General features: G+C 35.6%; 5 protein-coding genes across 9 annotated transcripts; 1 reads left to right on the top strand and 4 right to left on the bottom strand.

Moving 5' to 3' along the window:
• Nucleotides 1-22,537: 22,537 nt before the first annotated feature.
• On the bottom strand, nt 22,538-28,912 carry LOC114165869 (serine carboxypeptidase-like 11). 4 transcript variants are annotated; one of them, XM_028050481.2, is made up of 14 exons: nt 28,675-28,911; nt 28,436-28,584; nt 28,228-28,304; nt 27,877-27,996; nt 27,474-27,576; nt 25,635-25,672; nt 25,372-25,470; nt 24,584-24,670; nt 24,336-24,488; nt 24,179-24,250; nt 23,921-24,036; nt 23,723-23,836; nt 22,839-22,884; nt 22,538-22,696 (listed from the first exon to the last, which is right to left on the bottom strand). In XM_028050481.2, the coding sequence occupies exons 1-14, from the start codon at nt 28,821-28,823 to the stop codon at nt 22,613-22,615; spliced, it is 1,407 nt and encodes a 468-aa protein (XP_027906282.1). In that variant the 5' UTR covers nt 28,824-28,911; the 3' UTR covers nt 22,538-22,612. The 4 variants fall into 4 exon arrangements, with proteins under 4 accessions (XP_027906282.1, XP_085524308.1, XP_085524309.1 ...); XM_085668182.1 differs by lacking the exon at nt 24,584-24,670 and having other exon boundaries at nt 28,675-28,912; XM_085668183.1 differs by lacking the exon at nt 28,675-28,911 and having other exon boundaries at nt 28,228-28,381; nt 28,436-28,575.
• A 3,872-nt stretch (nt 28,913-32,784) lies between these two features.
• Nucleotides 32,785-33,930, top strand: LOC114165249 (uncharacterized). Its single transcript, XM_028049907.2, has 2 exons — nt 32,785-33,463; nt 33,533-33,930. The coding sequence occupies exons 1-2, from the start codon at nt 32,785-32,787 to the stop codon at nt 33,928-33,930; spliced, it is 1,077 nt and encodes a 358-aa protein (XP_027905708.2).
• Nucleotides 33,931-35,528: 1,598 nt separating this feature from the next.
• LOC114166702 (uncharacterized) lies at nt 35,529-41,364 on the bottom strand. The gene is made up of 19 exons (XM_085668056.1): nt 41,202-41,364; nt 40,812-41,017; nt 40,070-40,128; nt 39,873-39,947; nt 39,661-39,723; nt 39,128-39,567; nt 38,801-39,036; nt 38,518-38,721; nt 38,337-38,429; nt 38,167-38,259; nt 37,601-38,075; nt 37,401-37,527; nt 37,212-37,301; nt 37,075-37,132; nt 36,954-36,998; nt 36,809-36,879; nt 36,449-36,549; nt 36,283-36,343; nt 35,529-35,852 (listed from the first exon to the last, which is right to left on the bottom strand). Exons 6-18 carry the CDS (start codon nt 39,270-39,272, stop codon nt 36,333-36,335), a joined length of 1,749 nt encoding a protein of 582 aa, XP_085524182.1. The 5' UTR covers nt 39,273-39,567; nt 39,661-39,723; nt 39,873-39,947; nt 40,070-40,128; nt 40,812-41,017; nt 41,202-41,364; the 3' UTR covers nt 35,529-35,852; nt 36,283-36,332.
• Nucleotides 41,365-48,661: 7,297 nt separating this feature from the next.
• FES1A (Fes1A) lies at nt 48,662-52,205 on the bottom strand. The gene is made up of 6 exons (XM_028052719.2): nt 51,926-52,205; nt 51,135-51,277; nt 50,964-51,014; nt 50,091-50,312; nt 49,895-49,997; nt 48,662-49,496 (listed from the first exon to the last, which is right to left on the bottom strand). The coding sequence occupies exons 1-6, from the start codon at nt 52,009-52,011 to the stop codon at nt 48,947-48,949; spliced, it is 1,155 nt and encodes a 384-aa protein (XP_027908520.2). The 5' UTR covers nt 52,012-52,205; the 3' UTR covers nt 48,662-48,946.
• Nucleotides 52,206-66,272: 14,067 nt separating this feature from the next.
• On the bottom strand, nt 66,273-70,771 carry LOC114166780 (auxin response factor 9-like). Of its 2 annotated transcripts, none has more exons than XM_028051602.2 (14): nt 70,398-70,771; nt 70,169-70,299; nt 69,880-69,975; nt 69,527-69,583; nt 69,300-69,452; nt 69,120-69,204; nt 68,923-69,013; nt 68,620-68,784; nt 68,413-68,532; nt 68,271-68,343; nt 68,032-68,185; nt 67,345-67,946; nt 67,032-67,219; nt 66,273-66,868 (listed from the first exon to the last, which is right to left on the bottom strand). In XM_028051602.2, the coding sequence occupies exons 1-14, from the start codon at nt 70,429-70,431 to the stop codon at nt 66,733-66,735; spliced, it is 2,085 nt and encodes a 694-aa protein (XP_027907403.1). In that variant the 5' UTR covers nt 70,432-70,771; the 3' UTR covers nt 66,273-66,732. The 2 variants fall into 2 exon arrangements, with proteins under 2 accessions (XP_027907403.1, XP_027907404.1); XM_028051603.2 differs by having other exon boundaries at nt 70,169-70,296; nt 70,398-70,770.
• Between the last annotated feature and the right edge of the window lie 1,318 nt (nt 70,772-72,089).

The following is a 72,089-nucleotide window of genomic DNA, read 5'->3' as shown; positions in this document are numbered from 1 at the left end:
TTATATCTGATATCTCCAAACTGGTAACCCCCCACCAAATACTGACAAAACTTGGATAGCCAAAGTCGCCAGATATACCATGATAGGCGATAATCTTTACAAACGCGGATATGGCCAACCACTTCTCAAATGTGTCACTGCAGAACAAACCCAGTACATCATTAAGGAATTGCATGAAGGCATTTGCGGATACCATTCCGGCGCACACACCATGGCTACCAGAATCCTTCGTGCCAGTTACTTCTCGCTGACTATAGAAGCAGATTGCCAGGACTTCGTCAAAAAATGCAAACCATGCCAAAAGCATGGCAACCTCATCCACCAGAAACAAGAACAACTTCATTACATACTATCCTCGTGGCCCTTCGCCAAATGGGGGATGGACATCCTCGGCCCTTTCACCCCCGGCAAAGGCCAAGTAAAATTCTTAATAGTAGTCGTCGATTACTTCACCAAGTGGATAGAGGCCAAACCACTAACCACTATCACAGCCCAGCAAGTCCAGCAATTTGTTTGGAAGGATATTATATGCCGATATGGCGTCCCACATACCATCATCACCGACAATGGCCGACAATTTATAGATAAGGAACTCGCCAAATTCTACACCGGTCTAGGCATCAAACACATAATCAGCTCTGTGGAACACCCACAAACCAATAGACAAGCACAGGCGGCAAACAAGGTTATCCTAGTGGAACTACACAAGCGGCTGGATAGCGCCAAAGGCCGATGGCCTGAAGAACTAATAGAAGTGCTATGGACTTACAAGTGCACCCCTCAATCAGCAACAAACGAGTCTCCGTTCAGCCTAGTATACGATGCAAACGCCATGATACCTGTTGAAATTGGCGAATCATCCCTGCGCCGAGAACTATATTACTCAACCCACAATCATCAAAACATGGCCACTCACCTCGACCTCCTACCCGAGCTAAGAGAAAAAGCTCAGATACGAAATTTAGCCGCCAAACAAAGAGATGCTAGGAAATATAACGCCAACCTATGCCTAAGATCGTTCATAAAAGGAGACTTAGTTTGGAGAATGGTCGGCAGTGCAAGAAAGAAGGATGGCAAGTTCTCCGCCAATTGGGACGGCCCATACCGAATACGTGAAGACGCTAGAGGAGGAGCATACCGGCTGAAGCAGTTATCTAGGCAAGAAATACCCAATACATGGAATGTGTCCCATCTCAAATTCTACTTTAGTCAAAAACATGTATTATATCGCACCAAACACTTGTAACCCTGGGTGTACTCTTTTTCCTCACCTGGTCTTTTTTCCCTAAATAGGGTTTTGGCCAGGGAGGTTTTAACGAGGCACCCCAGATTCAATGAATAATACGAAGGGTTCCCAACTTTACGACCATTCTTTACTTCACCTCTCACATTCGTTTAAGTTCCCCACCCTTACCATAAGTAAGCGGCCTGGGTCGAACACCCTTAACTTGTTAATTCGTTTACGTTCCCCAGCCTTACCACAAGTAAGCGGCCTGGGTCCAACACCATTAACTTGTTGTTAATTTGTTCAAGTTCCCCACCCTTACCACAAGTAAGCGGTCTAGGTCGAACATCCTTAACTTGTTGTTAATTTGTTTAAGTTCCCCACCCTTACCACAAGTAAGCGGCCTGGGTCGAACACCCTTAACTTGTTAATTCGTTTAAGCTCCCCACCCTTACCACAAGTAAGCGGCCTTGGTTGAACACCCTTAACTTGTTAATTTGTTTAAGTTCCCCACCATTACCACAAGTAAGCGGCCTGAGTCGAACACCCTTAACTTGTTGTTAATTCGTTTAAGTTCCCCACCCTTACCACAAGTAAGCGGCCTGGGTGGAACACCATTAACTTGTTGTTAATTTGTTTAAGTTCCCCACCCTTACCACAAGTAAGCGGCCTGGGTCGAACACCTTTAACTTGTTGATTCGTTTAAGTTCTCCACCCTTACCACAAGTAAGCGGCCTGGGTCGAACACCCTTAACTTGTTGTTAATTCGTTTAAGTTCCCCACCCTTACCACAAGTAAGCAGCCTGGGTCGAACACCATTAACTTGTTGTTAATTTGTTTAAGTTCCTCACCCTTACCACAAGTAAGCGGCCTGGGTCGAACACCTTTAACTTGTTGATTCGTTTAAGTTCTCCACCATTACCACAAGTAAGCGGCCTGGGTCGAACACCCTTAACTTGTTGTTAATTTGTTTAAATTCCCCACCCTTACCACAAGTAAACAGCCTGGGTCGAACACCCTTAACTTGTTATTAATTCGTTTAAGTTCCCCATGATTACAACAAGTAAATGGTTAGGGTCGAACACCCTCCACAAACAATCGAGTTCGCCAAACATAACATCAGGACTATTGACATCCGGAAAACAAGATAACATACGCAAAGCATTAATCACATTAAAAGAAAAGCAAAGTAGTGTACGGAGTATCACACACATAATGTACCAATTATTACAGAGATAGGATCAATAACCATTTCGAATCATAAAAAATAAAATTCTTGTTCCGCCTTGTCATTGCCATCTTCCACGGTAATCTCCGCTTCCTTCTCCTCCTCGACCGTTTCCTTCTCCACCTCCTCCTCTAGGCTACTCTCAGCCTCGTTAATTAGCTGCCCATCGACAACATCTTTGTTAACATCAAACTTAGAGTCAGCTACATCAACATCCTTTAAAAGAAGGCCGCCTGTCGCAATCCCTTATGGAACCCATTGATGTGCTCTTGGATGATACAGCCCTTCAAATCATCAAGCTCCACTTCAGCACCCTCATATTTTTCCTTCAAATCATCATAGTCCGCCTTCAGGTCCGCTATCCTCTTATTAAGCTTACCCTCTGAATCCAAACATCGAACCTTCCAGGTTCCCAACCTTTTCCTTTCCTCCTCCCAACTTTCCTTCTCTTTCTTCCAGCCCACCCTCTCCTCCGCAAACTTATCAACTTTCCCCTACAACTCCTCCACCTTTTCCCGATTTCCCTCCTTTACTTCCCGACGATACAAAGATCCAACCCGGCAACTTAAAATCAACGCCTTGCTTCCAAATTCCACCATAGTCCTCACAAGATGATTCGGCTCCAAACTGTCGATAGAATTGATGATTGTCTCCGGAAGATTGATATCGATATATTTCCTAACAGACGTTTCCGACAGCGCAATCAAATCGGATTCTGGTCCTTTCGCCCCACTCAATGATCGCGGCCCAAGCAACGCCGCCCTGACCTTCTTCAGATCTTTACCCTTATCGGGTCAAGCCGGTAATTCAACCTTCCTTTTAGTGCTGCCATGAACATGCACCTCAACTAGTGACTCCTGTAAGTTTGGAACATCAGTGTTCCCAACTGTTTTGGCCTTCGTGACCATCTCCTTCCTCAATGCTTGGAAAAGTGCCAAGTTCTTCTTCCCAGATTGAGCCATATGCCTACAAAAACGCACCAAGACCCGGTTAAGTCAACTTAAAAACATTAATACAGTTTAAGTCATAAACAGATACCTTCAATATCAATAATCGGGTGAACCGAATTATAAACCCTAACTAGACCCTTAGTGGGCAACTTATCAGAAAACCTCATCAAGACCTCCACCACCTCCTTATCCACCGCCGACAACTCGTCGATGCCCATGTCCTTGTAACGAGAAGGGCTGCCCGTCCAACTAAACGGGAATTTTGTACTTCCATCCACATTAAGGAAATAGGACTTGCCCTCCTCCTTCACCACAACTTTAAAGTACTCGTCCTTGAAATGCTTTAAGGACTGTGAGAACGCATCCAATCTGCTAATGCTAGGGCGGCTCACCAAAGATAACCAAGTAGTCGGCTGGCGGGGCCTAGTGTCATAAAAATACAAAAATGCACGAGGAGAAGGTTGTAGATATAGTGATTGACACAAAACACGAAAATCTTGCATGTAGGCCCAACTGTTCGGATGCAACTGTGTAGGTGCAACATTGAGCTCACGAAGTACCCCCATGGTGAAGTCATCCAACAGTAACCTCACATGTAGCTGGGAGAAATGACACATATAAATATAAAAGAACTTCTTCGCCGCCCCTTCTTGCCCGTGGCATACGCAATCAATGGCGCTCACCCACTCCAAGGAAACGATACCCCAGTTTACACCTTTCGCGATAATAGGGGTACAATTTAACCAAGAATTCAGCAGACGAGACCACCAAAACAAAGACGATTGGTTACGAACATTAGCAGCCACCCACACATAACCGCCCTTGGTCGGCCAGTTACTCTCCGCTATTTCTTCTAGAGGGTCCTCTCGCACCTCAGTCACCGTCTCAATCGGAATTCTGCCCACAATAGCCGTAGGGCTAGTACTCTCCTCCTCAACATGTCTACCTATACTCCTCCTTGACTCCATACTCTCACTATTGGAAGAAGACAACGACACACTATCACTACTACTAAACATACCTTTTTTTTCTGAAAATATGACGGCAGGAACTAGGAACTAGTCGAATAGGTATAACACACGCAAGATCTCTGATTGTGAAATTCTCGCAAATGAACCAAAATCACATAAACCCATCGCGAAATCCACATTTATAAGTGTGAATCACAAACGATAAAACTTCTTCCCGCCAAAATCACAGCCCATACCAATTGACACAATCACCCCAAAGGCCATGAGTATCAGAAACGACGGCGCAAAAACCCCTCTTTGATTAGACCTCTGACACCCCTTCACCTACTACCTACCTTTTCCCAACTTTAGCCTTAACACTGTTCATCACACTTAAAGGCTGGGGGACCAGTGTATCACAACTAGCCGGCCTCGCTGGCATATTCGCACATATCATCCTTCACCGACATACCTATGTTGGCAAAGGCTAAGGGACTGGTGTACCACACCTAGCCAATTCAACCAAGTATTAACAATAAACGTCCACCATATCTACACGCGAAGTTATTCAGGTAACCGGCCTAGGCTGACCTAATCCTAACCAGCCTAAACCAGTAACCTAAGACACTAAAACCAGCCTAGGACCACGTATTAGCAATAGCGGCACGAGCCGCCAAAGAGGTAATCGGCCTATGCTGACCACCCTGGTATACTTAATGAAATCAAAGCCCACAATGGCAAGAAAAGCTTGAAAAAGTGAAGTTTGGCTAAGCCAAGAAGAAGGAATGGGAATCAAAAATTAGACCTTGCGGTTTTCTTTATCTTTATGATAGAAGATAATTTGGGCAAAATATACCTTTAGATATTTAATTTGATATTTTTTAATAATTATATTATTTAATTATATCATAAAATATTAAAAGATAATAACTACCAAATCTTTCTAAATATGACAATATCTTCTTGAACCTTTTTAGTTCCACAACAAACAAATATATCTTAAAGATATTGAATTATTTAGAAGATAATTTAAGAAGATTGCAAAGGGTTGATTTGGAAAATTAATACAAATACTAATTGTTGATAATTTATCATATATCTTTAATTAATTAATTTATGTAATTATATTAGATATTGATATTATAAACCAATTATATTTGTCAAATAATCTATATCTCTCCAAATATTTTTGAATATTTATCTTTATTTTAAAAGATATTTGAGAGATTTTAGCAACAGAAAAGCCTAGTCCAAGTTCTATATAAAGAGACCAAGGGGGGAGCAGAGAGGACAAGCTCGGGACTTCAGAGTTTTGGAACCCTTAGGGGGCCTAATTTCATTTCCTTTTTCTCTCTATTCTTCTTTCTATTTTTATTTTACTTTCGCATTCTATGGATTATTAAACTTCTTGGGTTGATTCCATTTTAATTTCATTATGGATCCTGAGGTTAGAATGAAATAATTTCTTTGTTCTTTTTATTATTGTTGAGGTTTTCATTCATCTATGTCTTTTATCTTTAAATCACGTAAGAAGTAATGATTTTAAATCTATATGCATGTTGGTCGTATGAGTGTAAGGGTTTTTAAACTGAATTGAGACTTTGCTTTGATTTTATTTAGAAACTTTCATATGATTAAATGAGTTTTTACCTATAATTGAGACTTTACTTTGGTTAAAGGTATTTACTCTAACTATAATTAATTGAGACTTTACTTTGATTAATTAAGCTTTTTATTTGGTGAGGAGATAAAAGAATAGACATGATTAGGCATAGTAAATTTGATTGAGACTGTACTTTGTGTGAATTTACTGTGGATAATCTAAAAGTTCTCACTTTTAATTGAGATTGTACTTTGGTTAAAAGTGAGAACGCCAACAAATTAATTGAGACTTTAAATTGATTAATTTGTAAATCTATAACAATAATTAATTGAGTAATAATCTTTAGATAACCGATGATGAATCTATTTTGAAAAAGCAATGGAATCAATCTATTTTCTTTACTATTGTTTTTATTTCTTTTTATCTTTTAAATTTTACCTCTATCTTTGTTTATCTTAATCCCCTATACTTTTTTATTTTATTTGACTAACTCATTTGTATAGTTTTATAAGAACTAATTTGTTAAAAATCAATTCCGTGTTCATTGAGAGACGACTTAGGGTTACTTTACCCTTTCTATTTTCCTAACTACTATCTTAGCAATACTGAAGTTATAGAAAAGTAGTACTAATTTGATCGCGTCAACGACAGCGTTATCAGGGTCGAACCTTGGTTAGAGTAAAATCATAATGCTTTATTTATTTTATTTGTGCCTTGGGGACAAATTGGAGTAGATGAAGAGCTGGACATAGGTATTATGAACCTGGAGGAATACAAGAGGGTTAATGAAACTTAATTAGGCATTAAGGACCTATTAAGGGATTGATGGAATTGATTCTCATTTTAATGTAAGTTAATTAGTTTTTAGGGTTGGAAAGAGGAGGGAAAAGGGACAACTTCATGGGGCTCCCTTCTAAGGAAATTAAAACACTAAAGAATTAACTGGGGAGAGTGTGAGACAGTTGGAAGAAGTTTTCAATAGTGGGGTTCAACGTGGGAGCAAAGAAGAAAGATATTGGAACAATTCTAGCTGGATTTGTAGGTAGGGGAAGCTTGATTTGTTTGTTCTTTTCCTTTCCTCTTTCTTTATACTTTGATTGTTTGATGAATGAATCCTTGGAGTGGTTCGTTATTGCTGTCAAATTTGTATGGTGAATGTGTTTGGGTTCTTGATCGTATATGGTGCAACGTTAATACTTGGTGCAGTTGTTTCCACGCATAGGATTCATACCACGACTTGCATTATTCTTTTGTTTTTTTTTCTTTTCTTTTACGGTGTTGTCATATCTTTCTGCATTCCTTTTTCTTTCTTGAGTACTTGGAGTGTTGTTTTGGATGTCATTCCTTAGCATGGGTGTGTGGGAATCTTTTGATATTTCTCTTATCTTCATCTCACGTCACTACAACAAAAATCACTTTAGACAACAACATAAAATTATGATATAAATTATAAAAACCGTGGTCTAAAGATTAGACCACAATTTTTTAAGCGTGGTATAGGTGAGTGTAGCTATAGGTAATAGACAACGGTTTTTAGTATAACAATATTTTTAAAACCATTGCCTAAAATTCTCACAATAAACAACAATTTTACATGTTGATTTTATACCTTACCTATGTTTTTAGACCACATTTTTACTAGTTTTGCCCACATAGTTTAAAGCAACAATTATATAATCATGGACTTTCATGATATTTATACATCATTTATAAAAATGTTGTTTATTATATGTTTAGGCTACATTTATTTAACCGTTGTCTATTTTAGTGTGGTCTAAACTATAAATTGTTGTAGTGCGTGTTTAACTATTGGTTTCATTTCACAACATGCACAATTTTCTTTTTTGTTTTCCATTGTTGTGGGGTTTGTTTTCCATTGTTGCGGGGTTGTGGTTTGACATGATGAGGGTTTTCACACATCTATGATGGCTGGTGGGGTGCATGGTGCCACTCTTTAATTCTTGATTTCCTCGGACACAAAACTACGTTTTGGGGTAGTTAGTGGGTTTAAACCTTTTAACTAAATTCTTGTTGAATTAAAATCGGGTTGTAATCATGATTCCTTTGCTGCAGCCACGTACTTTTTCCATAACTTTTTGGCTCTTACTCTTTTTACGTAACAAAGCTTGTTTAAAATGAGAGACCACATACTTTTGCTTCCATTCTTTAGTCCTTTGGTGGGACACATGTAAATGTATGTTTTTATTTTGGTGGTGCAGCTTTACGTGCTAAGGTCACATCTTTAGATTAATGTGCTTGAAATTTTGATGGGCCAACGTTATGTAAATGAGCTATGGAAGGTTTATATTTTTTTCCTAGCCATGGGTCACACTTGTTGCTTTAAGATACAATTCTTTTTCATGGGTTTTCACAATTGTTAAGGTGCAGTATATGATTTCATTTACGTAAACTAAGTTCACATTTCCTTTTTTACCACAAATACATTTTACTTTCTTTTAAGCTTTTGGTTTTCTTGCATGGTTCCTTCAATCACTCCTCTTTTCGTGTGGGCCCATGGATGGTAGCATAGCTTATCACGTGTTGGAACTTGTGATGGTTTAGGGATAGCTTTGTTTCCTTTAAGTTCCTATGTTACGTGAGAGTGCAGACCATGGGGCCACATGCATGAGTTACAATTTTGGGTTGCTGGCATGTAAAAGCATGTTTCTTAATTTTTTTTATTCTTAATTGCGGTTCCCATTTGAAGTTTTTTTTTTCTATTGGTTTCCTTTTTTTTTACCACTTTTAAATTAAATGTTAAGCTTGGCTTTCTGGTGGTATCATAAACCCACACATAATATTACTTTTCTCTTTCCTTGAGTTTTGGAGTGGAAACCAAACATAAAGGCCTTGTCCTTTGGGTAGTAATTCTATAGCTTGAAACCACACGTGAATTGAGTTCCATTTTGATGTTTTGTAGCACATATTACATACACGGAAATTATGTTACAAAGTGTGTTTGTGGGTTTTATATATATTATATTAAGATTTATTTTATATAATAAATTAAAGTGCTTTACGTAAATGGCATTTGGCTATAGCAATTTATGTGGATTTGTATATAAATGAATATATGAATATATATATATATATATATATATATATATATATATATATATATATATATGTTAACATATATTACTAATATGTTGGTTTTATTTGTTAAAGTAATATATATATATATATATATATATATATATATATATATATATATATATATATATATATATATAATGTAAAGTAAATGGATTACAACTTATAATATATTAAAATTCTGTTTAATATTTATGTAAAGTTGGATGGGAACCAATATAATGTTGATTGGTGCTTGGATTTGTTTCCATGGTTTACATTAAGATATTTGTGTTTTTTTTCTTATTTGGATTACATTATATACATAATTTGGTTGCTTCCTTTTAGATTCCTATAAGCATTGTGTATGTTTGGCCAAACTTAAGTGTTAGCATGATCTCAAATTGTGAATGCATGAGTGTGTATACATTGGTGCATATGAATTGTGGTGAATGTAATTTGAGGCATGTTGAACTATAAAAATATGCAAGTAGGTATTATGGATGTGTGCTTTGATGATTGGTGTGTTAGGATTGATTTTGTTGTACCTAAAACAGTAATTTCACGTTATTGGTGTAGCGCATGGCGGTAAGGGATTAACCGCTAGGCGATAGCTACAAATAGACGGTCTGGAAATAGACAACGCCAAGCGACGCGTGTGATGTGTCAGGTGATTTTGGGTGCAAAGCTGGATCGCATGGAGGATTCTACACAGCTTGGATGGAGGTTGTAAGACCCGTAAAATTGAATTAATTAAATAATTAATTAATTAATTAATACAGGAAGTGAGAGCCTTTATGGAATTAAATGTTGATGAAGATGATGTGGAAAAGTGCTAGCTCAAATGGTTGAGAGTACTTTATTGTGTGAGAGGACTTGGGTTCAAGTCTTATGTATGCCAATTATGTGTTATTTATTTGTTATTATATTTTTATGTATATGTGATCTTCTGTGCTCATTCGTGATCCAACCCTATGAGCATATCCCGCTCAATACTATGGACTCCTCGCCCAATAGTAACCGACGGGAACATATTCCATGGACTTAGTCCTTTAAGCCCAAACATCACACCACATGCATAAACATCCTATACCTAAGATAAATTAGCCAAATCATACACACAAGCACACACAAACATGTTTACCTCTCCTAGACGAGTATCCAACCAAATACACAAGATCACACTTCGAGGACTCGCTTAGGCAAGCCACTTTCGCCTAGGCGAGAGTGTCAATCGCTCAAGACTCCAAACCTCTTGCCTGGGCGAGATATCGCGCTCAAAATGGTACAAATTTCATCGTGATCTCGCTTAGGCGAGCCAATCTCACCTAAGCGAGAACGTGTTTCGCCCAAACCCCACTTTGGTCGTCTGAGCGAACTGCTCGACTCTAAACGCGTAATGGACTCCTGCAACTCTCGCCTAGGCGAGAAGGAGTCACTTGGGCGAAACTTGCAGAGTTTCGCCACTACCCATACACCAAAGACACCAAAACAATGTCAATTTACACTCAATCCCTTTTCATTCGTTCTAAGTCATCAACCAATTCATAAAACACCATGTAAACATGTTGGAATGTCCAAAACACAGGATTTGACCTCACATCAAAATTACAATACCAAAACCCCCATCAGGTTCTTATTTCATACCAACAAGACTTTTCACCCCACAATCTATTCACAATTTCTCAATTTCAGTGCATATCAAACCAATTCACACCACACAGAAATCTAATTTAAGAACAAAATGCAGAAACCAAAGCAATATTGATGTACACGAAATTTCAGCACCCCTAAGCTGGATTATTGGATTAAAGTTGGGAAGAAACTTGATGTTCCTTTGCTCACCACGGTTTTGCTTCAGACCTCTTCCAAATCAGCCTCTCAAACACCCAATTTCCCCTCTCACTCTCTAAAATTTTGTTCTCCTCTCTATAGGCAAAATAACCAAACTGCAGAAACCCTATTCTCTCTTCAATTTCGCCTTTTATAAGTGGCTCAAGGTAGGTTAATGCAAAAAAAAAAAACGAATTGGACTTAAGTGTGGGCTTAATAGCTATTCAAGTCACTTAGTGGAAAGATTTTTCAGCACCTAATGGTTGTCCTTCTGCTAGATTTTCTTTACCTTTTCACATTTATACCACAACTAATAGTTAGCAAAAATAAAGCTTATTCTTTGCCCACCAAGGTTTGAACCCGTGACCTCCCACACATAAGGCCAAAGCACAACCACTCTACCAAACCACATTTGGTTATACCCTCCAATCAGAAATAGTTCACATCCTCAATTCTATATTCATACATATTATTAAAATTAATAATAAAACAACAACACATAACTGGCATACTTAGGACTCGAACCCAAGTCCTCTCACACAAATCAAGTACTCTCAACCACTTGAGCTAGAACTTTTCCACGTCACATTAAACAACAATTAATGTCATAAAGGTGCTTTCTACCCGCATTTATTAATTAATTAAATATTTAATTAATTAATCTTCACGAGTCTTACAATTCCCCCACCTTTAAAAGTTTTCGTCCTCGAAAATAGGACTTACCAGCAAAGAGGTGAGGATAAGACTTCCTCATGAGGTCCTCCATCTCCCAAGTCATCTCTTGGGTTGCCTCGTCCCAGAGAACCTTCACCATCTTCAACTTCTTACCTCTCAGTTGCTTGACCTAAGTATCCAATATGCGCATCGGTCCAACTGGCATAGTCAGATCCTCGCGTACTTGCACCTCATCTGACTCCAAAACATGATCTGGACTTGCAATGTATTTCCTCAACTGTGAGACGTGAAACACATTATGCAGGTTGGATAGGTGAGGTGGTAAAGCGATTTCATACGCCGCTGCTCCTATTTTCCGTGTAATCTGATAAGGTCCTATAAACCTCAGAGTCAACTTCCTTGATTTAAGAACCCTTCCGATACCTGTAGTTGGCGTCACCCGGAGAAATACATGGTCTCCTTCATCAAACTCAAGTGGTCGTCTCCTTTTATCTGCATAAGACTTTTGTCTACTCTGAGTTGCTCTCATCCGGTCTTGGATCAACTTGACCTTACTGGTCGTATGTTGCAGAAATTCAGGACCAAGCACAAAGGCCTCACCATCTTGATACTAGCACAGAGGGGTTCTACACCTCATTCCATACAACGCTTCATAGGGCGCCATACCAATACTGGAACGGTAACTATTATTGTAGGTGAACTCCACCAAAGGTAGCACATCATTCCAGTTTCCCATGTGATCCAACACACAAGATCTCAATAAGTCTTCTAGAGATTGGAGGGTCCGCTCAGACTGTCCATCCGTCTGAGGATGATACGCTGAACTCATCCTCAACTGTGTACCCAAGGCCGCCTGCAATGATTGCCAAAACCGTAAGGTGAATCTAGGGTCCCAATCCGATACTATGCTTTTTGGTACCCCATGCAATCTTACCACCTCTCGTACATACAACTCTGTTAACTTGTCCATCGACCACTTCGGATTCATAGGCAGGAAATGTGCACACTTTGTCAGTCTGTCTACTATCACCCAAACTGAATCATGACCCTTCGTCGACCTCAGAAGATGTGTCACAAAATCCATAGAGATACTATCCCACTTCCATTGAGGTACGTCCAGTGGTTGCAGTGTACCTCCCAGCCTTTGGTGTTCAATTTTGGCCTTTTGACATACCAAACACTGAGCAACAAAGTCCGCTACATCTGCCTTTATACCATTCCACCAAAAGGACTCCTTCAAATCCTTATACATCTTGGTCATACCTGGATGTATGCTAAGACGGCTCTGGTGACCCTCCTTCAGTATCTGCCTCCTGAAATGAGGTCCTCCTAGTACAGACACTCTACCTTTAAACCGTAGAATGCCATCCTCTCTCATCTGATAATCCTTCCCTTTTTTTTTGCCTAACCACCCCATAAACTGCTGCAATTCCAAATCGTGTCCCTGAGCCACACGAATTTCATTCAAGAATTCATTAGTAACTCTTAGCAAGCTACACTGTATTGAGTCTTGCCCAAACTGCATCCCAAGATTCATATCTCGGAGTTTCTCAATCAACTCCAACTCCTTTATCATCATGCAAGATACATGTATCTTCTTCCGACTCAGACCATCGGCTACAACAATTGCCTTGCCCGGATGGTAGAGCAATTCAAAGTCATAGTCTTTCAAATACTTCATCCACCTGCGTTGCCTCATATTCAGCTCCTTTTGGTCAAACAAGTATTTCAGACTTTTGTGGTCGCTGAATACTCGGAATTGAGAGCCGTATAGATAATGCCTCCAAGACTTAAGAGCAAACACTATGGCGGCTAGCTCCAAGTCATGAGTCGGGTAATTCTTCTCATGCACCTTCAGTTGACGAGAAGCATATGTCACTGCCCTCTTTTCTTGCATCAATACACACCCCAGACCTTGATATGATGCATCACAGTACACCTCAAACACCTTCTCGGTGTCTGGAATCACTAGCACTGGAGCGGTAGTCAAACACTTCTTCATTTCCTTAAAGCACTCCTCACACTGCTCAGTCCAAGAGAACGGCTGATCTTTTCTTGTCAACTGTGTCAATGGGTTCACCTTCTTTGAGAACCCCTCCACAAACCTCCTGTAGTAACCTGCTAAGCCCAAGAAACTTCGCACCTCCGTCACTGTCTTAGGCCTTTCCCAGTTAAGCACCGTCTCAATCTTAGCCGGGTCTACTGCAATACCCTTAGCTGAGATGACATGTCCAAGAAACTGTACCTCCTCTAGCCAAAATTCACATTTGGACAGCTTCCCATACAACTGGTGGTCTCTGAGTATCCTCAACACTACCCTCAAGTGATAGGCATGTTCCTCCCGTGTCCTCGAGTAGATAAGAATGTCATCAATAAAGACAACAACAAACTTATCCAACCAAGGTCGGAAAATTCTATTCATGTAATCCATGAATACTGTCGGTGCATTCGTCACTCCAAATGGCATAACCACATATTCATAGTGGCTATATCGTGATCTGAAGGCCGTCTTTTGCACATCCTCTAGCCGCACTAGAATCTGGTGGTATCCCGACCTCAAGTCGATTTTGGAGAACACCCATGCGCCCTTCAACTGGTCCAGTAAGTCGTCTATCCTTGGCAATGGATATTTGTTTTTAATAGTCAGCTTATTTAGCTGCCTATAATCCACACATAATCGCGAGCTCTCATCCTTCTTCTTCACTAACAAGACTGGAGCTCCCCAAGGTGACGCGCTCGGTCGAATGAATTGCTTCTCCAATAACTCCTCAATTTGCTTCTTGAGTTCTGCAAGCTCAGCCGGTGCCATTCTGTATGGAGCCATAAACCCTGGGCCTGCACCAGGAATGAGGTCAATGGTGAAATCAATGTCTCGACTCGGCGGCAACCCTGGCACTTCATCTGGAAACACATCTGCATATTCATTAGCCACCGGTATAGATTGGATCACCTCCGCCACACTTTTCTTCTCTGGCTTGGCCACCACCATAAAACACACGGCCCCGTCTTGTAGCGCTTTCGCAGCTTCCCGAGATGATATCAATTCCAATCCTTCATGTTCTGGGAATACCAAACTGCGCCGTCCACAATCAATTATGATGTGATTGTTAGACAACCAGTCCATTCCCAATATCACATCCAGTCCCTCCAAGGGCAAGCACACCAAGTTCACCTTGTATCTGTGACCTGCCACCACCATTGAAGGGTTAAGGGAAACCCTAGATGCATGAGCAACCTAGGGTGGCTGAGAAACAGACCATAAAGGATCAATGAATGATAATAAACATTACCATTAAACCTTAAATTCGTTTTTTGGTAATTATCTAGCTTTAAGGCACCTTTAAAAGACCAATGTGAGGTAAGAAGAAGGGTTTTGGCAAGTTGGGAGTGTACTCAGAAAACAGAGACGAAAATCAGAGTGTAGAGAGTATGGTGAGTGAACTATTGAGGTTGAGTTGAGGAGAATCAAGGGAGACTATTGGAAACAAGGAAGAATCAACAGTTTTAAGCAAAAGGATACAGGTTAGGGGAGTTTTAATCGTTAGATTTATGTCTAAGAAATGATTGCATGAAATGTATATTGAATTGTATGCATATGTTTGGCTTATTCATAAAATTCTGGGTTTCTGGAAAATTTCCAAAAACTGCTTGGCGGGTCGCTCATGGACGACAGGCGGCTCATCTTATCACATTGTATTCTGGGTTTCCAGAGAAGAACCGTCTGGCGGTAAATTCCCGACTGCCAGGCAACGCGTGGTGTTTTATTTAGTTTTTCTGGGTTTCTGTTGAGCTACCTGGCGGTGATGAACAACCGCCAGCTGATGCGAGTCATTTTGGCTCGATTTTGATGTTTGATGTGTTTGGGCAGATTTTGACTCAGGAAATCTGAGGTTCCATGGATTGTTCATTAATTGAGTATGTTATTTTGCTGAAGTACATGAGATTGAAGATTTAAATTGGTGAAATTACTATGAATGCTAGTTTAGGATTGTAAATTGTCGGATTTGATCGTATCATGGAATTAATGGAAGTGGTTTAGTTACGAATTAATAACATATGAAGTGGGATTGAGTGGGAGTGTGTGGTACATTTGTATTGGTGTAGTATTGAGAGAAAGGTGTAGTGCAAGTGTGGGAATTCTGGGAAAATCGCGAGAATCGTATGCACCGCCTGGCGGCACGGGGCTTGCCGCCAGGCGCCTTCTCAGTAAATTGGGAAATTTTTATGTTTACGAGAGCTACAGGGGATCTTGACTTTGGGAAAAGTAGATTTGTGCTACTTTTGGGAGTTGGAAGTAGTAATTGGACGAGAGCCATTAGGTGATGATATGTAAACTAGAGAGTGAATTCAATGATTTAAATGGGAAGAGTGTTATTACAAAACAATAGGAGCTGGAGTGTGAGTAGGGAATAAGTGTTGCATAAATTGTTGTGGTATTAGTCATAATGAGGTGCTATAGCAAAGTGGAGACAGTGAGGTTAATTGAGGCGGGCAATTTGGAAGAATTGTATAAAAATGTGGTTAGGTGCAATTGTTTAGACACATGAAAATTGATGGAAACTAAGTTATTAATTAGGTAAACGGCAGAGCAATGAAAGGTATGAAACTGCAGTGATGTATTGGATCTTGGAAAAGTTGAACCTAAGCAATCAGTTATTGGAAAGTTGGATTGGTAAATCCAAAAAGGGAATGGAATGATATCAAATAGTTGTAGGTTGTAACTGAAGGGAGTTAGTCACTGAGGAGTGATGCACCTAAGTGGTAATAACTTAGCGAGAGTTGGAAGTAGGGGATGAAGGATAAAAGCAGTTCTGATTAATTTTAAACCAGTACAGCGCAGGAACTGGTATGGCGCCTGGCGGCAGAGTTAAATCCGCCAGGCGATAGCTCTGTTCCAGGGGGCTCTGTATGACGCGAAGTGCTTGGCGGTGAAGGATGTCCCGCTAGGCGATACCTGCAGGATCAGTGGTCTTCTAGGGTGCATGCGTTTGGCGATGTGGGTTGTTCCGCCAAGCGGGGGTTGCAGTAATTGATGGTTCAGAGGCGCTTGGCGCCTAGCGGTACGCGTCACCCGCCAGGCGGTCTAGACGCTGATAGCGCTTGGCGGCACGTGTCCCTCCCCAGGTGATTTTGTTGCTGCAACCTTGGGTTGATGATTTTGTAGGCATGATCTATAAGGCTTTTAGTGATGCTTCAAAGGTGGGATTGCTGGTGTTCCTTGAGTTGTGGCTCGGAATGTATCCCTTGAGTTGTGGCTCGGGATAGGGGTTAAAGCACGTGGTATTCCTTAAGTTGTGGCTCGAAATAGGATCTCTTTAGTTATGGCTCGGATTGGCGAGTGTTGCCGGTGTGAGTGTGTTGGTTGTGGCCAGTACGGATGGGTCCAGATAGATTACCCTTCTCAGTAGTTGACTGACGAGTTTGGTAGTCTTGGGACGTTGCGAACTATGTTCGTATCTAGGAACTCGACCTGGCATTACGGTGTATGATCTGTAACATGGTTTTTCGCACGTGCTCTATTGGTTGTGGCCGATAGGTATGACAGCAAGTCATCTTCAAGTAATCACTGGAAGATGTAGAGCACGAATAACCTGGTTGTGGCCAGGTGGTATGAATTAAAAGGATGGAATTCATTTTGGATGTTTGTGTTGTTTATGTTGATATGTTGTCTATGTGTATACAATTTTTATATGTTTTATCTGTTAAGCTCACCATATCTGCTTGTGTTTAGCGATGATCGTGTGCGTGGTACATGTGAGCAGATGATGTTGATGCAGGTGGTGCTGGTGAGACTTATCCACGGAGTGGGGATTGCATGGGGAGCTTTTTATATATTTTATGTTTTTGGAAATCAGTTGTAAACTCTTATGAGATGTTTTTGGATTATTCCACTTTTGTAATTATGGAGTTTGGCTTTATCATTGGAATTTATAAAAGTTTAAATTTCTCGCGCTTTTAGGAAATGAGGTATTATTATTTAAATGCGATGTCTTTATTATTTTATCTATTTTAATTACTTAAATCCGTAATGTCCTGACGGGATGTTACAGAGGTCTTGAGACGATGCTTTGTTAGGGACCCAATTACGAGTGCAACTTGTATTGGGGTAACACGTGGCCACTCGAGATTGTAGCTTGGTGGTTTTGGAAGTCCAGTGGAGTGTGCGAGATCGTGGCTCGGGTGGATGGGTTCCAGAAGATTGCCCTCCTCGGTATTAGCCGACGAGTTTGGTAGTCTTGGGACAAATACGAACTGTGGTTCGTATTGGGGAACTCCACATGGTGTCGCGAATCGTGGTCGTGGCAAATTTATTCCCGCGTGTGGACTATTATGTGTTGTCCTGTAGTCGGAGGGGCGAGTAGACACTCGTGGCAGCAAAGATCGATCAATGTAATCATCAAAGGGTGTAGAATCAAGAGACGTATAGAGGAAGTGACGAAGGCTAGGGTGTGAGACTTGAGCTCATTAGAAGTGTTTGGAATACTGAATTATTATTTATTATTTTGTGTATTGCACTTTTATTCTGTTAAGCTCACCCTATTTGTGTTTGTCTTTGGCAATGATTATGTAATCCGTTACATGAGAGTAGATGATATTACAAGAGATGCTGGTGAGGCTTAGCGTCAGAGTGGGGCAGCTCAGGGATATTTTTATTACTACAATTTTATAATTTTTTTCTGTAATCTGGATTTTTAATTTGGATTTGGAGATGTGAGTATTTGGATTAAATTTTTATGCTTTCAACATTTTGGCGCTTATAATAAAATTTTATTTTCCCTCATTTTGGGAAATGTGTGGAATAAATATTATATTTTTATTTATTTATTATTAATTTAATTTAAATAAGTAATATTTGGCTAGGATGTTACAACCAACACAACTCAACTCCGACCACCATCGTCTCCATTTTCACATCATTCTTAACCATTCAATCTCCAACACCAATCGCGGATAACCAACACAAAATCCTCAAACCCATTTCTCCTTTACACTTCAACTTGCATATAGAAAATACACACAAACACCATATTCACCATCATTCTCACATCATTTCTCAATCACACCATCAACTCCAACCCGCACCTTCCTTCATTCATTCAACCTGCATAAAACAGAAAAAATATAAACACTACAAGGCCAAAGGCTGTGATAGATCCTCGCCATTCTCCATACTCCACTCCATTATTCCTATGCAACATAGATTCCTTCTATTATCACTTTAATCTCGAACATGCACAAAACAGTCAAACAGGTTCATCTACTTCCTTCACGCACTCAAACAAATTCACTTAACCCTTTCAACACCGGTCGATTCCTCCATCACCATGCATACACATCACGTTCTATACAAACACAACATAGATAAGAACAGATACCCAAATGGTACCAATCAAAACAGAGGAAAGAAAAATTGCAAACAATAGTGTCGCCAACGAGTTAGAGTTCGAATAGGTAGAGTAGTGGTGACTTCAATCACGGTTAGGAGCGTGACAGTGGGGCTCGGTGGCATAGCTTCCAGATCTAGTGTGGCTCACGCTAGAAGAAGGATGACGGAGCTGGAGCGACGAGAGGGGAGCGGCGATGCTTCTAGTAGCGACTGACGACGTTGCCGACAACTCTGATGGAGCTGGAGCTAGAGATGGCAAATAAACTCGCCCCTGTGGGTATTGCCCGAACCCGTCCCCGTTTTGACAAGGAATCCCCGCATTGACTGGGTATGGGTATGGGGAATCCCCGACTTTTTCAATTGGGTATGGGGATGGGTATGTGGATGTACATATCCCCGCCAAATCTCTGTTCTCATTTAAATTATTAAAATATTCACAATTAATTAAGTAACCATATATATATATATATATATATATATATATATATATATATATATATATATATACTTTCTATTTTTTATTTTTTCTAATTATTTGGTTTGTCATGAAACTAATCCGCATCTCCAATATATTTTTCATCTCATCATAACATTTATGTAATTATATTAAAATGATGTATGTTAATTAAAAAAAAATTATCCATCACATTTGAATATTTTTATTATTTCTTAATATTTTTATTTATTATATATTTTCCTTTCACATGAGAATGTTTATACTCTCAATTTAAGGTAATATAAAAAAAATTATTTACTTATTATTATTAATTTTTGTTTAATTTGAAGAACTCTTTTGTTGCGTTAAAATAATTTTCGTTATTTTTCAACCATTGAATATATATGTGATATTTGAAAAGTTTTCTTAGATCTCTAAGGTATTTTCCATCTTATCATACCCTTAATTATACACTTGATTTCCTTTATGTGATTTCTTTCAATAGTCTCTCAAATTATTTCTAAGACACACATTTGTTAATTTTTTATATTTTTATTTATTGTTTATTTCATCATGTAGAATAATATTTCAATATATTCTATCTAATTATTTTTTATTTTCTAACTCATTTTTAATCATACTATAATTTTTTCACTTTAATTGTATAAATAACTTTTATTTACTACAATATAAAAATTTAATGTAATTGCTATGAATATTTTCTTGTCACTATCCAATATATATTGGAGTTCAAAAGATACAAAATCTATGTCAAAATTTTATTATTATGTTTATTATTTGTTCTTTGTGTCATTTTGATCAAGTGATGTATTATAACTTTTATTAGTGTATAAAAAAGAGATTCATTAGAATTTAAAAAATTGAAGTAAACAAACATTTAAAATATATTTTAATTTGAATATTTGTTTTCCTTTTATATTTTTTTAAATGTTTTTTTAATTTTATCAACTAAGTTTTATTAATGTTTGTAGTTTGCAAATTTAATAAATAGTTTGGTTCTCATGAAATTTTATTTGGTAATCTAATGTAAAATGTAAACAATTATAATTGATTTCAAAGTATTTGATACGGAAGAAACAATCATCCTACTAATACTGAATATTTGATATATGTTTTCTTTACTGTAATTTTTTTTTCTTTTATAAAAAATAATATTGAAGTAGTTAGAACACGGGTACGGGTATGAGTACGAGATTATACTCATTACCCGGTAGGGATGGAGATGAGACAAAAGTTTAATACCCGTTGGGTTTGGGTATGGGGATGGGGATGAATTTTTTTTGCGGGGATGGGTATGGGATAGTAAAACTCGTCCCCGCCCCGCCCCGTTGCCATCCCTAGCTGGAGCGATGAGGGCGAGCATTGACGCGACTGTTGTGGGAGCTAGTGCAGATTGCTTCGTGCGAAGTGAACCAGAAGGCGACGTCCCGACGAGGAGAGAAGCTCTGTCCAGCACAGGTGCCCCGACGAGGAGAGCAATGATGAAGGGTTTCTTCTCCAAGATTGAAGGAATCCATTGAAAGATCTTACCTTTGAGATTGCATGTTGGATCTGAGATGTTGGGGTGAAAGAAAGTTTGAAACTTTAGAGTGGATTGGGTCTGTGTTGGGTATGATTTTTGATAGGGGTTTGTGTTCAAAGAAAATGAGGAAGAAGAACCTCACGACACAGAGAAGAAGACGAAGATTGTTTATGATTTTGGTTTATTTAACCTAACCTTTATGCCTCGGGTGCAAATCAAACCGAAGCAGATAAGAAGTTTATGCCTTGGGTCTTGGACAACCGAGGAAAAACCTTTTTTGTTCAATTGAAAATTTAAAAATAGTAGGAGAGTTGAAAATTCTGACAAGCATTAGGCCTCAAGTCTGTGTGAACCGAGACAGAATGTGGGTTTCTGCCTCAGATATTATAATAACCGAGACATATATAAAAGGATGCAAAAATTTCATAATTGCCACCGTGTGTTTATATGCCTTGTTTGCTCTACAACTGAGGCATAAAGGTTAAGTTAGGGATGGCAATATGGGTCTGGCCCGTCGGGCCAGCCCGCAGGCCCGCAAAAAAAACGCGGGTCGGGCCAAGATGATTAACCCGTAGGCCCGCATTGACCCGGCCTGTAGTGACTCGTGACCCACGCGGGCTGGCCTACGACCCGCGCGGGCTGGCCCGTTGGCCCACATAAGCTATTTTAGTGTAACCCTAACCTAAAAAACCCAGTTATCTTCTCTCTTTCTCTGCTATCTTCACACACCAAACGACTCACGACTCACGACCACCACCACTGCTCTTCCAATTTGTAGCCACCAATCCAGTGTTGATCCACTACCGACCTGCACGTTGTTGGTCCACCGCACTAGAGCGACACAGCTCGCGTCACCACCTCCACCGATTGTTTCTCTTCTCTCGTTGCTGCCTCCATCGTCGCAGGACAGACCCATTTGTTTCTCTTCTCTCCCTGCTGCCTCCATCGCACTGGCGTGACGTTGCTGCCTCCGTACGGACAACATTGCAGCCTTTCCCGTCTCTCGAACTCGAACGCGTTGACGATGACTCATGGACACCCATCACGATTGAAGGCCAGAACGCATCTCTTTCACTAAATCCATCACGATTGACTGTAAATTGAGGGGGGTTTTGCTAGAGCAGGGTTTTTCTTCCCAATTGGGGCTTCCAATTTGTGGCTGACGGGGTTTTGCGAAATTGAGAGTTATGGTAGCAACTTGTTTATTCAATTGCTTCGAAATTGTATCTTGAATTGATTTCCTATTTTCTGAATTTTTAGCTGAATGATTTATTGCTTGTTGTTTCGGTGTTGTACTGGTTTTTATTTGTTTTTTTGATGTTGTTATCTGCTTCCTTGCATCACCACCACCTCTGCAGGGCATTTCTATCCAAAGTATGCGGGCTAACTCGCAGGCCCGCGGGCAAAACTATCTGCGGGGCGGGTCGTGTGTTCCAGCCCGTGAAATGTGTGCGGGGCGGGCTTGTCCGGCCTGCAACATGCGGGCCCCATGCGGGCCGGGCCTAAACGGGCGGAGCCAGCTCGCATTGTCATCCCTAGGCTGAGTTAGAAAGTTAAAAAGAAAGATAAAATAAAGAGACAACACAAGAACTTTAGCAAAAGATATAAATTAATTTGCAAACCATCGGTAACATATTAATTCAAAAATTATTGTAACATATTTTATTGATGATAATTATATTACATTTGGAGACATATATTGTGTTTCAGTTACAAAGGCTTACTAGCTATCCACCTGCTGAACATGGCGTAACCTTCTTCAGGTTTGTACTCAGGAGCTGTGTGTCCTGAACCCTATAACCAATTATGATATCATTAATAATTAATAATAGATAAAATAATAATAATTCCATTCATTTTATTTAAATTTCATAGAATGTTGTAATATACAAGCAAAGAACAGTTAAAATATCTAAATTGAATGCTGATATTTTACCTTCACAGTTGCAAATGTCATTTGATTAGAGTACGTTCTTGTGTATCTGCGTGGAATGCAAATTATTCACAAATTAGTATAATAGTAAATACTTTTTATCATAAAAAAAAAATGCAAAGATGCTTTTTAAGTGCAGACAATATTAATTTCACTAAACTCATCTTCACTCTTGGTATTTTATATTATGATATATCATACTGTTTCCTATTCTATATATTTCTTTTGTTGATAAAAAAAATTATGATATATCAATGATAAATCTCTTTAACATCATTTGCCAAAACAAAATAATAATAATAATAAGTTGTATCAAATTGATGGTGGTTTATTTTCATACCTGACTTAAACAAATAGAGTATAAAATAGGTGAAACTAGGTGAAATATTTTTTACATTAGAAAGTCTATGTGAAAAGATTTTTAGACAACCATTAATAATTTATTCATGATTAAAAGATGATTTCACTAAAAAAGGAAGTGAATGTATCACACTGTCAAGAAATTCACACTTAAAAAAAATTATTAAATTTTAAATTGAAACTCTTGTGTTGAATAAAAGTCAATAAAATGAAAATATATAAATAAATAAAAACTCACGTATCTTTTTTGATTTCTTAAGTTCGGGTGAAAATCGAAACTAATTCATATTCAAAAATTTTTATTAAATTTAATCTTTCTATAAATAAGTGAATTTAATTAATTTAATCAAATTTTACTATATTTTTTTAAGTTAACATTAAAGTTAGAGTCAAAATGTATCATAAACGATTTAGATATTATTATAAAATACGGTTAAAATATTATATAAATAGAAAAGTTAATTAAAAGAACTAAATTTACTAAATTTGACCAAAATTTTATTTAATATTTAATGATTGATTCTCACCCTGCAACTTGGCCTTTTAGAAGCCATGGCCTCCAATCTTGTAAAATAGAGTAGTTGAGAGCTCTGATCCATGCTTGAGTCGACATGAAAGGAACAACTGCATCATGATCCCCACTGCCAACAAAACACCAAACATCCTTAAACACAAAAACATATGCAAACATAAGTTTTCAAAACAGAACATATAAAACTCTTCACCTATATATTAAAGAACGATATCCTTTCGCACTCAGATTTACATGAAACGGGAAGCTACTACAGATCTCATACTCATAATCACCGGTAAAACAACGTTCCCATTTGCCCTTTGTTCCCTGCAATCAACATACAAAAGATTAAAAGTTTATTTAAGTCACTATCATCAATTTATTTGATTTAACACACACCCCAAAATATATATATATATATATATATATATATATATATATATATATATATAATATATTATTGTGAAACCTGTCGAATGTGCAGCGATTTGCGAACACTCTCATCATTGGCCCATTGAGTGGCAAGGAAAAAACCATATATCTGAAACAACGTAAAATGGCGAAATGAAATTGAAAGAATGGTGGACAAAAAGTTTGAGAGTGCATTTAAGGTAGGCAAGAATTACTTGGCATCTTGTGTCTAACTCTGTGAGATGAGAATTAAGAGAAGACTCAAAGTTTTGAGTCAGAGATCTTATCCATGGACCTTCATGTTTCTTAGCAGAATCAGCTTTGCAATAGCGATCCAAAATGTTGAATGTGTTGATTCCTGAAAGCAACTGAACATAAGAAATCATATTTATTATTATGATCAATAAACAAAAATAAAATAAAACAGAACACAGAACACAGAACTAGGATGGTCGTTACTTGCCTCATCATAGTAGTTGAGATCTCTTAAACACAACTCATTTGTAGAATCTACATATGTATATTCTCCTTTGCAATTTATCTTCAGTGACTGTCCATACATGAGTAAGAATCCATGTCATTTCAACAAGTTATTTTTTAATAAGTAGCATACTATTTTTGAATAATCAGCATACACTTTTAAACAAACAACGTATAATTTATGAATAAGCAACTTGTTTTTATCAGTTATGTATTGGTCATTATATAGATTTTTTAAATAATATAAAGATCTACCACGATATCTCTGAAAATAGCATATATAATTTATATTTTTCATAATAATAAATTATTCCTATCATTTATGAGTAATTAATATCATTCTCTTAATTTTTGGTTGATTAGACTTCACTTTGATATGTTGGAAGGGAGGATAGGAGATATTTTGGGCTCTACTCCCCTCACATAATACTAACAAGGTTTAAATATATTTTTTTTAGTATTTGAATTGTTTACTTCGATATATCTCTGTTTTAATATTTTATGGGAAAATGCATTTAACATGTAAAAATATTTTAAGATAATTGGATGAAAATATCATATCCTAAAATCTGAGAACTAAAATATATCAAAATTTCGAATATAAATTAATTTTATTTTCGTTTCAAAATCAGGAATTAAAAACATTCTTAACCCTGACCGCTGATACGTGTCGAGATAAAAAAGAAAAGTCAACACTTCAGCCATTGGGACAAACTTTACTCAAAAGTACAATGCAAGAAGCATTATTAAAGAGAAGAACACTTCTCTTACCTCATAGAGTTCATCAGAAATAAGTCCCATTCCATGAGAAAATGGGATTTGGTCATTTTTTTCTTTCCTTGTTGTTACTGGGTTCCCTAGCAGATATCCCTGAAAATATCTTAAGATCAATTTAGATTCTCAGAGTGGTAACTGAAAAGCTATTGTTTGAATGATTTGGGGTTTTGAAAATTGAACTAAGTTATCAAAAACTCAGTCTCTGGAATTTTATTTTGTGTGTAGTAAAAGCATAAACAGAGAAACTGATAGCAAACCTGGAGATTTATTGGTGGTTGAAGACCAATTTCATTTCCTGTTAATCAAAGAAATCGAACAATAATTGTAAGATTTATTATATATGTGCATGCATGATAAGCTTTTTATATGTTAGTTAAATGTAAAGTGGGATTTAGTTTGCACTACAATCTTGTAAAAAACTCTCCTTAACTTATGAAATAAATGTAACAGTTTTTCTAAAGTTAATATATTTTAGGGGATGTGAAAGAAATCAGATTTTCAAATAAAATTGAAAACTATAAGTTCAAAGTTTAATATGTTAATGACTCCATTAAGTTTAGTGAAAGAAAAGAATCAAAATCTTACCGTTGAAACAAAGAAAGTATTAGTCAGAGAATAGAGATTATCTACGCCAAAATCTGTGAAATATAAATTTTATTTTATAAAAATGATTTTGTGATATTAAGTCAAATTTAAAGATTATTTTCAAGATGTCATCAAAGACTATGATATCAAATCCTTAATGTTATTCGAGTGTATGTTATAAGGGATCCATATTATAAGAGGATCAAGTTATTACAAGAGCAAGAGAAAGAAGAAATAAAGAAGAACGTAGAAGTCAACATTAAAACTATAAGAAATTAGAAGGGAAAATAAAAATGTATTCTCTTAATATTTTCTTAAATATTTTTGTCAATAAAAATGTAGAAAATATATTTTCTATCTTTGAAATAGAGTTTTAAGACACTTGTTAGTCTTTTAGACTTGTTTGGTGTAAGGATAATTTTTAAAAACAAGAACTTGGTTTGGAAAGGTACGTATACCAACCAAATAACGCATAGATTATTTCTATTTCATGACAAGGGCTTTGCTTGGAAAGCTATGTGCACCAACTAAATAATCACTATGCAGTTTTCATTCCATAACTAATTTATTTATATAAGCATGTATTCTCTCATTAGTAATAATGTAACTCATGAATTGAAATAGAAGTTTGAAGATATTTCTTTCCATTATCATGAGTTATATGCACCTAATCTTATCTTAATTTTCCTTTTGCACTTATTTTCACTAAAGAAAGTGATGTTTCTTTCATCTCTTTCAAATTTCATCTATTTTATTTTAGGTTAAAATACATTTTTTTCCCAATTTTCGTCAAGTTCTGTCAAATTAGTCATAATTTTGTTTTTGTACTTAAATAGGTTTTAATTTTCGTCAATTTTGTTCAATTAGGTTCTATTTTTGCTAACATCATTTAAATCATTAATGGTCATGAACAGCGACGGTCACGTATCACTTCGTGATTTTTTAAATTTTTTTAAATTTTTTTAAATGTTCACGTGTCAATCGAGTAGCATATCACATGTCAAAGTCAATGTTTTATATTCAATTTGATCTATATATTCGTAATTTTTGTTCGATTAATATTCACTTCCTCCATTTGTCATGAATAAATTGTGATTTTATCATCTTTTTTCAAGAAATTCTTTCAATTCAACTCATAAGCTATTTTTATCTATTTGTATTTTATTTTTATTGAAAATAACAACAAAAATATTATTGTTTCTTAAATTATTATCATTAATATCAATCCCACCAACACAAATGAAAATAATATTAAAAATATTTTTTATGTAAAATCATGGAGTAATTATAAAGGAATATAAGAGTTAATTAAATAGTTGTTTTGGGTATAAATTTCTTTTTTGTTTTACTCACTTCTCCCTGTGAAATGAAGAGACAATCCAAATCATTATTACTATTACAGTATGAAGAAACCTTTTTAGCACCTTGTCCATATCATTGTGAAGACAATAAGCATTAATGGAGTGACTGAATGAACTTATAGTTAGACTAAAAGATTTGAAATTTCATACCCTTTGAAATTTCTTGAACAATGGCAGGGCCAGGTATGCCAGAATAGGAATCAGCTCCCATGTAAAACTCATTTGAAATAAATTCAGGGTGATCAATCAGCCACTACAAAGATTATTACCATACCAGGATTGCAGTTTAATAAAACAATGATCATTATCATGGTAGCTTGTTTTCAAAATGCTTAAGAAAGGAAATTTAGCGATGAAACTACGCAAATCACAGGATATGACAAAAGTAAATTGCAACTCAAATTTACAAGATGATCTTGTAAAATAAGATTTGTAGTTAATTATATATTATAAAATTATTTTATCTCTAATAACGTGAACTTTCACGACTATCAAACGAATATCAAACGATGAAAGTAGAGAAACTCACAAAACATGATGAGAGTGAATGTACCTTCCTAAGAAATTGATGAGTATGGTGAACTAACTTCCAGTCCCTTCTATTAGCAGTAAGATTTTTGGCATACGAGAAGCCTGTTCCTAAAGGCAAATCCACAAAAATAATGCTACACACCTGTCAAAACAAAACACAACAAAGAATTATTTTAGGTTTAATTAAATTTCAAGTTAAAAATGTAACTGAGTTCTTATTACTCACTTAAAATTTTATTATTTTTCAGTTTAGTTTTCTATTATTATCTTATTAAAAAAAAAATTGAATCTTAATAAATTTTAGTTGTATGAAAATGAAATTAACTATGAGATGAAATGAAAGTCAAATGAGGATGCATTACGAAATCTATACCTTCGTCCATGAGTGTGGCCTCAAGATCAAATTTGGCACGCTTCCATCGTACTTCTCTGTCTTGAATCCCAATGGACCTACAAATCCAATTGGTTCAATCTTTTTGGTGAAGTTCATATTTGAATGCATTCACTATCACATCATTTTCAACTATCTAAATGGAAACAATCAAAGAAATCAACTCAGAAAATTTTGATCTCAGAATTACCTATTTGAAAAGCAAGACCAGAAAAGGAAGAACAACCAGGACCTCCAGTTAGCCAAAGCATAAGAGGATCTTTTGTAGGATCATTCTCTGACTTGATAAAGTAGTAAAACACTTGCATATCATCATCTCTTTCTCCCAATCCTACATACCTGTTTTTGCTTTATGTCTATCAAACCCAAAATTCATTGAATCGTTGAAAACAGGGTTCAAATCAGAAAAGGGTAAGCGATGTTGCGTACCCTGTTTCCAGTTCAAATGGAAGAGGCCCTTCAAAACCAGGAAGCTCTTCTACCTTCGAACCAAGCTGCGATGATACGCGTGCGAAAACTGCAAGAACAATCGGAAAAATAATGCCAAAATTGAAACAGATAATAGAAATCGTCTTCATCTTGGAAACTGTAGGTGATAAGTTTAGGAAGCTGGAAAATGTTTGAATATATAAATTCTTTTCGTACAAGGTATCCTATAAATCTCAAATCACTAAAATAAGGGATTCCCGAAATTCCAAAAGAGAGAAATGAGGCTTTTTTGTAAATTAGGGTCCCTTTTTACTTTTATTTGTAAAAAGGGGTCCCTGAAATTTTTTTTTGTGAAACTGGGTTATGTCGTTAGGGGAGGACGACTTTGAGGGTGAAGTCGTCCTCCATGATAACGATTTTTTTTTTTTTTTTAAAAAAACAAAGTCGTCAGGTAGGGTAACGGTTTATGTTTGGCGCGCTGTGAAGTCGTCTTTCGAGATGACGACTTCATTTTGAGTTTTTTTTTTTTTTTGACAATAAATTTAATAAATAAAAATAAAAATAAAAATAAACATTAATATATTTTTAAATTGATTAAAAATTAAAATACAATAATTTAGTTACTAGAAGATAATAAACAGTCATCTATGTCCTCCAGTTCCACATGTTGGTCTTCTTCTCGGTCTGTTGGGACGTGTTTGAGGTTATTGTTGTTGTGGTTCATCATCATCATCATCTTCATCTTGATGACTTTGGACAGTTTGCGGAATTTGTGGTGATTGGGAAGGCATTGGCGGAGGATAAAATGGCATTGATGATGAAGATCCTGGATAATAGGCAGATGGTGGTGTCATGGCTGTGGTGCCAAACATATGTGATGGACCAGCACCATAACTTGACTGATGCGGGAAGAAACCATATGGAGAAGGGACGTGTTGGAATGAGGTGTTTGATGGGTTGCCAAATTGAGGATGTGACTGTCCAAACATTTAACCCTGACCCATAGGCGACTGTCCGAAAAAGGGTTGGGGATGATGTATGAAATCTGGAGAAGACCCAACATGGCCAGTGTAGGGTTGTGAAGCAGGCTGGGAAGGTTGTTGTGACATATCGTACTGTAAAATAAATAACATGGTTATTGTTATGAATAAGTTTGTATGGTAAATAGATGTACAACATTGTAGTATAAATAACCTCATCGTCGGAAGATTCTGTCGATGGAGATATATAGCGGATAGTGTGGTTTATGTACCACTGCATATACGGTGTTTCATCACGCAAATGGCCGTTTCCGCTGAAAGGTGTACCTTGAACGATCCGATTTTCTCGATCATTCCAAATTGTAATCCAGTGGTGATGATGTCCTACCCAATCTCTGTCGTTTCTCCCCCTCAAGTCATCCCTGTGAACTTGATCCAGGTTAACCGGCTCAGGCGGAATGTTTTGTCTTAAACCAAACTGACGCATCACCCTATATGCCTGATGGATTTCTACTGTGGCGAAGCAAATTATTGGGACTGTTGCTCTGGATACCGAAGGTATGTCAACCACAATCAATCGACTAACTTCTTGTCGAATGTAAGGCCTCCACAAGAACTGAAACAAAATTGTAGACATTAGTTTGAAATGTTAAAAAAAGCGGTTTGATTTACCTTAAGTATTACCTGTCTTGTACGTAGTTGATCAAATCTCAACCGAAATTCAGTAACTGAAATTGAAGCTGGATTTATCCGATGCGTTACATTCATCCACCTAAAAAGAGTAGAAATTTCAAGTTAGTTAAATGACAAAAAAATAATAATTTAAAAGTTAGCTTTTTACCTTCTACAGACAGGGAAACCATCCCCATCAGCCACCTCTTGATCACTTAAAGGTTGAAGTTGTGGGGCTATAGTAGTAATCCTCTCCCAAGCCCAACATTGTAACAAGATCATGCATCCACCAATATTTTCTTGGCGTAGGTGAATGCCATGAGCTAGGCAACGATATAGGCAAGCCCTAACTGCAGACCCCCAACTATAATTCCTGACTACATTTAAGTCAGCTAGCCTAAGTAGATACATGACATGTACCCTAGCTGCAGACGTGTCTGGCCTTAAAATGCTTCCAATCAATGTGAGAATGTACGCTCTCGCATATTGAGCAATAACCTCATTGTTTGCATTCGGTGGAAGCTGTTGGAAAGTAGAGTTTAACCAAGAAACTCTAATTGAGTTCCCTCTTATCACAGTCGGTGGTGGGATGACACCTAGGTGTTCATGGAAGGTGGCGAATATGTCCTGAACCGTAGTGGGACCAGTTACCACATCTCCGTCTATCGGTAGGCCAAGCAGGACGGCTACATCTTCTAGTGTCACTGTGGTTTCTCCATGGGGTAAGTGAAATGTATGAGTTTCTGATCTCCATCTTTCTAATAAAGAACTGATGAGGAAGTGGTTGACATCCATGTCTGGGATGTACACGGCATGTCCGAATCCAGCTTGATGCATTAAATTTATGACACGGGGATCAAGTATGTCTTGATTGTTTAGTATCCAAACTCCAGCTCTTCTCGGTCTAAGAACTCGTTCCCGTCCTTCCCATAAGTCGTGAGTGATATGTTCGTGTTGAAGCCGAAGTAGTGACATATCCCGGGGTAGACGTCCATTTTGTGCCATGCTAAATGTGTTTAGAAATTGAAAATAAAAATTAGATAATAATCTGAAAATTAATTGACAACAAAAATATTAAAAGATAGTAGAACCTTGAAAATAAAAGCTTAGAAATGTGTCCTGAAGTGTTGAAAACTCTCCCAATGTGCAGAACCTGAAAGTGCTAATCCAGACTGAATGCACAAATTGATGAATATGTGCAACTTGAGAGTATTTGAACCAATACTCGAGACCTCTTCTCGTGATTTTCCACAATGCACTGTCCATGAATTTAAAGGCTGGTCGTGGCTTGTGTCGTTGTGAGAGCATTCAATGAAAACTGTGAAGGCTGCCACCATTTTGGACGAATGCATGCAAATTTGTAGCTGTGCATGGCTTAGGGAGTAGGAGAATCTCTACCACTCCATTAATTGCACTGATTCCGTGGTGGTGGAGGAGCGCACAGTCAACACACAGTCCTCTCGCAATAATTGCGCGCGCGTGATGGTGTCAGGCCCACTCAAGCGAAAGTCGTCACCCACGCGAACGACATCACATTAAAGTCGTCAGCCACGAGGACGACATCGCATTAAATTCGTCAGCCACGCGGACGACAACGCATTAAAGTCGCTAGGTGGCCTACCGGTTTCCATTTAATGCCTCCAGCGCATTAAAGTCGTCAACCACGCAGACGACATGCAAGGGTGGTTATTTAATGAAGTGGTTGGTCCGTGGTGGTCCGCGTTGACATGTGTTTAATGAAGTTGGGGGTTTAATTAGTGAAGTCCCTTACATTTAAGAGAAAGACGTCGTCATTAAAAGCGACTTCAGGCATAGTAAATGTGTTTGTGGGTAGGAAGCAGCCATAGTAAATGTGCTCGTGGTAGGAAGTAAATGTGCTGGTGGGTAGGAAGCGGGTCTCTTAAGAAGTTAATATTTATAGGAAGCATGTTACTTAAAATTTATACTCATTTCAGTATCATTCAGGAGAGACTCGTTCACTTTGTTTTGTTCCTACCTTATTCAAATTTATACACAAATGGCAGATCAGTTGAATCAATATCCAGATATTTTGTCTGATTTTAGTGAAGATGAGTTGGTTACCGACCAATATACAGTCCATACAACAGATCATAGTGGGTCATCAAGTCAGACCTCACGTCAAGCTTCAAATCCAGTGACTGAAAATTCACTATGTGTTGGCATGTCTTTTGACACAAAAGAGTCCACAGTGTCATGTATCAAGCAATATCATATTGACAATGGTTATAGATTTGCTGTTGTTGAGAGCAAATCTGAAAAATTTATATGTCGATGTGTTGACTACAAAAAAGGCTGCCCGTGGCGTTTACGGGCTGCTTATAGCAAGCGAAGTTTGAATTGGGAAATTAGAAAGATTGACGGATCACACACTTGTTTGTCAACCATGCAACCTGCAGATCATGTCAACCTTGATTCCAACCAAATTGCTTCTATTGTGATGAACTCTGTAAAGCAAAATCCTTCCATACCTATCAAAAGTTTGGTAGCTGAAATTAAAAATCGTTTCGGGTATTCAGTTTCATATGACAAAGCCTGGAATGGTAAGCAAAAAGCGCTTGCTAAGGAGTTCGGAGATTGGGAAGAGTCTTACAATGAACTTCCCAGGTGGTATGAAGTTGTACAACAAAGCAATCCCGACACAATAATTCAATGCACTGGATCTCCTGTACAAGTAAGTGGCCAATCTGACCCTTCTTGCTATATTATGGAACGCGTATTTTGGTCTTTTGGACCATGCATCCAAGGGTTTAACTATTGCAAGCCAGTTGTCCAAGTAGATGGGACATTTCTGACAGGAAGATATCAAGGGACATTGCTAACAGCACTAGCTCAAGATGGGTCACGTAACATATTCCCTTTGGCCTTCGCGATAGTGGAAGGAGAAACAAAGGAGGCCTTGATATGGTTTTTTCAACTGTTAAGGGAGCACGTTACACCACAATCAAACCTCTGCTTGATAACAGACAGGGGGAAAGGCATATTGGCAGCCCTACAATCTGAAGAAGTACAATGGGAAGCAGATGGACTGCAATCAGTATACTGCATACGTCATATTGCTTCAAATTTCAACAAAAAATTCAAGAATCACGAATTGAAGAACCGATTAAAGAATATGGGTAATAATTTTTTTCTTTCATTCACCGCATTCAATAATTAAACTAACTAATATAATTGTATTTTTACAGCTTACGAGGTGAAACAACCCATATTCGATGCTAAATTGGCAGCTTTGAGATCCTATTCACCAGAAGTGGCATCTTGGATTGACAGGATACCACTACAAAAATGGACTCAGGCCTACGATGAAGGTAGTAGATTCGGGCACCTGACAACAAACCTGGCAGAATGTATGAATTCTGTTTTAAAAAGAGCTCGTTCATTACCAATTTGTGCTCTAATCAAGGCAACATTTGAAAGGACCGCAACATGGTTTGTTGAGAGAGGGGTTAAGGCAGACTCCATGTTACGAGCAGGACACCAATATACAGAGGAAATTAATGCTATCATTAGAAAAAATCAACAACAAGCGGGAATGTGTCAAGTTCGTCAATACTCAAGAGAAAATAATGAATTTCAAGTTTAAGAGATGTTTTCTCTACATGATCACCGCCTACCAATGTCTTTTACAGTTAGATTAAATGATTGGTGGTGTGATTGTGGTCATTTTCAAGCTCTACGACTGCCTTGTCATCACGTAATAGTTGTTTGCTCTTTCTCGCATATAGACCTAACCTCATACATCCATCCAGTTTATAGCCTCTACAACATCAATAAAGCATATGAAATACAATTTCATCCGGTTAGGAATAAAGAATATTGGTCACCATACACCGGACCAAATTTCATTCCAGACCCAAACATGCGCCGTAGGGTAAGGGGAAGACCACCAATTAATAGAATCCATAATGAAATGGATGAACCAAATCCAAATAGACGAAGCAAATGTTCATATTGTAGAAATGAAGGACATCATAGAGGCAACTGTCCTTATCGTCAGTAATTTTATTATGTAATTTTTGTTGTGTTGTTTTTATTATGTAATTTTTATTGTATTATTTTTATTATGTAATTTTTAATTTTTTTTACTTTTATTATGTAATTTTTATTCTGTTACTTTTATTATATAATTTTTATTGTGTTACTTTTATTATGTTAATTGTGTATTTTTTAACATTACTTTATTTTACCAATAACAAAATGAATTAATAACTACTCTTAATTAAATAAGGTTAAAAAATAAAACTGAAAATTTTTAAAAAATAAAATAAAATGCGATGTTTAAAAAAAAACAGAAACCGGTCTTCTGCCTGACGACTTCAGTGCAGAAGCCGGTCTCCCCCCTAACGGCTTTGATTTAAAAAAAAAAAAATGAAACCGGTCCTTTGGAGGACGACTTCTTCTTGAATGTCGTCCTCCCCCCTGACGACATGACCCATATTTGCAAAAAAAATTTCAAATGACCCATATTTACAATTTATCGGTCAAAATGACTCAGATTTACAAAAAAGCCGAGAAATAACGTACCTTATTCTGATTGATTTCTTGTTGGTAGAAGGTGGTGGTCACTACTACATATTTATTCTTTAGTAACATTTAAAAAATGTTACTGTATTGTAAAAAATGTTACAAATATAATTTAGTAACATTATACCACATGTTACGTATACCCTATGTTACTAATAAATATTAGTGACATTTTTACATATTAATTGAGACATTTATAAAAATGTTACTAGATACTTTTAGTAACATTTATTTAATAAAAATGTAACATTATAAAAAATGTTACTAAATTCTTTTAGTTATAATTCTTTTATAAATGAGTGACATTATAAAAATGTTACTAAAAATCATTGGTAACATTTTTTTAAATAAAGAGACATTTTAAAATTGTTACTAAAAAAATTTAGTGATAACTTTTTTTTTTTAAGGTAACATTATAAAAATGTCACTAATATAAATAGTCACACCAACATTTCTTTTGACCAATTGATCTCTTGTAGTCTTAAAAAAGTTTGATTTTAATTTTTACAGATCAGTAGGATTAATTACATTTTTAATTTGTAAAATTAAAATTTGTCCTTTTTCTAAATTAATTCCTATATGTATAAAGAGGCAAATATCATCTTCTATAACGAAAAAAATCTTTTACTATATTTCAACATAATAGATAAACAAGAATTAAGAGCAGGTGAAAGAAGTGTTTAAATTTTGTCTGAGTTTTAAGATTCTCAACATCATCATGTTCTGCATTAAAAATAAAAGTAAATACATCAAAGAATATACCTCAACTAAAACATGAAAAATCTCAAGTTTAAAATATGATCTTAATAACCATCAACATAAATTGAACTGTCCTTCTCTTCTTCTGTTACTAATGCATGGATTTTTATTTTGACAGTTCAGAATTTCTTGGAGATATGATACTGGATTAGCTTTAATTTCAGTCTTATTCTTCATCATCTTCCTGATTCAGAATCTTTTGATGTTTCCTACGATCATTACCTGTTAAAGACTTAAAATCAGTAGGCACTGAAAGCAAGACAATTTTGCAGAGAGCACTGAAATCAGTTTTCAATAACTTTTATTATGAACAATATACTTCTGTTTACACATTATGCACCAGAGAACTTTGATGGATATGAAAGAAAAAATCATATTAATTTGAAAGCTTCACACACAAAATAAACAAGTAAAGCAATTTCAGTTATTGCAATTAATATTATTATTTATCCACTAGTTTAATTACTAAAAGTGGGGAATATATTTCAATGAGATAATAAAAGTAATGACAAAAAGACAAGGTTGGCGAGGAAGAGTTGGTTCATTTTTATCCAACACTGTAATTTGTTTCTTCCTATTTCAGATCTAGTAGCTATTTGTAAAAAACAGAATCCTGTGACAATTTATTGTATCCAATAGAAAACATTCACACCTTATTCAAGCCGCTTCTTCAGCTCATTTGCATGTAACAATGTATGTGCATCATTTAGCAACTGTATATAAAGATAATTAAAATTGATAAATTAGTATAACAAATACATAAATGTTTTTAATCAAACTATTACTATCATTTACTAAAAGACTTAGAGGAAACTTACACTTGTGAGATTTCTCTTGTTTCAATTTTTTCAAGTCAGTCCTGTCAAAATGAATTTTAGGTTTCCGCTCTCTTTTTCCTATTTCTTTTCCTTCAACAACACTACTTAGATAAAGTTCATTAACAAACAATCAATATAACAACAAAAATGGAAACAAAAACTACTTATACAGATGGAGGGATGTTAAACTGGTTTGAGCATTTTTCCATTGCTCAGAAGCTAGGAATGATGGGCAGTGGCTATGTATGGATTGCAACAATTACTTTTGGCATGATGTTCAAGAGGATAATAAGAACATCTTATGGCATGATATTCAAGAATGTCAACAACACTAAAGTTATGAAGAAGAAGAAGAAGAACCTTTCCTTTAATGTACTCAAATGTAATTTTCTTTTGAGTTTAGTTGCTGCATTGAAATAAGACTCTAATTCCTGATTCAAATATCATAAATAAGAAGCTCAATTAATATTAAATTTCTTAGGATGAATAAAAGGCTTGGACTTACTTTATTTGTCAGAGAGTTCCATGCCTTAACAGCTTTTTTCTTAACCTATTTTTTAAATGAAATGTTAAATAATAAGTGATTCAAATAATGAAGCTTTATCAATGTATTGAACTTTACATACCCTTTCAAAATTGTCTAAATCAACTTTTGTTTCTTTATAGTTGTTTGCAAATTCTTGCCTGTAATAGTGATCATTTATAAGTCAATAAACCAAAAAGAATAAAATTATAAGCTTATTGTAAGAGAACTAGATCTTACAAGAAAAGCTCAAAGGCATTGGATGGATGTTTGAGAATGCTAAGATCGTTATCAAGTGTGACAATTTCAACATTAAGATCTTCTAATTTCCTGGATAAAAGAAATAGTAAGATATGTTCCAAAATATTATTAACAAAATTAATTGATAGATAATATAAAAGAAAAATAAAGAAAAAATATGATAATAACCTCTTAGTTAACTTGGTGTTAGTTTTCTGCACTTTTTCCTTTTTTCTCCTGGGGCTAGTATGAGTGAATGGAAAGATCAAGGCATGTGCATTTTTCTCTACGAGCTCACTTGTAGGATCTTCAATAACTACCAAAGGAACAATGCAAAGATCAAAACATTTAATACTAAATCAATATTTACTACTATGAAATAAATAAACCTTTATGAGAGATGTTGTCATCATTATCCATCATCTTCAATGTTGGATCATCTTCAATGTCCACCTCCTCTTTATTCAAATTTGAAACCATTACTTCTGGAGCATAACTTGGGATTTGAGTAAAAGCGATTTTGAAGTTGTTTAGAAGCTCAACTTTCATTGCTTCTAGTTGCTCTTTTAGTTTGGTTTCCACTTGCTCCTTCACTTGCTCTTTTAGCTTTATTTCCATTTCCTCTTGCATTCTGTTTTTCATGCTTTGTAGTTCAACCTGAGCATTCCTTTGAACTTCATCAATTAATTTTTGTATTCCAACTCGGGAGTTAGATCCCCATAGATCGGAAGGTGAAACCCCTTTTCCATATGTGTGCACATAACCATGTCGATCTTTTCCAAAGACTTGGGAAAATATATCATCTCGGGTTGAGTTTTTCTCTGGTTCTATTGAATGCGAAGAAATTGCATCCTCAAGTTTTGACTAAAAAAGGAAAGAAAAAAACAAAGTTAAACTTGTTATTAAACAAAACTATTAATTATAAAAATATATATAATGAATGAGATCATCATACAATAATCTCTTTGGTTTCCTCATTTTTAGGCTTATGTGTCATGATGAACATTTCTGCACGAGATGGCTCTCTTCCATCAATATTTTTCATCATCTACACCATACAAAAGAAAAAATATTAGTGTAAAAAAGGTACAACCATTAATACATTAGTTATGTAATTAGTCTAACCTCTTCATATCGTATTTCAGCAAAGGTTTTTGTTCCTGTGGTATGTATAGAAGTAAGTTTTGCTCTGCTTGTTTTGTTCTTCTCACAGCGAACCTTTATAATAAAAATATGAAATGAGAAAAGATATAAGCAACTGAGATATACAAGTACAAATCCACATATAATAACATTTAAATAAGACCTTAGCTATGTCAGATTTCCAAAATTTAATAAGAATTTTCCACTGCTCAAGTGGAACACTTGGGGGTCGATTTTTGAAGTTGTAATCATCTGGCATATTTGGAAAAAAATACTTTGTCTTCAATCGACATTTGTGGTTCCTCCAACTTGAACATATGCTTCCTAAAACCCACTTTTTAGCACGTTCTTCAATATCAAATTTTGACTGCATATCATAATCAATGAATAAGTATTAGAATTTAGGTAATATATAATCAAAGATAAAGGTTAGTGAAATGAATTACCAATACTGTTTTCCACATGTCATCCCAATGTTCTTTCAATCCTTTCCAACTAGTAAAAGTTAGAGGAGCTAAATGTGCATTCCTAGCTAATGTTCCCAAATAATTGCTCAATGTAGCTCGATAAGTGCCAACAGGTTGACCAAGGACATTAAGTTTAACCGGTAAACGCTCATCATATCTCAAACCATGAGTCTTGAGACATTTGGTAGGACCTCTTTTTCTCTTACTAGTAGAACCTGTTAATTAAGTATAAAATTAAGAAATAATATCTTATTACATATATAATAAATTACTACATACTTGAATGAACAAAAAGAAATAACTAACCAATGTGGGGGAGTGTTGGAGTTTGACTAGGTCTTGATGCAATTTCTTCCAACTCATCAAGGATTGCAACCATAGAACCACTTGGAAATGACACTTTAACATTCTTGGCCAGCAAGGATGGTTTTTCTTTCTCACCACTAGCCATAAATCTACTTGACTTTGAAATTCATTCACAGCTATGGCATTATGTCCATACATCAAAGGTGAGCATATTCAGCTCATCAACTTGCAAGCATAACATTTTAATGTACTGTATTAATGCAATGTATAGTCAAGCATGTAAATAAATCATGTTTAACATTTTTGTTTCCCTTAAAAGTTTCGTGCTTCAGCCTTAAAAACAGTGCTAAATAATAACATGTTCTACAAGCTTACAAGCATCCTAACTTCAAGAGCTTGAGGGAAACTAGAGTGAAATAGAGTTATAAAAGGTTGTTGTTCTGTAAACAAAAATAGGTACATTAGTTTAGTTTGATATGGAGAGTATCATGAGAAAGAGAGATAGAAAAAGAAAGAAAATTATGTCCACTGACCATTTGCTATCAGATCATTTATGAGATTGTTTTAATATACAATGTCTTCTCGGTTAACTCCACCTAAAATCAAAGTAGTTTAAACTTAATTGCATTATGGACAAAGTAGACAAAGTTCTACTAGATAAAGTCTTAAGAAATCCCTCAAAATCATGCAAAGTCATGATTCAAGTTGGACCAAAACATAAAAAGAGATTATTATAGTTTCTCACGAGGTAGTATTCTTGGCCAAGAAATGGAGACCTATAGGCATTGAATCCAATATCCTTCATCATAGCCACATCCCGCTGAAAAATAAATCATGGGTAAAAACACAAAATCATAAATCTAGATGAAATAAAATCTCAAAAAACTAAGGAAATTCCTCTTGAACTAGATATCTAAGTTCAAATTAAGAGAAAGAAAGTACCTTGTAGTGGTGGTATAAATCAATGGCAACATCCGCATTACTGTGGTATGCTATTCTATCTGAAAATTAAATAAAAATGTCTCAACATTTTGAGTGTGCTTCATTGTTCAACAAACCAACTTTGTTCTATAAAAAAGTACCTTGTATAAACCAACTTCATAATGAGAAACCCAAAATCAATTTGGTCAAGCACAATACATGATATCCTCTAGGGTGTTTAACACACTGCTAACTCCATAACAATGACACGCCTAAGGAAATCACAAACATAGTTTTGTAAGTGGGGAATGCGTTTTCTGTTACGCATAAAGTGGACCTAATTTAAGGATATACTCAAACTCAAAAGGCTTTTAGACACCATTAGTCCCAAATCCAAATCTTATTGTTCAAACTTTGAAGTTTATTACCACTAGTTCACAATCCAAATCTCACTTATGAGCTATCAAAATTCATCTTACTATTCTCTTGAGAACAAATCTGGGAAGAACCATCATCCCACCCCATCCCCTACAAAAAATTTCCCCTCATTTTCTTCACACTCACAAGCTCCTTCACCCAAATCTCATAACCCGACTCTTGTTTCTGTCAGAGTAGACCCTTGGGTTGGTGAATAACAATCCATCGAGTCAAAAACACATTAAAATCTCCCTCATCAGAAAATACAGTTTGACTTATTGGTTTTCCTACTCTATTAAAACAAACAAACCACAATTATACAAGAGAGAAAAAGATAAAGATGAACCGTGATTCTGAAAGGAAAGCGCACACGCGTTAAACCGAAGCAGTTGCGAACCTCCGAAGTCGCAAACCCCTAAAGCAGCCACGAACCGGCAAAGCAGTTATGAACATATGCAACTGCTGTGAACAAGTCAAGCAAACAAAAATCACCGAAGCAGCTGTTGTGAACCCACAATGCAGAGCAACCGATCTAAACACACAAAACAGGGACTGAACCCGACATAACCGCCGTGAACCCCCAAAGCAAGGTCTCAAATGCACGGTCGACATGAAAGTAAAAGGCATCGCCCGATAACAAATCAAAATCCCACCGATAGTAACAGTGATTTAGAGCATGAGAAATTGGAAGAGTGAAAAGCAATTTCGAAAAATCAAAGAGTGCAAAGCGAATTACCAATTGAAAGCTGTGATTGAGAGCTACAGAAACCAAATAGCGAAAATTTTCTTCTGTGATCGAGAGAGGAAGATTCAAAGGAGATGGATGTTTAGGTTTCGCAATCACGTTTAGGTTTCGCGATGATATACCAAAAATAGAAGAGATAAGATAAAAATAAAGTAGCATTGAAATTTTAACTGGTTTTCCTAAAAAACTTTCCAGGGGTTTAGAAAACCTCCATTATACATATTATTTTCCTAGAGGTTATTAAACCTCTCTTAATAAACCTCCGATAAAATTAAGTTTTTTTGTAGTGATTATACATGAACGATTACATTATAATTATAATATATTTTAATTAAATTTATTTCTTGTAAATATAAATCTTAAAAATCATTCATCAAATGATATGTCAACAAAATATTTATACAATAAAGATTAAAAAATCAATTTTTTAATAATAAAATAATTAAAAACTAAAAGTTAGTTTCTATTTTGATTATTTTTATTAATTAAAATTTAGTTTCTAAAATAAATTTAAAATGACTAGAAAATAATTTTTAATTACTTCTTAACGATGCGATATTATTATTTTATTTTTAATTAATTTCTGATAATACTGATATTATACAATATATTTATTTATTTAGTATATTTATTTATTTACAGTAACATTTTTGAAACATGTTGCAATATTAGGATATATATATATAGTAACATTTTTAGTAGATGTGATTATGCAAATGTTAATAAAAATAGAAAAAAGTGTAATATGTACAGTAACATTTTTAAAAAGTGTTACAATATTAATATTAATATTCTGTATAGTAACAATTCTAAGGAAATGTAACTATATTATATCAATAGTAACATTTTTAATAAATGTAGCTAGGTAAATGTTGCAGTAGCTACTAAATGCTATAGTGGGTTATCTTGTTCTGTTTGTAGAGAGGCGTCGTTTCTTGGACGAGGAACACGATTTTACTATTAAATTATATTCAGAATACTTTTTTGCCATGTGAAATACTTAATTAGAAAGGGAAAACCTTAACAACTATCAATTATTGGAGACTTTCGTAACTCACTTTAGTCATTGTTCAATTGGTATGAGTAGTGATAGGCGCACACGACAACGTGTACTAACACCGCGTGTACACTACGAGGTATATGTTGAAAATGAAGTGTTATTGCGGAGGAACAACCTTAAAGAATAATTTGCATTGGAGACGAAAGTGGCTTATCACGACATTGAAGTTGATTATACAAGTTATAAGTAGTGAAATTTAAGTTGTAGTTGAAGTGTAGTTTACCATATTATGTTGTAGAAGTTGTAGAGGGTTAATTTTGTAAGTTAACAGACTACATCATCTCTTAAATATGTTTATGCAAGTTTCGGCTCTTAAATATGTTTGTGACCTGTATGAAGTGTTTTATAAATCAGTGGTGAACTTTTTGTATAAATATAAGACAAGACAAAAAACTTGAGCGGAGTGTTTCATTTTTGTGGTGTTGAATGTAGAATTTCGGGTATTGCATACATTTCTTGAATAACTATAATATGAATAAATCGTGAGATGTCACTTGAAAATGAATGACTCTATATAAATCTTTCATTTAAATAATCCTTCTGTTATCACAAGTTTATCCCAATTTCTATGCGGATGATGTCACTAGTACATGATCTTATCAGTAGTGCAATAAGGGCTTTTCGTCCAGTTGTTTTTAATATTTTATCCCGATTTCAGAACCGAGATATATTAGGGCGAGACAAAAACACCATTTTTACCTCGGTTCTTGTCAACCCGAAGTCATATGAGAAACTTTTCTGCTCCGGTTCTGGTTGAACCGAAGCCATACAGTCAAAAAAATCTAACTTAATTAAAAATTCGAAGACCTTTTGGCCTCGTTGTGGTCTGAATCGAGGCCATAGACCCCTTTTTTGCCTTGTTTATGGTAAGAACCAAGGTCTAATGCACGTTTTTTTTTTAAATACGTTTTCTATTTTATGATTATTCCCACATTTAAACTAGCATATAAGGCGAGTTAAAAGGAATAATATGCACTAGTGCATTCATCCATAAAATCTAGTAGATATGTTGACATAAAGAAGATGGACATCTTCCTTCAATAAGGAGTTTTAATGATGATAATGATGACTTATAAAGAAGTATGGAAGACTTAATGATGATGCATGGAAAAATGTTGAAGACTTAAAAAGAATACTTAGATTCAAGAGATACATTGAAGACTTGGGGGTTTAGTTGTTTAGATCTTGTAATATGTGTATGTTATTTAAGAGTTAAAAGTATGTCAAAAGTTAAAAAGGCAAAACTCAAGTAGTAGAGCACCAAGAAAATTTTATTTATTTGCAAAACTCATTAGAATAATCGATTATTCTTAATGATAATCGATTATCTCAGTTAACATTGATTTTTGAAAAAAGCCTATGTGATAATCGACTATCACTATTGATAATCGATTATCACCTGCTGATAATCGATTATCACCTACTGATAATAGATTACCCTGGTTGATAATAGATTATCACAGCGAGAAAAATGTTTTCAGAAATGTTTATGTGATAATCGATTATCATTTATGATAATCGAATATATGTGGTAGTTGTGACTTAACTTTTCATATTTTTAACCTAATTTATAAATAGGCTTCTATAAATAAAGTGTTAGGCTTTTCTTTGAAAAATACAGAAGTTAGAGAAGTCTGAGTACTTGAGAACTCTTTGTAGGAAGGCTTTGCAAAGCCTAGTGTGGGTAGAGCGATAACTTTCACCAAATGGGATCTTGAGTGATTGAGTGTTGCTATTGTTGCTAGGAGTAGCCATTCATCCTTTGTGTGATTCAAAGTAGGTGTTCATTCCTTGTGTGATTCAAGGAAGGTGGTTCTTCATCTCTTGTGTGATTCAAGAGAGGTGTTCATCCCTTGTGGATTTCAAGGGAGGTGTTTTCTAAACCTTAAACTTTCTTATATGTAATTGTATTTATGGTTTGTTTTAGTGATTAAGTTAATCTCGCTTTTGAGAGATTAACAACTATACGTAGGGTCTTTTGATTTAATTAGTATAAATACTTTGCGCAATTTTCTCTTCCTTACTCTCTTTATTTTATTTTGTTTATTAAAATAAAGGAAAGAATTTTAATTGAACTTTGATATAAAAAGGGAAAAATTTTAAAAGCATAATTTTTATTAAGAACCCAATTCACCGTTCCTCTTGGTTATTGTCCAAATGCTGATAATTTCGCTGCATGTTTACAACAATTGGTATCAGAGCTTGCTTTAATAGTTTTTGAAAAAAGTTTTGAAAATGGTTGGACAAAATCGAACTTTTGCGGAAGGTGCATCTATTGACAAACCTCCTCTTTTTACTGGCGAAAATTATCCTTTCTGAAAATTTAGGATGTCAATCTTTTTGGAGTCTATTGATAGAGGTATTTTGGATGCTATTTTAAATTGTCCTTTTGTTCCTACTATTATTGTTAATAATTTACAGGAACATAAGCCCTTTTTCGCAATGGACTGCACAAGAAAATAGAAGGGCTCAATATGATGTTAGGGCTAGAAATATAATATCATCTGCACTAACTCTTGATGAATTTTATAGAATTTCAGTTTGTACAAGTGCTCAGAAAATGTGGGAGATTTTACGAGTTACACATGAAGGAACAAATTATGTTAAGCATGCAAGGAAGAACTCATTAATTCAAGAATATGAGATGTTCTGAATGCAACAAGGCGAAACCATTTACGATGTGCAAAAGAGATTCACCCAGATCGTTAATCATCTCTCTGGGTTAGGTAAAAATTTTGATATTGATGAATTAAATATTAAAATTTTGAAATCTTTGAACTGGACATGGCAGCCAAAGGTTACGGCGATCACTGAATCTCAAAATATTGCAACAATGTCCATGGCGGCTCTTTTTGGTAAATTGAGAGAGCATGAACTTGAACTTGGTAGTTTAAATGAAGAAGAGGACCAAGGAAGGAAAAGGAACATAACTTTCAAATCTGAGATCGTAAAAAAGAAAAGTCCCAAAGAAGATAATGATTCAGACGATGAACACTTGAGTCTCATGATTAAAAGTTTCAACAAGTTCATGAAATTCAAAGATAAAGGAAAGTTTATAAGTGACAAAAAGAAGAATAAAGGTTCTTCTTCAAAATTCATGTGCTACGGTTGTGGAGAAATTGGGTATGTCAAATTTGATTGTCCAAATCAAAGTGAAGAAAAGAAAGGCAAGAAATTTATGAAGGAGAAAAATAATAAAGTCTTTTGTGACTCTAGCTCTTCATCAAGCTCTAGTGACTCGGATGAGGAAGCCAATCTTTGTTTACTAGCAGACAATGGATCAAGTTGCAACAAGGTTAGTAATTCTAATTCTTTTAATGAAACAAATGATTATGATGAATTGCTTTATGCCTTTTAAGAGTTGTATGTTAAATATGAAAAATTAAATTCGTTGCATAGAAAATTGAAATCAAAATATAAAACTTTAAAAAAGAAATTTGAGAAATCTTTTGAAGAAGAAGAAATTTTGAAAAATAAAATTTTAATTTTAAAAATAAAGAGATTGAAAATGTTAAATGTGCATCTTGCAAAAGTTATATGTTTGATATTAACATTCTTGAAAAAACAACTTGAAGATGCAATAAATAATAAAAGTTTCGTAAAACCAATGTTTAGGAGAAAGGTTTTTCATAAAAATAAGCTTGCTCCCAAGAAATAAAAATAAAAGAACTCGTAGATTATGGGTAAAGAAAGGAACAACTCATTCTAGGAATATAAATTGTGTTGCATGTTTCTATTGTATGCAAAAAGGACATACTTCTAATAAATGTAGAATCAAACATTTTGATGTTCCTAATGGAAGATGTGCTTGGATTCCTATTATAAAGTAACATGTCTCTCACCTCAAAGGGCCTAAATAAGTTTATTGGAGACCAAAATGTTATTGTTCTCTATCTCGCAGGTTATTTCAAAATCAAGAAAGTCTCTTTAGATGTTCAAGAGCTAGTATATTCATCAAACTTTTGACATCTTGGTAAGTTCTATAATTTTATAAGGGGTTTGGGAATATTAGGTATGTGTAAAAGTGATAAAAATCATTAATTTCAATGTTTCCAAAAAAAAATCGTTATAATAATCAATTATCAGAGGCGATATCGATTATCAGCAAATCTGGAAATTTCCGTTATTTAGTATGAACTAATAATTGATTATCATTAGTTATAATTGATTATCCTACAAAACTGAATATAAAAATTCAAATTTTTGAAAGTTCTGATAAGTTTTTCAAACATTTAGACTATTGAAATTCATAAATGAAAATTAGAATATTAAAGATCATTTTTTTTATGATGTAATCTTCCCTTGTTTAAATAAACTCTTGTTTTCTCTAAACTTTATACTCTATTTGCTTCAGGGAGAGTCTTTGATTAAGGGGAATTATTTGTTCTTGAAATATTTGTGTTTATCAAGAATGGGGAAATATTACATGTAGGAGGAGTTTTATATCTTAAACAATTTTTAAGGGAAACTTAAGTTATCTGATTTAAGGGGAATTATCTAAAGAATTCATTTTTGATTGTGATCAAAAAGGGGCAGATATATTTGTGTTGATATCTTGTGATAATTGATACCTTTAAGGGGAAGATATGTGTTTATTGATTTTTTTGTAATACATTGTGTTTTAAAAAGGGGGAGAAAAGTTATTTTATCTCTATTCTGGATTAACTACTATTTTCTCTTAAGTTGTTCATCAAGAACAAAGTCTTTAACAAATTTTGATCATCATCAAAAAGGGGGAAATTGTTGACAGAAAGAAGATGGACATATTCCTTCAATAAGGAGTTTTGATGATGATGACTTATAAAAAAGTATGGAAGACTTAAAAGAATGTTTGGATTCAAGAGATACACTTACGTGATAATCGATTATCACTTATGATAATCGATTATCTGTGGCAATTGTAACTTAACTTTTCATATTCTTAACCTAATTTCTAAATAGGTTTCTATAAATAAAGTGTTAAGCTTTTATTTGAAAAATACAGAAGTTAGAGAAGTCTGAATACTTGAGAACTCTATGTGGAAAGACTTTGAAAAACCTAGTGTGGGTAAAGCGATGATGATGCATGGAAAATGTTGAAGACTTTTTGGATTCAAGAGATACACTTACGTGATAATCAATTATCACTTATGATCATCGATTATCTGTGACAATTGTAACTTAACTTTTCATATTTTTAACCTAATTTCTAAATAGGTTTCTATAAATAAAGTGTTAGGCTTTTATTTGAAAAATACAGAAGTTAGAGAAGTCTGAATACTTGAGAACTCTATGTGGAAAGACTTTGAAAAACCTAGTGTGGGTAGAGCGATAACTTTCATCAAGTGAGATCTTGTATTTACGATTTATTTTAATCGTTGAGATAATTTCACTTTTGAGAGATTAACAACTGGATGTAACTTCTTTTGATCTGAACTAGTATAAATACTTTGTGCAATTTTTTCTTTCCTACTCTTTTTATTTTATTGTGTTTATTAAAATAAAGGAAATAATTTTAATTAAGTTTTAATATTAAAAGGGAAAAATTTTAAAAGCATAATTTTTATCAAGAATCCAATTCACCGTCCCTCTTCGTTATTTTTCAAATGCTGATCATTCCACTGCATGTTTATAACAAAATAAATTTCAACAAGTTTTGTTAAATCTATTATAGTTTGCGTTCAATGCTCATAATACCTTGCACAAATTTGATTTTAGGTTTCATCTCTTAGTACTGCATTTTTTATTGCAGAATCCCTATGTCTCTAACAAGCCTTCAACTCCATATACAAACATTCAACCAAAAATAAATAAAAATAACTTGTTATATTAATTCATAGTGTTGGTTATATAGGTCACAACATTAGTAAAATTCTAACAAAACATCAAAACTTTTGTATAAAAGTTTCATTTACATAACCCTTCAATAGGTTAGAGGAGGTTTGTATATAATAGCAAGTGTGGTGAGAGGAAAGGTTTTTGTTTTTGGAAATCTAAGAAAGTAAACAGAGTTACGCCTACGTGAAACGATTTTTTTCATCCTTTGTATGAGAGCAAGTTTGTACTGTTTGTGACATATTGGAGAATAATAGGTATATTCAGTGTACGTCTAGGTTTGGTTCTATTCTTTTCTATCCTATCACACGAACGTAACAGTATCAGAGTTTGAAGATCTCTTTTAATCGCGAATCAGAATTGGACCTATAGTATAAACTTGGTCTGAGAGACCTCAAATTTATAATTAATCAATCTCAGCTACGATTAATCGCTTTCCTCAGAAATCTTTTAACTTGCCATTTCTAATTGTTGAGAGTTGATAAGTTGTTGCGAAAATCATAAAACCTAGTGATTTTTTAGGAACAATTATTTATCTGAAGGGCCAGAATTACGAAAACTATTCACAATCCTCAACTATGACTAACTGTCAAATAGCCTTTGAACTAAACATATCAACTACAACAGTATAAAACAGGGTTCATCAATGAAATCACGCATTAAGAACCCACAATGAAAGTTACTTATAGTCACATACCATAACATCACATCATAGATACTCAACGGAAGACCAATCCGAGGTGAGAAAGGTAGGACGAAAAAGAAACATAATCTGTTTGAAAAAAATAAATTACTATTGTATGTCATATAAAAAGCATGGGATAAAAATCCATAACAAACATACATTTAAGCTTTCATTTCATCATCTAGCATCTGCTTCTCTATTGGAACTAACTTGATTGTTACTGTCTGCAGATGAAGGACCTGGCCCTAGAAGCAAAGGGGTCTCTCTCTTTTCTTTTTTAGAGTCATTATTGGAAGATGGGTTCACAGATGAAGATCGAAGAGGAGACTCAAAATACTTGCTTGCAACATCTGGAGGGGGGTTGTCTTCCCCAGGAAGGACAAGCAGACCTTTCTCTCGAAGAGAAGATGGCTCGTTGAAGCAAGAGCTCCACAGGGAGTCCACAAGCTGTCTCTCTTCCCTCACTACACCAAGGTCTTCAGCTGACATTAAACTGATATTGTTTATTCTTTCTTGAAGAAGTTGCTTCATTTTCTCACTGTCTTCCTCACTGCGAGCTTTTGTATTGTGAGCAAGCTCGAGAAGACTCCTAAGGGCAGCTTCTCTGACATCTGAATCTTCACTTGAGGCAAGGTGCATGAACATTCTAGGAAATCCAAGCTCGTTCACAATGTTGCAGTCTGAATTGTTTTCGTGCAACAGGTAATGGATCAAGTTGAGAGCTTTCCTGAAAGAATAGTTAGAATTCAGCCACAAAAATTAAACTGTAACAGGTGTTTAATAATATAGTTTAAAAGACTAATTAATCAATAAGTAAAGGTAAAAACAAATTAAACAATAAACACCTCCTAAGTTAAAGAGTCAAATATGTTTTTTGTCACCCAAATTAATATAAAAAATTGTATTTTGTCCTTAAAATATAGACTATTTCGTCCTTGAACTTCTCAGAACTTTATCAAAGTCAGGTAAAATATTCTTCCAGACAAGTTTATAATTTAGTTCAGACAGAGACTACACAAATTTTTATAATAGTTTGGGACGAAAATCATATTTAATAGAGTATCAATAATGATGACAAGGGAATGACAAAGCAACAATTGTAAACCTTTCAGAAAATGTTGTTACCTTTGAAATCGCACATTTTCAGAAGTTAGTGCATCTTTCAAGGCTGCGTAACCATTTGCCAAGCGAAAAGCAGTGATACCAGGTTTGTTGTGCCGAATTAGTGCTGTCATGTTGTTGTAAAAACAGAAATATCAGTATCATTCCATTCCATTCCAAGGAAACAAAATATCAGACTCAAAAGTATAATAGCACATACAAGATATTGCACCCAGAGCTTTAGTTCTAACAGTCACATCAGGATCTGAACTGAAATTATGAATAAGAGGTTCAAAGCCATTTGCTTCCATAACAAGTTGTTGACTTCGAGGATTATTCTGGACTATTGTGGTCACCACATCAGCAGCCTTTGCTCGAATATTAGCATGAGAATTCTTTAAGTAACCAAGAAGAGGAACCAAACCACCAATTGAATGGAGATCTGGGAAATAGATAATAGCAGGAAATAGGTAAGACATACAGGTGTTGAATCAAAAAAACACAAAACCACTATCCAACCCATTATCATAAACAGCATAATGCTAACAGGTAAAATGTACATAGATAGTAGAAAAATCATACTGCAACAGTGCCAACTATTTCCATTATAAAATGGTACATTAGAGAATGAACACAATTAGACTAATGAGGGAAGTTATGAATGAAATTCTCAAAAATCATTCCAATTAACAACGTTTTGACCACTGGAAAGCAGAACAAATTCACCTAATACATAACAATTCAAAACAAGTGATTAATATATCAATGAATAAATTACTAAATTTGGGTTCATTTTTAGATTGAGCATTAGCTCTTTGTGAAATGAAAAACTCCTTTTAAAGGGGAAAACACTTGGAGGACATAGTCCTCTACTATCTTATTTCATTGTTCTAGACAACCATTAACAGCTGACCAACCCAAATTTGAGAAACGTCATCATCTAGCAAATATTGCAGACAGAGCTACCAAAATCCTGTGAGGAATTGAATCATGATACACAAAAAAAGTGGCGATTCACCTAGGAAACCTAAATAAATAAGCTTTAGTATGAGAACTAAGTACTTTCATAACCATTCAAAACCTTAAAACTTACCATTGGCCATGTCAATCGACTCAACATGCTCTTGCAACTCTTCCAACATCTCTGCAAGAAATCAAGTTAGATACCACTGAGTTGGCATGATAATATCTAAGTCAATCATTAACTAAAAATGAAATACAACTCATTTGTAATTACTCTTGCATTTTGGTAAATGTTGAATACCTTCAAGGTCTGCAACGGTGACTCCTTGGTCTTTCAAGACTTCTTCTGGAGTTTGCATCACAAGTGTGATCTCTTTCATACGTTTTACAACATCAATGGTCTGTGCTTGCATTGCTTCCATAAACCATTTCCGATCCTCCTCACTACAGAATCATAAAAATCACAAAAAGCAAAACCAAGTGACTAATCTTAGCGAAATTCATAAATAAGCATTTAGAAATATCTAACTTTTTCACAAATGGTATGCAACTTTGCAACTAAAAATACAAAGAAAAAAATAAACTCTGTATATTGCTTAGCTACACAATTACAAAATTAACAAAGTCAAATCACAGTCTACAGAATATCATGAACTCTCCTGTCTCTGCAATACACTATTTGATTTCCAATCACATTACAATTTCGCTAATGACTAGATATTTCACTGTCTACAACCCCAAAGAAAAGAAACCATTACTACATAAATAATATATTTACAGAATCAGAACGCAATAACACCAATTCAAATTCAACCACACTAATCAAATATTTCAATAAAATTATGAAACAAATTGGAAAATCACGCCCCTGGGCCACTAATTAGAAACCACACCCTCCTTACTCGTAATTCATTGTTTAAAAACCATATTTTCCGTAAAAAAAATAAATTTTGAAACGTGGGTATGCGTTTTCCAGCAACTAAAAAACTAACAAAGAAAAAAATCCAACAGTTGTATCAACCCGAACCAACATAAAACGGCTAACACAACTTCAACCCAGGAAAAAAGAAGAACTGAAAACTGAATTCGGACCTCAAATTGCTATTGGGGGCAGTTCCGTCGGAGTTAGCAATGCTCCATTTGAGCAACCCTTCCCAGTTGGGTCCTTCTTTAGCCATTCGAACGATTAGAGAGAAACAAGAAACCTTGTAGAATTTTAGTAAGAGGTATAAAGAACACGAAATGTGGGAAGGATTCAGATATATAGTTTCAGTAACGTGCGTGTGTGAAGGATTCGCGAAACGTCTCCACAATTCTGGAAGTTGTGAAGACACATAAAAGGGAAAGAGAAATTGAAATGTCAAAAGTGGGTTCTGTGTTTTCTGCTAGTATTTATTCGCTGTCATCATGGGCCTTGGAACATTGTGTTAACTTTCCAAAGGTTGTTGCTATAACTTTCTATTATTACTAACTACACCCCCATATTAACAGAAAAAAAAAATGAAATACTCTTCCTCAGTGTCACTTTCATCTCGTTCTCTAGTGCACTCTTTGAAGGAAAAAAGAAGAGAGTGCTTATTCTGAAAAAAAAAAAAGATTCTATCCAGAAGCTATTATTTATGTTGTGAAACGATTGTTCTAATAACTATGTTCTAGAGAACTCGGTTTGAAACATATTTCATCATTTACTTTGAAAATTTCGTTCCAAAAAGTATCATATATTTTTTTTAAATTTTTGCTTCAAAAAATTAGAACTGTCGAAGTGGGTGAGAATCCGTGATACAACCCAAGTCACTACAGGTTTGGATCGGGTTGAGTTAAAATTTTTCTATAAATTTCAGTAAGAGTTAACTTTTTGACCCGACTCACAAAAATCCGGCTCATCCAGTTGAACCTATAATGAGTCGGATTGGCTGACCAACTCACTCACAAATAAAGGGTCACACAATGGTTTTGTATTTGGGTTGGATTAGGCTTCTTTTTTTTTTTTTAACTAGACATATTGGGTTGGTAAATGCAAACCTAATCCTTTTGTGATCTTGGTTTTGTATTTGGGGTTGAACATTATTTTGGATTGTATTGAAGTTTATTTAGATTTTAATCACAACTATAATTTAGTTTTATTGGAACTTAAGAAAAAAATTGTATTTTTTTTTAATTAAGTAAGCTAATGAACCAACCTGTATAACTCATTAACCCGTAGTGGACCAAGCCATGTTTTGAATTTTTTTGGCTCATTATAAAATGATTCGGGTTAGGTTAGCTTACTAAGTGGTCAACCTATAATGGGACAGATTGGACCGGGTCAGGTAACCCATTTTGACAGTTCTAATTACTTTTCAAATGTTAAGAAAATAAAAATGTATTTCAAAATTTTACATTTCAAATTGTAAAGGGAACATTTTAAAAACTAGAGTTAAATATGTTTTTGGTCCCTTAACTTTCAGTGAATTTTGAAATTAGTCCATTTTGAAACTTTGGACCAATTTAGTCCTTCATCTTTCGAAATACGTGAATTTAGTCATTTTAATCAAATTTTATTAGGTTTATTTGATGTTTCGTACGCATTTCAAAATTGTATTTGAGCTATTTATACTATTTGACACATTTTTACTTTAATATTAAGTCAAATGCTATTATGAAACGCATTTGAAATGTCAAATAAACTTAACAAAATTTGATTAAAATGACTAAATCCACGTATTTTGAAAGATGAAGGACTAAATTGGTCCAAAGTTTCAAAATGAACTAATTTCAAAATTCACTTAAAGTTAAGGGACCAAAAACATATTTAACCCTAAAAACTATTTCATAAACACTTTTGGATTAATTTTTTGCATTTTATAATGTATCGTTCAGTGTACAGCTTTGTTTTCTTAACATTTTGGAAAATAATTTCTAGAAAATATATTTAAGGAACACTTTTTCATTGTACAGTTTTTACATCAAAATCCATGGTTTTTCATAAACTCTCTTTTAGAATGTTAAGGAACGCAAAATTCGTTTTTGAAAGCATATTCTAAAGAGACATTTTCAACCAAAGCTTCTCGAGAAGAATCGGTTGTAAATGCATTGCCACATGGTTAGGAAGTGAAAACATGAATAAATCTGTAGCATACAATGGAGTACCTTATTGCATAAAAGAGTGTTTTGAGAAGAAGAAAAAAAAAAGAGTAAATATATTATTTTAAATAAAATATAATTTAGGTACAGCATAACCCAAATGTCAAATTTTAACAGAAACATTCAATTAAAAGAAATAAAAAAATACAAAAGAGATTATGTAAAACATAGAAGTGCATATAGTAGGAGGATAGCAAATTTCAGTCCTTAGACGAGTATAAAAAGTTGAGGGGCTTTTCACTATACCTCCAAATAGTTTTACTGCACCTCCAAAAAAAATTAAATTTTCTATAATACTTTTCTGAACCTTTTGACTATTCAACGGTAAAAGTTAAAAAAAAAAAATTTCTTTCTGCCTCTACTATGAAATCATAGGTTCTTTCATATTTTAAAACTCGGTAAAATCTTTAACCGGCTTTCGAAATCCGGTGAATAGTACAAAACGGATTTGAATTTGTGAACCGGCATTTGAAGTCCGGTTAAGTGATTTAACGGAATTCAAAATCCGTTTTCTTTATATACCGACATTCGAAGCCCGTAGGTCTACGTCTAACAGTACCTTGTGTACAAAACAATTCGCTCGTATTTCCTCTTTCTGTCTAAAGATACCAAGTCAACGTGTGAAGGTTCCACATGTTCTAGCCATGACAAAATTTTTTAAAATTAAACAAATAAGAATATAAGAATAACATAAAATTAAAAATAATAATAACTGATATATATATATATATATATATATATATTACCAAATTGGAATTAAAATAACTTAATATATTAATCAGATTGAAATTAAATCCTATATGTAAAATAAATAAAAATATTAAACTATGGAATTGGAATGTCAGTATACAAATATCAACTTTAAATAAAAAATAGTTTATCAACCGATATATAATTTTATTTAATATAGTTATATATAATATAAACAATCTAAAATTAAATAATTAATATATAAATATAAAAAATTTTGAAATTAAATCTTATAAATAAAATCAAATAAATAAATAAAAACATTAAAAGCTAACAAATAATAATTAAATAAAAACAACTAATTAAATATAATTAATCTAGATATTATAAAGACAAATATTTTAAATAAAAATTTATCATTATTAATTAAAAATTAACAAAGTAAAAGTAACTATAAAATATATAACTGAAAAAGTATATTAAAAATAAAATAATAAATAAAGTAATAAAATGAATAAAAAATAACAAATTAAAAAAAAAATAATAAAATAAATACATAAAAAATCAAGTTCAGAATTAAAAAAAAATATTAATAAAATTTATTATAAAAATAATTAAACAGCAACTTAATAATATTAATCAAATTAAAATTAAATTTTATATATAAAAAAAAACCAAACTAATGCCAGTATATAAATATGAATTTTAAATAAAAAATAGTTAAAATAATAAATAACTTTAAAATAAAAATTTTAAATAACTTTATGATCGTATGAAGTTATTTTTCTGAAATTGAATTAGAAACTTAGGAAAATTACAATCATTTACATGCTCATATGTTTTCTATCGAAACTCAACTCTTAAATATACATAGATGAATATAGTAAGTTTCAACTTTTCAGAACATTTCGTCAACCCCAAATCAAATAACAACAAATTGTTAGTTTATTTTGGAACAAATAAATAAGAATATAAAGCTAATAATTTATGTTACTTTATTTTTTGGTGTTTTCAAAATAAGAAGCAAACGCTTTCATTATGAAACAGATTAGAAAACAAGTCCATAAACTTGAAAATTAAAATTAAAAAAAAAAAAGATAATATTTATGTCAAAAGGGGAAAAAAAGGCAGTGTTCTATGTTGTTCCCCTCGTACGGGAAAAGAAATTCAATGTTTGGTTATGTTGTGCAAAAAAGGGTGTAATTAATTCGCACGAAGAATAACATTACCTATTTCAAAATCGATGTTGACATTATACAAAAATGCCGACAAGTAGTTGTATCATTTTATTTTATTTTATTTCCTAAAAAATATAATAACGAGAATATACCACAAAAGCTATTAATTTGACTCTTCGCTTCTCGAAAGGTCAGAGGAAAATTTTCTCATACGCAGGTCACTTGCATTTATTTCAGTGTGACCTAAAAGAATATGTTTACCTAGTAAAATCAACTTATTCTCCTTAAGCCAATAATATACCTTGTTTAATTATACATTTTATATGTAAGATTATAAATTTTGTTTATACTGTCTTTTGATCAGAGTTATTAATGTATATTAATATGTCCAAACCATACTTATAATATTTGTAACGTCCCATTTAATTTATAAGCGCAATTAAAGGAAACGCCACACATAAGATAGCATAACAACGCAGTCCTGGGGTTTCCAACATCACCCCTACAAAACTAGGCACACCACGATGCCAAGAAGTAACATAGCTGAATACGAATACAATTTAGAGTGTAGCGTATAAGTACAGAAAGAGATACATGGGCCATAGCCCTAAATAAAACACAAGGAAAACTCCAGCCCAGATGGCTAAGCAGCGGAATCACCATTCGCTTGTTGACCATGAGAACCTCGCCCATCTGCTCCCATCAACCAAGTCGATGATCATCGCAAGAAAGAACAGCCACATACAACACAACCATGCAACAAAACGGGTAAGCTAGAGCCAATCAACATATTCAACATGCAATCACATATATTCTCATCATCTCATCCACATAGCAACCAAACATGTTATGACTCTTCATTCAATACACTACGACTCGACCCGACTCATCCGGATACGTATAACTCGGTCGGATTCAGCGGATGCTTGCACTTGTGGTGGATATCCCTGCTCGACCCTGAGCTGCTCGATCCTGAGCTATGTGTTACCAGTGTTACGATGAATCAAAATCTCTCCCACCACAAGGTTAGCCCTTAATGAGTTTCAGGCCTCCTGCTACTCCCCCCACAAGAGTCAGTCCGCTCTAAGTGAGACTAACTGGCTCCTCGGAGCGTCAGGATGCAACCTTACCTTAAATCCTTACCTAGTTATACAGATGGGGCACCACCATGAACACCCACTAGCAGGGCCATGGAATTAAGTCCCGACCACTGAAGCGCGACCCCGGAGGTCTCACCTAGAGACCCCAAGGAATTACACGCTGACACGGACCAACGTTCATAAATCAACAATAAGAGAATATTGAATTATATTTTTCAATTCCGTATCAACCCTTGAAGTTCAATCCTCATACCAATCACATCTCAAATCCATACCTCTGATCATCACCACCCCGATGAGCCTGGGGCCTAGTCTCATATTTATACCATGATCCTTTGGTTTCAAACCGCGTACTCATTTCACATGCTAAGTCCCCACCACACTCATCATTCATCATTCATGAATCATGTCACACATCTATAGCAACCCATTGGGCATACATTCATACATCGGTACATGCATCTTATCATAGCAGCCATACCCAAACAAGTCCAAGCACAAGAGAACAAATATGCAACCCAACACCACGCTGTCTCGCCCAAACCCCTCGCTCAGGCTGAAGGGTCTCGCTCAGGCGAGACAGGCTCGCTCAGGCGAGACAGGCTCGCTCAGGCGAGCCCCCCCTTCGCCTAGGCGAGGGCTCAAGGAAAACCAGGGCCTGGGCAACACGGGATCTCGCTTAAGCGAGATCCCTCTCGCTTGGGCGAGTTGCCTGCTCGCTCAAAAGTTGAGCGAGCCGCCCGGGCGACTTTTCGTGCCAAAAACTTAGGCGAGCTCCCTGTTTCATCTCGCCTAGGCGAGATGGACTCGCTTGGGCGAGATTAACAGATCTCGCCACTGTTCTTCACTGCAACAGCCATGAAAGCGAACCAAACCAGCATATAGAGCATTCTCATACATCAAAGCGAAGGATAAAATCATACAAACAGGAATCCACACCATTACAGACCAAAACTACTGGAAAATAAGAGCTCTAACTTCCCGTACCTGGAAAACCTAGCGAAGACCTCTACTACGTGACCACGAGCACGGCAGCTCCGAGGATGCGCTATAAGGCTGCGGTGAGAGTGGGACAGGACCAGACAGGTGGGTTAGCCAGGGCTCTTACAACAGATCACGAAAAAGTTACGAAAAGGGAACTAGCACGAACTCGAGAGTCACTTACATGGAGTAACGGAACTTCCCGGCAATGGAACCCTAGCAGAAGATGGGTGGCGGCTGCAGCTCAAGGCAAGAGCAACTTTTCTGAAAGTGTAGGGTACCCTAGGTTTAGGGCAGACCTAAGGCTTATATACTATGGGTTGGCCTTTAGGCCCAATACTATAGGGCAGCCCACTAACTTTTGGGGCAGGAAAAATGGGGCCTTACATTCTCCCCAACAAGAAAATTTTCGTCCTCGAAAATTCATCGATGAGATAGGAAGGAGCTATGTTCTCCTTATCTCCTCTGGGAACCACTACTCAAACACGACATATCCAACGACTCCCACACCTATAACCATTGGAAAACTTTGCCTCTGTGCTAAGCGATATGTGTCCAACTATGTAGATTAAATTAGTCACTACTCTCGAAGCACTCCAAATCCTCCAACCTTAAAATCCGAATGCTCCTCCATGCATGCCCCACTAACTTGTATCTAACATACTGACTCACTTTCTATGTGTTCTCCGCTACCTCTTGTAGGTTTTTATCAACTTCTCAGATGACCTTAAGTCTCCAACCAAGGCACGCTCGTTATCACTTCACATCACCTTGTTCACTCCTTTATGCATCACTCCACTGACTTGATCACTCTCGAGTGTTGGCCTACTGCCACACCATCAACACTTTTGACCACTTTTTGTATATTGAGACTCCTACATATTCTTCTCATTTAAACCTTCAACTGCTTTCTTCACCAGATCGCATCGGCATCCTATCTTCATCTTTAATCCCCCCTAACTTATAGGCAACATTCTACAAAACCTCAGAACCATAACTTCCATTGACTTCAAATTTCTAGTCTGGTTCGTACCACACAACTCCACGATACACCTCAAACTAAGATATTCCGATTTGGTTTTTTTTTTTTTTCTCAACCTTGTTGAGAGGTTCACTAGTGCTAATAAGATGACGAGACTAATGAAATCCCTCACACATTCTCTTCCCAACCCAAACACTTATGGTTCTCAACCAACTCTCACTCTTACTTCATCAAATCAAGGATCTTCAATTCCCTTCTCTGGCTAGACATCTACTCTCACTTCCTCACTTCCAAGTTGGCACCCTAACTTGAAATCATGACTCAAACCATCCCCTACTTCTCTTGCACAACTTTCTTTGAGCAACTTCATAATTCCAACTTTAACTGGTAACTGAACATCCTTAACTGATACTCATAAGAACGACACATTTGTTGTTCATAAGTAAGATAGTTCTCTCCACACACCTTTTACCCCTCATAAGTATCACTTGCCACCATCTCGCTGCGCTACTCTGATCACCACAAAAAGTCACTCATCTGTTTACTCGAAATGATGCCCCTTTCATGTCTGCCGTGACAAGGAATCAATCATCACCGAGAAACCTTCTTTCAAACTTCTATGCAACTTGTAAAATCCTTTGGACTCACCTTTTTATAGTCTTAGCATCTCATTTTCGCAACATTGCATCCACCCTTCCTAACTATGCGTCCTGTTAGGCACTTCATCCTTTGTCAATACCCTTTCTTGCACATTTTAAAGACTCTGTTCGCACTTGGATACTCGCCGTTAAACCTTGACGACACAGCTAACATGTTTGAGATTGCCTTACCTCCATCATGTTTTCCACTCTATACGACCATAGGTCCGAAAAGTCAATCCTCCCTTATCTAACGTTTTTCCTTGAACAATCTATTCCACCACTACCTTTCCTCTGATGTTCACCAAATTTGTTGTCATCCTTGTGGTCATACTCAGTATAAGCCACCACTTCTCCGACATCCCCTCCATCTCCGTATTTATTTCAGACTCGCTGTAGAAACCATTCCATTAGGGACTATTGTCTCAAGTTTCCTCTTCAGGCACCAATGCAAAGGGAAATTTTATCACACCAAGGTCAAAACTCTGGTACTTGTCCCACAGTACGTCCATAACTCCTTTTCCACTGAGATCCCCTTCGTCCATCATCCACTTTCCCTCGTCAGATGTCTTTGATTCATGTGAAGCTTTGTCCCCACTATTTAGCTTGGTCCATACCTCACACGCCACCATTGAATCATCTCTTTTTAATCCAAGGACACCACCTCGTGGGTTGTCCAGCTCATCAGGATGAGGTTGAGAAAACAACTGATTCACCCGTGAGACTACGTCCCAACATCGCATAATTCAGATCGGATTTAAATTTAAATACTTTGATTACCCCGAAGGCACCATACCCTTGAGCGGGTCTCCACTTGGTCGCAATTTTTGGCGAAACCATCGTCTCAACTTCAGTCCTTTCTTAAAGACAACCATCACTCATCTACCATACCGACGACATTAAGGAGTACACGATCCCAAGAAAATCGGCCCTTAGTCCAAGCATCTCTTCGTAAGGCGCATCTCTGTATGATATTTATTCGCGCTACCCACTTTAGCATCAACCATCATAGACACCATGCCAACCACTCAGAACTTTCCTCTTCATTTCCCCCATCATTGTGTTATGACACCAGTTGGGTTGTCCTTCCATACGAGAATAACCCTTTAAAGGCGTGCCCCTTCTTCTAGTACGTGAAACCTTTAACTTTATACCCAGAGTCAGATGTCCTACTCATGGGAACTACTTTCCCCTTGAAGCATCCCACTCACAAATTTGGAAATACACCTCATTACCTGCTGACTATTAATCCTGGTACGAATCCCTTATGCCATTTCCTCCCTATCCATCAATTGTTCCTTCCCCTACTTAGGAACGTCATCTTTTCCGACTGACCAGTAACCCATATCCATCTCAGCCTCTTACTAGAGGTTTGTCATCTTTTGCACTTCCCAGTCTCCTCCTCTCTTACCTTTCTTGTCGCTAAGCGATTTCTCCGCTTTTAGCAACCTCAGATTTGCCAATTGTTCCTCTTACACCACTCCAAGAAGCACTAGATGTGACCATATGACTATATTCAATGACACTCCATCTAACACCGTATGCATTTTCATAACTCGGAACCTCACTATCGTCGGGGTGTAGAATCGGCTTGATTTCCTCAAACGATGTGGCACTTGTGATACCCCTTAGTGTTATTACCCTTTTGATTCAACTCCCTTTAGAAAGCTTGTAGTATCTTTATTTTGGGAACTCTAGCATATTCTCCAGTTTATTAGTCCAAGACGTTAAATCTCAATCCCCTTATCTCCGTAAACACTAGACACGAAGCACAGAGGCGCAGCAAGACAAACTAGATCATACCCAGCAACAATCTATCACTCACATACAACGAACCCCCTTTTGTCTGTCGCCCCTATTTCCCCCGAACCATCAGAATTAAGAAAGGAAAACAACCTTTAATCTAGTCATGAGTGTGCACCCTCATCACTCTATCAAGGCGTTTTCTGTTCCTAAACTTTTGGTTTCACTGACAAACTCGACTAGACATGACTACTTACGCCCATAAAGCACGACAAACCCACAACCTCAGGTCATCCTAAGGACGAACTGCTCTGATACCATAAATGTAACGTCCCATTTAATTTATAAGCGCAATTAAAGGAAACGCCACACATAAGATAGCATAACAACGCAGTCCTGGGGTTTCCAACATCACCCCTACAAAACTAGGCACACCACGATGCCAAGAAGTAACATAGCTGAATACGAATACAATTTAGAGTGTAGCGTAGAAGTACAGAAAAAGATACATGGGCCATAGCCCTAAATAAAACACAAGGAAAACTCCAGCCCAGATGGCTAAGCAGCGGAATCACCATTCGCTTGTTGACCATGAGAACCTCGCCCATCTGCTCCCATCAACCAAGTCGATGATCATCGCAAGAAAGAACAGCCACATACAACACAACCATGCAACAAAACGGGTAAGCTAGAGCCAATCAACATATTCAACATGCAATCACATATATTCTCATCATCTCATCCACATAGCAACCAAACATGTTATGACTCTTCATTCAATACACTACGACTCGACCCGACTCATCCGGATACGTATAACTCGGTCGGATTCAGCGGATGCTTGCACTTGTGGTGGATATCCCTGCTCGACCCTGAGCTGCTCGATCCTGAGCTATGTGTTACCAGTGTTACGATGAATCAAAATCTCTCCCACCACAAGGTTAGCCCTTAATGAGTTTCAGGCCTCCTGCTACTCCCCCCACAAGAGTCAGTCCGCTCTAAGTGAGACTAACTGGCTCCTCGGAGCGTCAGGATGCAACCTTACCTTGAATCCTTACCTAGTTATACAGATGGGGCACCACCATGAACACCCACTAGCAGGGCCATGGAATTAAGTCCCGACCACTGAAGCGCGACCCCGGAGGTCTCACCTAGAGACCCCAAGGAATTACACGCTGACACGGACCAACGTTCATAAATCAACAATAAGAGAATATTGAATTATATTTTTCAATTCCGTATCAACCCTTGAAGTTCAATCCTCATACCAATCACATCTCAAATCCATACCTCTGATCATCACCACCCCGATGAGCCTGGGGCCTAGTCTCATATTTATACCATGATCCTTTGGTTTCAAACCGCGTACTCATTTCACATGCTAAGTCCCCACCACACTCATCATTCATCATTCATGAATCATGTCACACATCTATAGCAACCCATTGGGCATACATTCATACATCGGTACATGCATCTTATCATAGCAGCCATACCCAAACAAGTCCAAGCACAAGAGAACAAATATGCAACCCAACACCACGCTGTCTCGCCCAAACCCCTCGCTCAGGCTGAAGGGTCTCGCTCAGGCGAGACAGGCTCGCTCAGGCGAGACAGGCTCGCTCAGGCGAGCCCCCCCTTCGCCTAGGCGAGGGCTCAAGGAAAACCAGGGCCTGGGCAACACGGGATCTCGCTTAAGCGAGATCCCTCTCGCTTGGGCGAGTTGCCTGCTCGCTCAAAAGTTGAGCGAGCCGCCCGGGCGACTTTTCGTGCCAAAAACTTAGGCGAGCTCCCTGTTTCATCTCGCCTAGGCGAGATGGACTCGCTTGGGCGAGATTAACAGATCTCGCCACTGTTCTTCACTGCAACAGCCATGAAAGCGAACCAAACCAGCATATAGAGCATTCTCATACATCAAAGCGAAGGATAAAATCATACAAACAGGAATCCACACCATTACAGACCAAAACTACTGGAAAATAAGAGCTCTAACTTCCCGTACCTGGAAAACCTAGCGAAGACCTCTACTACGTGACCACGAGCACGGCAGCTCCGAGGATGCGCTATAAGGCTGCGGTGAGAGTGGGACAGGACCAGACAGGTGGGTTAGCCAGGGCTCTTACAACAGATCACGAAAAAGTTACGAAAAGGGAACTAGCACGAACTCGAGAGTCACTTACATGGAGTAACGGAACTTCCCGGCAATGGAACCCTAGCAGAAGATGGGTGGCGGCTGCAGCTCAAGGCAAGGGCAACTTTTCTGAAAGTGTAGGGTACCCTAGGTTTAGGGCAGACCTAAGGCTTATATACTATGGGCCGGCCTTTAGGCCCAATACTATAGGGCAGCCCACTAACTTTTGGGGCAGGAAAAATGGGGCCTTACAATATTACTACTTGTTATAGTTAGAAGTAATGTAACATTTAAGTTAAAAGAGTTAAATGTTTTTTTTTTGTCTTTTTTTTCTTAACATTTTCAGTTTTCATATGAGATGTAGTTTGATATTTAATCTGACTCATGTTCTTTATAAATTTTTGTACCAATTATTCATTAAAATGATTAATACAAGCATGTTCACAAACATAACATAGTCGATTCATAAATATTTAGTGTAACATCACACATAACTTTCTCAATTGTTATTTCAACGATTTTTCATTGTATTTCTTTGTATTAAGGATGTCACTTAAGTTTTAACAATATTAACTTATTAGCTAAGAACATGATTACAAATATTTTGAAAAGTACTTTACCACTCTCCTTAGGTCATTGAACCATTCCAACTCATATTAGTTCTTAACAAATAGATTACATTGTATCTCATCTTACTCTCACTAGTTAATATTTGAGTTTGCAAGGTGTTTACACAAGGTATGAGATCTTATAAGTCAATAAACTACTCAATGGTTGATACCAAAACATTATAACCAAAGATATTAAGAACTTTGAACTAGAAACATTCAATTATGTTTTTCTCCTCACCTCTTTTGCGGAGGATATTTGGAACTATTTATAGGTCTAAATTGAGTTGATAATGACATTTTTTACATGTAGTTGGCTTTGCGAGTTAAGACATGACCTAAATCAAAATTTTGCTTCCAGCTAACTATATTGAGGAAGATTCCATTAAATTTGGTACAGTTCCTTGTCTATTATTGTTCTTTTTCTTTGGACTCAAACTATCCTAAATAACTTATTATATCTCGCCAAATCCCGATCAGACAAAAGCCAATCTAAATTATTGTTTCATTGTCTGCCTTAATTCAAGTGGTAATTAACTCAAAGTTATGTTAACTCATTATACATTCCTTTTGAAATAATTGTTCCTTAACCCAACTTATTAACTTGTGAAAAAGTTAGACTTATTTTGATTAGTTAAAGAAAGACAAATAATAAATGTCATAGTTGTTTTACTTCCTTACCTCATATAAAAACTTATAAAAAAACTTCGAACATGAATTTTGATTATTTATTAGATTGATTGGACTAATCTCTATTTAGTCTTCTCAAACGAAACTCTTCTTGATTTTCAATCTCGATAGAATATATGTAGTGACACTCTAATATTCATGTCAATACTCGAAAAAAAGATTCAACGTTACAAATATGATTTTTGTTTAGAGAATAAGCTAACCTTTTATTGTAAGTGCTTACTATCCTTAAAAGATTAGAGGATGTCAAGTATCTTCTAATCACAATTATAAAATTGTTTTATATATAATGCTACTAATTGTATAATCGAATGGTAATCCTGAGTGTTAACTTATTTGACATGAGATTGTCCTAGAGTAGTTCATACAAAAGAATTATTGATTTATTGAAAGTATCTAAAATAAACTAGGTAAAAAATGTTATCAACGTGTTGGTACACATGATTAAGTAAAAAAGTGGGACTCTTATCCTTGAAAGAGATAGAGTAAGAGGATAACAAAAACGTAAAAAATAAAATAAAATAATTGTTTGAGGTTATAGGGAAAAAAGATGAAATATTTTAATAAAAAAAGAGTACACAAGTGAATATGTAGAAACATTGCCCTCCCTTTTCATAATTGATTATGTAATTATTAATTATTGTTTCAGTTTTAATAATAATAATAATATTATTATTATTATTATTATTATTATTATTATTATTTTCAATTTCTACTCTACTTTATTTACTATTTTCTTAAAACTAAGCAGCCATTACTTTTTGTAATTTATCTTCTAATTACAAAAGCGGAATTTTACCGAGGAAAAAACAAAGAGACTGAAAATGAAAAAAAAATGTTTTTAGTATTTTCCGTACAATTTTTTTAGCATAGAAAAAACAAATTAAAAGCAAAGTAATATTTTCATAAGTAGAACTTCCCAACTATAATATTTCCAACAGATGCTTAGGCTCAAAGTTGCATGCAAGTGTATTATTATTATTATTATTATTATTATTATTATGGAGTATAAAAAGGCAACGATATAATCACATGCACATTGAAAGTAAATACGTATTTACATTTATTACGTCTTGTAAGTACTATTAACACTTCTACTGTTTCAAATTTCCTATTACTAAAAAGGAACGTTACATTTCTCTACTAACAATAAATTGATCATTAATATCTTAAATCATATTTTTAAGTGTAGCCATAGTAAACAAACAAATTCTTCTTTTCTAATTTCAGTTCATATATCTTCGAATATAAATTAAGGGTTATTCAATGCTTCACTACATATAAAAAAAACATTTATCAAATTTAATCACTACTTATAATCATGATTCAAAAGTTGAATTTGTCTAAGTTACTCTTTGGAGAAAGTTGATCTCCCATGATGGGAATGGTTGGAATTATGGTTCAAATTCAACAAAATTGAGTCAAAAACCCTTTATGGAGACTTGAATGGTAACAAGAAATTTCACCGTTTGTTGAATTTTGAGTGGTGCCACCACCCTGCAAAATTCAGCCCCTATGTCAGGTGAATCAACGACTCACTGTCACAGTGGACCACTGTATTTCTGAACAATACAATTGAAGCAATTTAATGCCATAATTTACATTCAGTGATACGACAGCAACATACATTGACTCACCCAGATTAGAATTTTAGAGGACAGTGCACAAGATATGCATACAAAAGCACAAATGAATAAGCCCCTTCCCACAAAAAAGGCAAATCAACCCCCAACATATTCTTCTTCCAAACTTAACATGAATATTCACAGATGCTAAAGCCTAAATTTGCCATCTCCCACTAATTTATTAAAGAAATCTGTTTTGGTCTTTTTTTTTCTTCTAACACAATTAATGCCTGGTGGTGTCTCTACAAATTAAGTTACAATTAGCTAGTGTTTCACATCTAATAACATGAAACTTACCCAGCCCAAATAGACCTACTTCCTTCCCACAAACAATTGAAGCAACAAGAAGAAGGATCAGCATTTGGGTGCTGACAAACAAACGCAAAACCACAAGAAAGAATGTCAAAGTTTCAGGTTTCAGTTGTATCTGAGCTTATTACAGTCCCATCTTCCACCGAAGAGATTGGCAGTTTGCTTCCACAGTTCATCTTCTTCACATCCTGACTGGAGCAAATGAAGATTCTTCTCACCATACTACAGAATTCACTGCAACAAATTATCAAATCAATCAGCATAGTGTTACACTGATTTATGTTATCTATCTACTGTATCCTTTACTGAATTAGCAATATTGTTCCTACAACTTATTCTTTTGATAAAAAAATGTATCACTGTGTGATCCTATAATTGTGTTTTAATAGATACTCACGGCCATGGATCATCTCCCACAAGCATCATGTCACCTTCATCATCAGTGAAGACAATTTCCCACTTATTCCTGTGTTGAAGCTGTCCCTTTATGTCAAACATCTCCTCTAATTCATTTATAAGTTGATCATACCCATCCAACATTGCTAAATCTACAGCACGACCCACTGCAACACCCTGCATTTGAACCTTTTGGCAGGTTTTCAACATCAATGGAACACTGAAGTTAGAAAAAAAAATCTTTTGATAGGCTTGGAATAGGAACAAGTAAACAGTCATAACTTATATCTAAACAAACAATCTGTATTCAACACCTTGGTGCGACTTCTAGAAATTTGCTTGCTCTGACTCTCCTTCGGAGACACTTGTTGCTGTTCTTGTTTCCTCTCCTTGGAAGAAGCCTTTGGTACCTCCGACATATGGCCACCATCTGTTTGGGACAAGGTGCTAGTGCATCCTTCAGTAGTAACTTTGGGAACATTCACTGCATGCGGAGATGCCTTCTCTACAGCAGGTGTGTTCCTAGAATGATCAATAAGATCAATTCCAAACAACCGATAACTTGTAGCAGTCTCAACTTTGCTCTCCTTGTCAACTTGGTCAAGCACGTGCTCATTGTTCAATCTGGAAGGATGAGGCTTTGAAACAGGCCAAGCTGAGACGCTCTTGCTATCATCTGTTGTGTCTTGAAACAAATGAGATGGACAACTTGAATGGGGAGACGAGAGCCAACTTCCTTCGGTCTGATTCCTTAACATAGTGTTGTTGCTGTTGCTTTTACTATTCATGTCAGTTTGCATATGATGCCATGTACCAGTATTGTCATTGTGTTTGCTTTCGGCCAAAACATTGATTTGTGTCGTATCAGGCTGTGGCATATCAGTATCCCAGAAAACAGAAGCAGCGGATGTTGCATCTAGTTTCAAAGTAATTGCTGAGTGTCAAACAAGACCAGAAACTCGACAAATATAAGAGATGAGTTTTTACAAAATATTACTCACCAACATCTGGAACCTCGCTGGATGGTCGGGGCCTTTTAGTCTTCACAATAGTGGGTTGAACTGAGGGTGTAGAAGCAGAAGCTACAAATGGCTCTATTTCCCATGGTGAAACCCTCTCAGGTCTTGGAACAGCTGCAAGTTCATCCCATTGAACCTGGGGATTGAGAACAAAAGAAAAGATGAGTAACATGATCATCAAAAAAGTAAATGAACAACCGCAGATTGGAAGATGACAATACCTTGAGCGATCGCCATTTTGAATTTTCCCAATGAGGAGAAATATCTTCAATTCCAACTATGGTACCCGAAAATCTGAACAACAACGTATTAGAATAGCCAAGAAAAGGTCACATAATAAACTACCTCGACAAATTGTACTACCTTTTGTCAGTCTCAGCAGAATCATCCCCCTCGAATCTCATCTTAAACCTCATGCCAACACCAAACTTCGTGCTCACAGCCTCCAAATACTTGTTCACTCCAATGATGAACTGGCTCGTCCTAAGAAAACAACTCATATCAGCAATCATCCACTAACTAATTATAACTGAGACATTTTCTAGTTCTTGAAACAAGTAAAAGTTCTACCTTGGCTTATAATATACCACAAAAAGAGTCTGAGTTGCAACAGCATGAGAGGCAGTTGCAAGAACTCCCAGGTGCATGCTTTGACTGGAAATCACAGACGAAGGCATGCTACTTGCCTGGCGAGCTAGACGTCTCACTCCGACACGTAATTCCCCATTGTCCCCTCTACACATAAGATCTCAGTTAAAGAAACACTGGTGGTATAGAAAAACTGAAAATATTTGACATGATCTTTTCATTAAAAACCAAGATCTATGAACCATAGAAAAGAAACTAAAGATATGATAACATGTTAATGTTTACCTCAAGAACACAAAGGTATCCCCGGCAACTAATCTTTTGGAAGTCACAAAAGTACTCCATCCAGTTGTAAGCAAGTGTCTGCGTGGCTGACCTGAAAAAAAAAATTCAAAACAAGGTAAAATCTGTAGGCGATCAGAAAGTTAAATCACTAGGACAGTAAGACTTAGAAGAAAACATCAATTTCCCATCTCCTTTACCTCTAAATATATGCTTAAACCGCCATTCATAACCATGAAGATCCTTTGCAACCAATTCCTGGGTTGGTGTTGGTTGGGACATATCCTATAAAACAAATCAAAACACAGTTTTCTAAAATAAGTCAACCAGAAAAAGAACATCAAAAAGAAATTCAACAAAAACAAAACAGATTATATTACCAATGCAGGAAGGCACTCAGTGGCATGTTTCCTGAGAACAGAGAAGCCACCATGGGTGCTAGTATCAGAGGCAGTCAAGACCTTGCAGAACGAGTGAGCCGGTGCCCTTGTAGGTTCAGCAGTGCACGGATCAGGACTTGTAGGCTCATCTTGCTGACATATTAGCACCATTAGAGAAGAATCTAAGGTTGACCATGAAAATCAAAAAGGGGCATTTACATCCTTACATTAGATTCCGGCACCAAAGTGATCTGCGCATAAACCTCATCCGTTTCTTGCTCAGCCTAAAACATGCCAAAATCAAAGTAAGCATTTGTATCCCAAAATTCAAAGTTTAGGTTGGGATTCTCTAAAGCCACAATTGCAGTCACATCAACCGCATTTGTCAGTAATTTTCCACAACATCAAGATTCACGACAAAACTGAGACCACAATCTCAATTTTAAACTTTTCACGATAATAGAAACTCCAAAACCAAGATGCCCCTTCCACCGTCTTCTCACACATCCAACAAGATTCATATTTTTCCCAAATTACCAAAAATAAGAAGGATAATTACAAAAGAAAACAAAATAATTACCAGTAAATGAACGTTCACGACGCGACAAAGGATCTTCGTTGGAAGGTGCAGCAGAGGAATCCTCTGATTCAATTCCTGGTTGGTTGAAGCCTCTAACTACGCAACCACCACCACCAACATCAACAAATTAAAGAAAAACAAAAAAAAAATCAAAACTCATTCTACTCTCTTTATTCTGTCCACAAATCTCTCAAAAATAGACACTAAAGTTAAACAAAATTAAAATTTCACAATTACACAATTACACACAAAATAAGAACAAAATATTTCCTCAAGCTGCCAAACTCACTTGCTCCATGTGGCCTTGTGGAAAATAGAACACTCTCTGGCCAACACGAGGAACATCCACCAGTGGTCCCGCACAAGCCTTCCAGAGCTGTTCATACAGCTCATCCTCACCATCACCAGAACCAACCACTGCTTCAACACCAAAAGAAAACAAAAAACCACACCGTCAACCCAAAAAACATATTAAGAAACCTCAAATTCCACAAAAACGTTGCTCATTCGACTCCAACCTTCGGCCGAAACATTTGACGCGCGGCTCAACATGGTTCAACGCAGGTCAACGCCCGAGGAAAAAAATAAAAAAAATACAAATATTCGCCAAAACAAAAACGATTCGCTTTGTCACGCCTGCAGAAGAACCAATCTGAATCACTGAATCCTCTTTATTCTCTCCACAAGATCCCGCTTCCGACAGCGTCCACCGTAAGAGTTTTTCAGTTACAGAAGCTGAAGCAGAAAGAAGAAGAACACGAAGAAGAAGACGAAGACGACGAAGAAGAAGAAGAAGCGTTCCGTTGAACGACGCGCGGTGTGTGTGTGTGTGAGAGGATGGGAAAGGAAACGGCGTTACTCGGTTGGAATAATGAATGACCACTCTCCGTTGTATGGAGAGGTTTTGTTTATTAATTTATACATAGTCCAATTTTGTTGCTCATTTATTTATTTATTTTCTTTTATTTTATTTCAACTTGTGGTGTGTCGTGTCATGTGTGTCGCTTCTGTGTTGTCTATTCCCACCAGACACAAGAAACAAGCCTATTTCAGTGGTTGTGTGACTTGTGTGTGTTAGTTGTTACTAGACATGCTAATTCTGCCCCTGCTTTCACTTTTTTACATCTACCAAATCAATTTTTTGGAATTTTTATACGGACTACTTTTTCCCCACTTACTTTCTTAATTAATTACAACAAATTGTGTTACTTATATTTCAAAATAATTATTATTATCATAAAAATTAATAAACTCAAATTTAAATGTAAGTTAGTTTCATTGTTAATGTCAGAAAAATTAAACATCTTTTACGTTTTTAATTGATTAAAATTTAATTTTAACATTGTATATTAGATAATTAAATTTAAGTATTAAATATGTTTTTAAGTTATAAATTTTAATATGAAATTAAAATCTTTTTTTTTCAAATTTTAATATAATTTGGTATCCAAATTTTAAAAGCTAAAAAATATAGTTTTCAAATTTAACTACTTTAAATTCTTTTAACATGTTAAATAATCTTTGTGTTTTGAGATATTTACACAATTTAATTCATTCCATCTAAAATATTATTTTAGAATGTAAATTTAAAATAAAAATAAATTTTAATTTTACATTCAAATTTAAAATCTAACATATATTTAATCATAAATTCAAAACGAACAAATATATTATTTGTTTAATTTATAATTTAATATATATATATATAGATATATATTCTAAATGAGGATAAACCTTAAATAAAAAACGTGAATAAATAATTACAACCATTAGAAAGATTAAGAATAATAAAAGAGTGAGATCAAAACTGGACTAAAAGTAAATAATGGGTCTTTATTTATTATCTGTATTTCATTTCCTCAATTGTGTTGCCATTGCATAGATTCTCGTACTTGTTTTTATGTCACTATAACAAAAACCAATTAAATTATTCAATTAGCATTCTTCGCATATTAATTAACAATTACGTTCTCGTTTTCTTTTTTTTTCTTTTTTTATAATTCATTTTATACTTTATCGTATTTAGTACTGAATTTATTGGATTCCCCTAACTTTTATTAATTTTTAGTGTCAGTTGTTTCTCCTAATTGTAACATATTAAATATTGTCTATTGTTTTAATTATTTTATGAATTTTGTAAATGATTAAATTAATCAATATACTTCATTAATAATTTATTGAGAAAATATAGTAAGATAACGTTATATTGA

This window comes from Vigna unguiculata, chromosome 10, assembly GCF_037176805.1.
Source record: "Vigna unguiculata cultivar grain cowpea cultivar isolate G323 ecotype 2 chromosome 10, ASM3717680v1, whole genome shotgun sequence".
In the NCBI taxonomy this organism is placed as follows: domain Eukaryota; kingdom Viridiplantae; phylum Streptophyta; class Magnoliopsida; order Fabales; family Fabaceae; genus Vigna; species Vigna unguiculata.
The sequence above is the reverse complement of the archived record's forward strand: the minus strand, read 5'-3'. Positions and strand labels throughout refer to the sequence as shown.

Bases quoted from the DNA above. Each gene is read 5' to 3' on its own strand.
- LOC114165869 (XM_028050481.2), bottom strand. From the start codon at position 28,823: ATGAAGACGATTTCTATTATCTGTTTCAATTTTGGCATTATTTTTCCG. The intron at 24,489-24,583 runs GCAAGTAACGAC...TCTTATGTTCAG, and splicing joins ATCTCAACTACTATGATGAG to TTGCTTTCAGGAATCAACAC. The intron at 24,251-24,335 runs GTAATTCTTGCC...ACGTTGTTTCAG, and splicing joins AGTTAGACACAAGATGCCAA to ATATATGGTTTTTTCCTTGC.
- LOC114165249 (XM_028049907.2), top strand. From the start codon at position 32,785: ATGAACTCTGTAAAGCAAAATCCTTCCATACCTATCAAAAGTTTGGTA. The intron at 33,464-33,532 runs GTAATAATTTTT...GTATTTTTACAG, and splicing joins GAACCGATTAAAGAATATGG to CTTACGAGGTGAAACAACCC.
- LOC114166702 (XM_085668056.1), bottom strand. From the start codon at position 39,272: ATGGCTAGTGGTGAGAAAGAAAAACCATCCTTGCTGGCCAAGAATGTT. The intron at 37,528-37,600 runs GTTTATTTATTT...TTCCTTTGGTAG, and splicing joins TGACAACATCTCTCATAAAG to TTATTGAAGATCCTACAAGT. The intron at 36,999-37,074 runs GTATGTAAAGTT...TTTAAAAAATAG, and splicing joins ATTTAGACAATTTTGAAAGG to GTTAAGAAAAAAGCTGTTAA.
- FES1A (XM_028052719.2), bottom strand. From the start codon at position 52,011: ATGGCTAAAGAAGGACCCAACTGGGAAGGGTTGCTCAAATGGAGCATT. The intron at 50,313-50,963 runs GTAAGTTTTAAG...TCTATTTCCCAG, and splicing joins GTCGATTGACATGGCCAATG to ATCTCCATTCAATTGGTGGT. The intron at 49,998-50,090 runs GTATGTGCTATT...ACAACATGACAG, and splicing joins AGCTCTGGGTGCAATATCTT to CACTAATTCGGCACAACAAA.
- LOC114166780 (XM_028051602.2), bottom strand. From the start codon at position 70,431: ATGTTGAGCCGCGCGTCAAATGTTTCGGCCGAAG. The intron at 68,785-68,922 runs GTAAACATTAAC...TCTTATGTGTAG, and splicing joins GATACCTTTGTGTTCTTGAG to AGGGGACAATGGGGAATTAC. The intron at 67,947-68,031 runs GTGAGTAATATT...CTTTGAAACTAG, and splicing joins CAGCGAGGTTCCAGATGTTG to ATGCAACATCCGCTGCTTCT.